The 54,149-nt window shown below is 60.3% G+C and overlaps 4 protein-coding genes and 1 long non-coding RNA gene across 11 annotated transcripts; 2 read left to right on the top strand and 3 right to left on the bottom strand.

Annotated features, from left to right (window-relative positions):
• Nucleotides 1-7,770: 7,770 nt before the first annotated feature.
• On the bottom strand, nt 7,771-18,865 carry MIDN (midnolin). Of its 5 annotated transcripts, none has more exons than XM_084795554.1 (9): nt 17,495-18,865; nt 15,536-16,165; nt 14,405-14,492; nt 14,168-14,230; nt 12,158-12,286; nt 11,744-12,058; nt 11,413-11,581; nt 10,446-10,721; nt 7,771-8,954 (listed from the first exon to the last, which is right to left on the bottom strand). In XM_084795554.1, the coding sequence occupies exons 2-9, from the start codon at nt 15,769-15,771 to the stop codon at nt 8,677-8,679; spliced, it is 1,554 nt and encodes a 517-aa protein (XP_084651680.1). In that variant the 5' UTR covers nt 15,772-16,165; nt 17,495-18,865; the 3' UTR covers nt 7,771-8,676. The 5 variants fall into 5 exon arrangements, with proteins under 5 accessions (XP_084651680.1, XP_084651682.1, XP_084651681.1 ...); XM_084795556.1 differs by having other exon boundaries at nt 11,413-11,578; nt 17,495-18,863; XM_084795555.1 differs by lacking the exon at nt 17,495-18,865 and adding an exon at nt 16,255-16,383.
• A 1,116-nt stretch (nt 18,866-19,981) lies between these two features.
• On the bottom strand, nt 19,982-23,431 carry ATP5F1D (ATP synthase F1 subunit delta). Of its 2 annotated transcripts, XM_084795625.1 has the most exons (4): nt 23,156-23,422; nt 21,788-21,941; nt 20,546-20,634; nt 19,982-20,387 (listed from the first exon to the last, which is right to left on the bottom strand). In XM_084795625.1, the coding sequence occupies exons 1-4, from the start codon at nt 23,294-23,296 to the stop codon at nt 20,265-20,267; spliced, it is 507 nt and encodes a 168-aa protein (XP_084651751.1). In that variant the 5' UTR covers nt 23,297-23,422; the 3' UTR covers nt 19,982-20,264. The 2 variants fall into 2 exon arrangements, with proteins under 2 accessions (XP_084651751.1, XP_084651752.1); XM_084795626.1 differs by lacking the exon at nt 20,546-20,634 and having other exon boundaries at nt 23,156-23,431.
• Nucleotides 23,432-25,752: 2,321 nt separating this feature from the next.
• CBARP (CACN subunit beta associated regulatory protein) lies at nt 25,753-34,619 on the top strand. Its single transcript, XM_084795511.1, has 10 exons — nt 25,753-26,038; nt 27,755-27,854; nt 27,968-28,107; nt 28,216-28,280; nt 28,660-28,804; nt 29,745-29,916; nt 30,091-30,219; nt 30,518-30,734; nt 32,012-32,192; nt 32,923-34,619. Exons 2-10 carry the CDS (start codon nt 27,762-27,764, stop codon nt 33,881-33,883), a joined length of 2,103 nt encoding a protein of 700 aa, XP_084651637.1. The 5' UTR covers nt 25,753-26,038; nt 27,755-27,761; the 3' UTR covers nt 33,884-34,619.
• On the bottom strand, nt 34,483-51,305 carry STK11 (serine/threonine kinase 11). 2 transcript variants are annotated; one of them, XM_084795567.1, is made up of 10 exons: nt 50,714-51,079; nt 39,673-39,756; nt 39,270-39,359; nt 38,765-38,897; nt 38,561-38,697; nt 38,197-38,324; nt 37,768-37,825; nt 36,844-37,040; nt 35,104-35,310; nt 34,483-34,908 (listed from the first exon to the last, which is right to left on the bottom strand). In XM_084795567.1, exons 1-9 carry the CDS (start codon nt 51,001-51,003, stop codon nt 35,117-35,119), a joined length of 1,311 nt encoding a protein of 436 aa, XP_084651693.1. In that variant the 5' UTR covers nt 51,004-51,079; the 3' UTR covers nt 34,483-34,908; nt 35,104-35,116. The 2 variants fall into 2 exon arrangements, with proteins under 2 accessions (XP_084651693.1, XP_084651694.1); XM_084795568.1 differs by lacking the exons at nt 34,483-34,908; nt 35,104-35,310 and adding an exon at nt 36,402-36,574 and having other exon boundaries at nt 50,714-51,305.
• Nucleotides 51,306-52,025: 720 nt separating this feature from the next.
• Nucleotides 52,026-53,875, top strand: LOC311605224. Its single transcript, XR_014781843.1, has 2 exons — nt 52,026-52,342; nt 52,718-53,875. It is a non-coding gene; the product is annotated as an uncharacterized lncRNA (long non-coding RNA).
• The last annotated feature ends 274 nt before the right edge of the window (nt 53,876-54,149 follow it).

Raw genomic sequence — 54,149 nt, 5'->3', positions numbered from 1 at the left:
AAAAGGGACTGGAGCCCTCTTACACACACCCCCATCTCCACCCACGCTGTGAACCCCTGAACCACGCGTCACTCAAAATGGTGCTCCCAGCCCGACGCGGACACGAGAGGGCGCTGCAGCCTAGGTTGGAGCGTTTGGGGCTGATGTCCCGCCTCTTTCCGGGCGGCTGCTCGCTGCTCGGCCATGCAATAGCCACTAGACGTCGCCCTCGTGGAGAGTCATCACGGACGGACACCGGGACGATGCTGGCTGAACATCGCAGGTGGCTGGGCTGCACGCTCGAGGTTGGACCCCGAGCACTGGGCCCAGAAGTCGCCCACCGGGTCACTTATGTCTGCGGCCACTTGGGGCTCTCTTGGATCCCAAGTGTCTGATAAATCCGAGGAGATTCTGGTGCCAGCTGCACCCCTACTAGGCGAGCCCACTCAATCCTGATCTCTGGTTTATCCTGCACCCCACACCGCTGCTGGGCGTCGCTATGGAGACAGTGCGGCCTCCCTCACCACCGGTCCGCCCGCCTTATCCTCCCCAGACCCAGGCTAATGACCGGGCAGGAGGCGGTAATAAGCGTCTGGGTTGGGGACGGGCGTGGCCCGGGATGAAAGGCGCGTGTGTGGGGGGCACCCCCGGGGCCGCGTAATTACCGCCCCCTTCTCTGCCGGGCGGGGGCCGGGGACACTGCACCTGGCCTCTGCCCGGCGGGGGCGCACAAGTGGGACCGTGGATGGCAAAGCTTGCAACCCGCCCAGTTGGCCCCGGATCCTCTGGGACCAGAGCCAGGGTGGAGGATGCAGGCTGTGTGTATGTTGCCAGGTGTGGTGCACATGTGTGCACGTGGGCAGGAGACCCGTAGGAACACAGATTGAAACCTAAGGATTTGGAGAAACATCTGGCTCCCGCGGACAGGGGCAATGGGGTTGTCAAATGGGGTTGTCACAGAGGACAAGAGAGTCATCTTGGCATGGGACAGGGTGGGTGGGCAGGGTGTTGTGACACCAAAAATACATGAACACAGCCTAGATGTGGATGCTCAGGGTGGGGCTAGGTGTTCGTGACTGGGGTGGGCCGGGACCCACTGTGCTATGGTGGCATAGCATGACTCATGTTCCGGGGTGGGCACGGGACTGTGTCAGAGGTACCCAGGCCCCCTCCCCTGTTGGTGAGTAAGGGTCAAGCTTGCCTTTTCCCCGGGTGGGCTCTGATCCTCAGGAGGCCCCAGGAGGCTGGCTTCCTGCCACTCAAGAGGGACAACACTCTGCTTCTAGAAGGGGTCGGAAGCCCGGGGCGGGCTAGGCCTAAGTTCCTGTGACTCACTCCTCCCCGCAGCCCTGAGTCACACCCCAGGAATGGGACTACGAAAGCTTGGAAGGCCTGGCCCTTCAGGCTCTTGCCCAGACCTGGGCCTTGAGCAGCAAAGGGAGGCCCCAGACAGCACACACATCCTACGTATGACACGCCACACCATACACGTGCACACCCACATCCTCTGCAGCAGACCCGTCAGGGCTCAGTCACAGACTCCACATGCCTTTGTGTTGTCTGGTTGACTGGCTGCATCCTGGAGAGACCTTATGGGTTTCCCATACCTGCTTGCCTGTGTTCACTAGGCAGCTGGGACTTAGAAACACTGCCTCCACCAGGGTGGGGGGATGGTGGGGGGGGGCAGACACATGCAAGGGAGGTCTCTATCAGAAGTTAAAAAACAACAGGGGCCCTGCAACAACGCCCAGAAAAATCCCAGAAGCTAGGTGGGTTGTCTTCCTGGGAACTGACCTATTTGGGTTTCTTTCTTTCTTTCTTTTTTTGAGACAGGGTTTCTCTGTGTAGCCCTGGCTGTCCTGGACTCACTCTGTAGACCAGGCTGGCCTCAAACTCAGAGTTCCACCTGCCTCTGCTTCCGGAGTGCTGGGATTAAAGGCGTGCGCCACCACACCCACCTCCTATTTGGGTTTCTAAACATGCTGGGAGGGGAGGGGTTGGAGGGTATGGGGGGCCAGGGAGGCGGGGTATCCCCAAATGCCGCTGACAAAGGGCCTCCTCCACCCCTCTTTTACTGTGTCCACTTATGGTATGCCCACCCAAGCACACACCTGACTGAGCTGTGGCCTCCCCCGCAGAGCAACACACTAACAGGCTCCCTGGAAACAGCTAAGCGCAGCAGCTTCTGCCTGGGGCTGGTGGCCTGCAGTACTTCCTCTGCACAGGGACAGTCTCGTGCGTGCGTGCGTGCGTGCGTGCATGTGCAAATCCCCAGGTCACGCAGCATCTGTCAACCTGAGGGTGCCTGGGGGGGTCCCCACGCGAGCAGATGGTCCTTGCACACCTGTCCACCCGCTTTGGAGGGTCAGCTGTAGCCCACGGGCCCAGCTGTCTGGGTAGGCGGCACCCAGGCGCCTCCCTGGCCTCATTGCTTCATCTCAGGAGTGGGATCTGGGGAGCCTCCAGGGTCTGACGCGACTGGGTCACGGGCAGCGGTGGAGTCTCCTCCCCTGCGCTGCCTTTTCAGGACGTCAGTTCTTAAGTGTCGCGGATCTGCTCCAGTCTGTGATTCACGGCGTTCTGCAGAACTTTCCTTTTTGTCTCACCAAGCCCAGGCCGTCCCTGACATCTCTGGGTAGTGAAGTGACCTAGAACCGATCCTCCTGTGTCTACCCCTTGAGTGCAGAGATGACAAACCAAGAAAAGCGTCACTTTCTTAGGGGGATGGCTCCCCAACACAAGCAGAGAGAGGCCTTGGCTGGCCCAGGACTGTTGGAGGGGGGGATGCTACCTCTGTCCTGGGTACTTTGAGTGCTACCTGCGGGGCAAATAGCCCAGCTCTTCCAGAGGGCCTGGGTTCGATTCCCAATATGCACATGGTGGCTCACAACCATTTGGAACTGTAGTCCCAGGGGAAATCTAACAGAAGTCCCTCTTGTGGTTTGTGGAGGTGGGGGGTTGGGAGGGGGGTGGCCATGATGAACATGGTGCAAGTACACACTCAGACAAAACACCCATACACCTGAAAGAAGTCAATTTAAAACAATAAAAATAAACAAACGCCAACTCCTTTTCTTCCCCTGTGAAGAGCACAGAACTTCAGGCACCTAGCTAGCCTGTTTCTTTTCAAGCCAAGGGGGGCCATGTGTCTCACTAAGTTGCCCAGGCTGGCCTGGAACTTGCAATCTCCCACCTCACCCTCCCCTACAAAGCCATGCATCACTAGAAACGCATGGTCCTGGATGTATAAAAACCAAAACGTAGGGTCAGGACCAGGGTCACCGGGTGGGTGTTGTGCCACGGGAGGCTGGCACACAGTCCTCAGGCAATGCTCCTCGCCGCCAGCGCAGCTGCTGGCTGCCCTGGGTCCTGAGGCCTCGGGATTGGTGATGCTTTGCTCAGCCATTGTGGGGCATGACAGCTGTCTGCGGCTGCCTGCTGGGTGGGGTGAGGGGTGACCTCCTTCTTCGATGGGGACCTGGCCCGCCCACATTCCAGAAGGGTTAGGGGCACCATCTCCGGTTCCCCGCCTGTTCTGAGGGAGGACCTCTGACCCGAAGCAGAACCCATCTCCCTACCCGTCCTTTGGACACCCAGAGCAGCAGCTGGCCCCACGGCTGGGGGCGGGGGCGGAGGTTGGAATGTAAGGGGGGGGAGGGAAGGGTGAGGAAGTGGGGGAAGGGAGGGGTGGGACAGCCACTGAAAGGACGAAAATAGAGGGGCCTGTACGAAGACAGAAATAGAGAAAAGCTTGAAGGGACCGAGCCAGCCTTGCGCAGGAGCAGGGAGGCTTTCCAGGTGACAGCCTTCCTCCTCCACCTGGCCGGCTGAGCGGCTCACCTGCCCCGCGTGACACCGGAGAGGACTAGGTGGCCGTGGGTGGGGCTGGAATCAAGACTCTAGGGAAGAGCTTCACGCCCAGCCCAGCCGCCGCCAGCAAAGCCTCCTTCCCAAGGCCGGGCAGGAGGGTGGAGCTGCTGGGGCCCCACGGGGGCGGGCTATGCCCTGCGGGTGCCATCTCTGGCCTCCTCCTCCTCCTCGGGTTCGCTCCTCCTGGCTGCCCACGCAAAGCCACCTCCAGACCTCTGACATCTCAGAGCTTACTGCCAGGTCCCCAGGTCCCCGCTGAAAAGTGGCCGCCCCTCCCCCGCCCAGGGGACTCCAGAGTCCGCCAGGAAGCCTTGACCCCTAGTGACCTCTTTCTGCCCCGCCCTCGGGCTGGCTGCCTGGTCACAGAGCTCTGCCCATCTGCGAGGTTACCCTCTGGGCGGGTTTGGCAAACCACACCATTCCTTGTCGCCAGCCTCTACCCTAGTCTTCTCACCCTAGACCAGCCTGGGCATAAGGTTCAGCACTGATTGGCTTTGACCGCGCAGTCATCCTTTTCCCTCAGCCTCTTGTGTGTTGAGATGACAGGTGTGCGCCACGCCACCCACCTCTCTCCTACTTCTTTAAGTAGAGACCACAGGCAAGGACGGCAAAAGATGACTTGGATTTCCTGCCCTCCCTGGGGATGGGGATGGGGTGGGGGGAGGGGAGGGTCCTTCTCGCCTCAACCTAAGTTCGTGCGTGCATTTTCAAATCTTCGCCTTCCTCACTCTCCCTCCCTGCCATCAGCCCTCGCAGCTCTTTCCGGATGACTGGAATTTCGTGCAGTGCAAACCTGTTCTACATTTTTTTTTCTGCCTCCACCTTCCAAAGGGTGATTATAAGCAGGGTCATGGCCAGGCGCCCCGCCCCCATCTGCTCAAGTCTAGACTTGGGGGAATCTCCTTTGAGGGCCCTTAACATCTCTTCCTTTTTTCTTTTTTTTTTCTATCTCTCTACCCCTTCACTTTACCTGACTGCTGCCCCCGCACCACACCCTTTTCTCTACCAGCAACACTCGGTAAATTCCCGTTCTCTCCGCAAAGCCCCCTCCTGCAGGTAACTTCCCTTCTTCAAATCCTCCCAAATAGGAACTGCAAGAGAGCCGGGTGAGGGTCAGTCACCCCAAGGGGATGTGGCAGGAAATACCGGTGTGCAAAGCGGGGTGCACGTGGCGCGCCTGTGCTGGGGGGGTCCACGTGCGTGTGACACCCCCCCAGGGACGCCCCCTCTTCCGTCCAGGCGCAGCCGCAGCCGTCAATCCTCGGCTCCGTCTCCCGCCCCCAAGTTTGCAGACACGCGGGCAGAGGGGCGGGGCCGCTGCGCCTCCGTGCTCGCGCACTCCGTTTTGCCAGGCTGAAGTCCCGCCTCCAGAGGGCAACCTCGACCTATTGGTGCGCCCAGAAGACCGACAGGCACGTCCACCAATGAGACCCCCATGGTGGGCGGAGCCTGGGCCGAAGCGCCGGCGGGGGCGGCCCGGGGCGCCCTCCCCGCGGTGACGTCCGGAGCCTCTCCCGGCGCGTTGCCTGGCAACCGCGTTTCCATCTCGAGTTTCCGGGGGGGCCGCCCCCTCCCATTCAGCTTTTTCCTCAATGGGGTGTTGTGGTGGGGGGGTTGCGGAAGGAAGCGAAGAGCCGACCCCGCCCCTCTGCGATTTGGGCAGCCTTTGCTGTCTGAGCCTCGGTTTACCTCTTCTTACCTGTCATGCGCCCTGGGCCTCCACCTCCCCGCCTGGGTTCTTGCCCTTTGGGGGTTGTTGGTCGCGCACTAAGCGCGAGCTGGGTGCAGAAAGCATTGTGATGCGATGACCCGGGGGTGTCACAGCCTCACAAGGTCGTGACCTTAGACTCTCAACAAACTTGCACCTTCAGGTCAACCATCTCCAGGGCCAGGCCTTGAGGTCCCCTGGGACATCCCCCCCCCCCCATTCCCCGGCTCATGGCCTTGATTGGCGGATTCCTGATGGCTGGTGACGCAGGCGCCGCCCTTCCAGGTCCCTCAAGTAGCCCTGAGCGACCGTGGGCAGCTACCCCTCCCCCAGGGTCCTTCCCACCCTCACGTAGGTCCCGTAGCCTCAGACGTCCCCAAACATTTGACTCCATTGACCGAGAACTGTCCAGAGATCAGGCTTGACGGGACATCCGCCTTCCTGGCGTGGGCGTGGGACGACTTGGAGTGACTGGGCGGAGGGAGGGGCAGAAAGCCCCTATGATGTCCCAGGCCACCCTTGGGGGAAGGCAGCTGCTCCCTCACCTGAGGAGGCTCTCAGGGCGAGGACTAGAGAACACAGATTCCAACCCAAAGCCCAGACTTCCAAGCTCAATGCTGGGTTGGGGGGAGGGGGCTCAATTTTCTGGGCTATAAAATGGGAGTGTAATTGCTTCTGACCATAGGGCCCGCAGCGCACTTAGAAGATAAAGAGAACCGTGTCAGCCCAGCCCCAGGAGGCATTAGAAGTGGGACCCCAGCAGCTGCAGGTTGGCTTGCGGGGGGGGGGGGTGGCAGGGCAGGAAAAGGTGGGCGTCCACCTTGGGAAGTTCCCAGGCCTAGCCAGAGATGGTTGTGCCCAGATGGGGCGTGGCTGGAGGATTCCACCCTCGGGGAGGAATGCGGAGGTTTGGCCGCGGAGGGGCTCGTCGCTCGGACATGACCCGGCTGATGTGGTCTCGCTCCTGGGGACCGCGACCTTGCAGCGCTCCCTCCGGCTCCCACACTGGCTGGCGCAATGCGCTTTACAGCCAGGGCAGCCCTTTCCTAGCTCCTGGGAAGGGCTTGCCACAACACTGACTCCAAGTTCCCGTCTTCAGCCCACTTTAGAGCCAGGAACTAAGGGTGAAAGCGTCGCTCAGGGCATGCCCCAGCCCCACGCCCAAAGGGACTTCCGGCCTCGGGTAGCAGGAAGTGGCCAGGCCTGCCCCCGCCCCCCCTCCGCCCTAAGCAGCTTCCTGCCAGCCGCGAAGCTGGGGGGGGGGGGGGAAGAGGCCTGGGAAACCATTTGGGGGAACCGGGGCACTACACTCCTACAACAAGGAGCAAGCAGGTTAAAGTTTAGGTCTCATTTTTATTTGAAATTCGGTGCTCGTGTAATTTTTTTCTTTAAACCCCTCAAACTTTTCAGTGAAAAGAGACTTGGGCTAGGTGGATCCCCCCCCCCCAAGTCGGTTCTCCCCTCCGCGAGGGTGCCTAATGCTATCTGGGAAGTCCATCAGAGAGGGGAGAACTATGGGTGCCTCCTGCCTGGGGGTCCCACCCTCAGCCCAGTGGATACATCACAGGCAGTTTTTAAAAAATCCTAAAAAAAAAAAACAAAAACAAAAACCCAAAAACACACACATTTAAATAGGTATCCAAGACAGCTTTAAAAAAAATGCACCCAGTAACCCCACCCCTCCCTTTTTGGAAAAAAAAATTGAAAAAACAAAACAAAACAACTAAACCAGATTCTTGCTTGGCCTCTACCCTTTGGGATCCCCACCCCACCCACCCACCACAAAAAACCTTTACAGCTAGTCAACACATGTTCACGTCCCAACCCATTAAGGTTAAACACAGTGGGGAGGGGAAAAGGTGGGGTTCACACACTAGAACAAAGGGAGCAGAGGACAGGTGGAGCCTAGACACAGTGGACAGGGTGTTTGGGGGTGGGAACACATCCCATCATCACAGAAATTTAAAATGCAGAGGGGAAAGATACAAAATCACGGATTCACCCCTGCTGAACGGGAGGGGAGGGCTGTCACCCCTGCATCAGTGGGGCCGACATGGACCAGCAGCGTGCCCTCCCTACAGTGGGGCTAATGCTGTCACAGCCCCAGCACCCCACTCCCCATCCTGGCTGGGCCTAGGGAGAGAGGTACAGGGGTGTCTCTCTGGGCCCCCACCCATCACCTACCCCAGTTTTCTTTTATTTTTCCTAGAGAATAGCAACCCTGACTGGCTCAGTCAGAAAAAATGAAATCTATAAATAATCCCCAAGCTCCATCGGGAAGGAAGGTTAGGGAAATACGTGGGTGTGAGGAGGAAGGGAGGGGACAGTGGGGGCAGTGTCCAGCAAGAGGGTGGCCGGAGCCCTGTCCCTTCCTGTGAGGAAAGGAGCGCTCCCACCTGACCAACAAAACGGCCACCAGCGTCAGCATTCTCCACCCAACCAGCTTTCTGTGGCACAGCGCGGCCAGGCCAGCCGGGCAGAGCGGAGAAGGGCTGCCACTGTAGCACTTGGGAGACCGAGGCAGCGTGGACAAAGGTGTTCCCTGTTCCGGCTAACAGCTTCCCAGGGCGGGTGGGGGATAGGGGTGGGGGGTGGGGTGGGGTGTCCAGCTGGCCAGGACCAGAGGCCAAGTCTGCAGACAGGGGTGGGGTGGAGGACGCTCATCCCCGGGGGGTCCCCAACCCTTATCTGTAAAGTGCTTCTCGGAGAATCTACATTGAGTTAAAATCCTGAATCTGGTTATGGTTGGGGGGGGGGATGGGGAGAGCTAGGCAGAGCGGAAGGGCTGGGGTGGGTGGCTTCCTCGTCTGGGCCATCTGGAAACAGACTGCTACATATTTGGAGCTGGAGAAGGTGGGAGGGACCGGCCCTGGCACAGAGGCCACGACCGTGATGAGAGGGAAAAAAAAAAAAAAGAGAGGTGGGCGCGTGACCAGGGATGCAGGGCAAACAATCAGGGGGGAGGAGCTAAAAAATAATCAGAAAGGCTGGTGAGTGGGAATGGAGGTGACCTCCTGCCCCCCAGGGCTGGGCCGCTCAGCGTCCAGGCTGTGGCTTCCCCCGGCGCCCCACCGTGTCTGGGGTCGGGGATGTGACAGACCCAAAGGGACTGGATTCCTTTAAGCCACCACAAACTCGGACTGTATGTCCGGGTTTACTTCAGGCTTCCAAACGGAGTCCTCGAAGTCGAGGCCCAAGCCTGCGGCCTCGCCGGGGCTAGCTCCACCCCCGCTGCTGCTGCTGTCACTCCGGCCAGCTTTGCGGCTGGGGGGCCAGTGATAAGGACCCCGAGCGTCCCGCCGTGCCTTCCTTCTAAGGCGTTTCTGCTGTAACAGCAGCTGGAGGCGTTCCACTTTGCAGCGTGTGGCGCGGTTCTCAGTCTGTCGCAGTCGGTCCCCTGCAAAAGGAGCCAGGCACCTGTGAATCTGGAGCCCCCACCTCAGAAGGGGAGGAGCATGGATGAGGGACAGCAGGAACCCTGCAAGGTGCCCCAGGGCCTCACTCCAGTTACTGGAGCATGCTGGGAGGGCAGGCAGGGCAGTGGGCTGAGTAAGTGTTGCACCGGGATTTAGTCACTTAAGAAATCCAGGAAGCAGCCGGGCGGTGGTGGTGCACGCCTATAATCCCAGCACTTGGGAGGCAGAGGCAGGTGGATCACTGTGAGTTGGAAGCCAGCCTGGTCTACAAAGTGAGTCCAGGACAGTCAAGGCTACACAGAGAAACCCTGTCTCAAAAAGCCAAAAAGAAATCCAGGAAGCAAGCAAGGCTTGGTGGCGTTGGTGGCACACGCCTTTGATGCCAGCACCAGTACTCAGGAGGCAGAGGCAGGAGGATGAGGCCAACCTGGCCTACAGGGTGAATTCCAGGACAGCTAGAGCTATGTAGTGAGACCCCTTTCTCAAAATATCAAAAGGGGGGGAAAAATCAAGGCATGGTTGGGAACACCTGTCAACAATTCCTTAGGAAGCTGAACCTGGCCCAAGCACTCCAACTTCAAGACAAGCTTGGACAACAAAGTAAAAGCCCTCTGAAAATACAGAGTAAGAAAGCTGAAGGCAGCTGGATCTCTGTGGGTAGTCCAGAACAGCCAAGGCTACACAGAGAAACCCTGTCTCCAAAAAAACAAACACTAAAAAGAGAACCGGGCATGGTGGTGCATGTCTGTAATCCCAGCACTCGGGAGGCAGAGGCAGGCGGATCTCTGTGAGTTCGAGGCCAGCCTGGTCTACAAAGTAAGTCCAGGACAGCCAAGGCTACACAGAGAAACCCTGTCTCAAACAAAAAACAAACAAAAAACAAAACAAAACAAAAAAACTAGGCACCAAAGGCTTGACTGAGCAGGTAGAACTCTGCCTAGAATCCCCTGGAGGGACTGGGGTGCTTGCTATCGTAATACAAACCCCCAAACCTTCAAAGAACCGGTCCGGTCTCCAGAACAAGTGGTACAAAGTTTATGCCTCAGTTACCCTTTTTTGAAACCAGGGCCATGGAGGCAGGTGACCGAGGTAGAACACAGTGGCCACTGCCATGTCACAGCTCGGGTGGGGGTGGGCACAAGCCTGGCCCCATCTTAGGGGCTAGAACTGATCAAGCCATTCATGCAAAGTGCCAAAGGCCATCTGGAGATGGGCCTGGGGGGCTGGGGGGGGGGGAGGAAGTAGGAGGAAGTAAGGCCGCAGCCCCCAGAGCTCACAAGGACCCTCTGTGCAGCGACAAACAGTTGCCTCCTTTTCTCCCAGCTGGGGCAGGTCTTGGGGGGAGGGGGGGCCAGCAGCTGCCAGCTCCAGGAGTCCCCCCGGGCAGGTCAGCTGTTCCCTCACACAGCGGGCGCACACAGAGGCGGCCTTGAGAAACGGGGAGGCTGGGTGGGGATACGGGGGCTACTCACCAGGGGGCTTGCACATTCGGATCTGGCTCTGGCCCTGGAGCAGGGAGGAGGAGGGAGAGGTGGCCGCCAGTTTTTCACAGGAGGTAGTTTTGGGGGCGAGGTCAGGGGCTGGTGAGGCAGGTGAGCACTGGGCGTGGCAGCGGAGCTGGGTCAGCGAGGGCGGCATGCCCTGATAATGCCGCGTGGCACTTAGGAGGTCATTGAGTATCTGCAGAATGGTGCTGATGTCTCGTCGCGGCCGCCCACTGCTGTCTTGGCAGTTGGGGTGCAGTGTGCCTGCAAGTGGAAAGACCACGAGCCCCAGAGTTATTGTGCAGCAGTGAGAAAGGCATAAAGATTCTGCTGTGTATACACCTGTCAGTCTAGTTACTCAGGAGGCTACAATGAAGATTTTCTTTTCTTTTCTTTTTTTTCCGAGACAGGGTCTCTTCTCTGTAGCCCTGGCTATCCTGGACTCACTTTGTAGCCCAGGCTGGCCTCGAACTCACAGTGATCCACCTGCTTCTGCCTCCTGAGTGCTGCTGGGCATGGTGGCACACGCCTTTAATCCCAGCACTTGGGAGGCAGAGGCAGGAGGATCTCTTGAGTTGGGAGGAGGCCAGCCTGGTCTACAGATCGAGTCCAGGACAGCCAGGGCTACACAGAGAAAACCCTGTCTTGGAACAAAACAAAAACCTCCATGTCAGCTGGACATTGGCTTGATGCAGTATCAGGCAGCGCCTCTGCGTAAAATCCCCCACTGAGGACGGGGCAGATGGTGTGGCTCGGCTCAGCACTATAGAGTGACTTGGGTACCATCCCCAGTGTGAAGTGCACACAGCCAGGTCGGCACAGGTGGCGTGACCTGTGTGTGTCTTGGGTCACACGAGTGCATTCCCCGGATACCAGGGGAAGACGGCTGGTGAGCACAACCAGGTCATGTGATCTCCTGTTTGAGACTCCAACACTCAAGCGCGATGACACTTACCAGAGAAGGTCCCTGAGAAGACCCCTGGGGCGTGGTTCACGAAGCTCTCGATGACGGCGCCAGGTTTGCGGGAGCGGGGGGTGGGACTGCTGCCTGGGGTTGATGGGGTGCTGCTGCTGCTGCTGCTGCTGCTGCTGCTACTGCTGGCCGGTGGCGAACAGCCCATCTGCTGGGGGAGCATTGGTAAAACGGGTACTGTGATGGGTCTGCTCCTCAGCCCAGATCCCTCCAGTCAGTGTCAGCAACCACCGACACGTGCATTTGATCCATAGGCTGGAGCCCCCAAAACCTGCCCCGCCCCTGGCCCCAGGCTAGGCCTTGGCATCCTCACCTCAGGACAGGCTGTGGAAGCTGGATGGGACCGGAAGGAGCCAGCGGTGACGGGGGAGGGGGACACTGGTGAAGGACTGCTAGATACTGGGGGGACACGGGCGGCGCTGGACACCGGCCTACAGGGTGAGGACACTGGCGTGGTTACACCAGATTCTCCCCGGGCTGCGGCGGCGGCGGCAGCGGCGGCTGCTAGCACATGGCGATGCTGGAGTGGGGCGTGTTGGGCGGCCAGTTGCAACTGTACAAACATCATGTGATCCCCGACTCGTAGGGCCAGGGTCAAAGGTGAGCGGCCTGACAAAAAATCACTGACCTAGAGAGAAGCAGAGAGGGGGGCAGTCATCAGTCGGTGGTGCTCCCATCCGGGATGCCCCCAGCCCAACCCAGCCCAGCTCTCCCCGCAGTGTGTGACCTGGGGCCTCTCGCCGCCCCTCTCTGGGCTCTGGGGTCCCTGTCGGTGCCACGGACGCTTAAATAAAATCAATCTGTATTTCCGGAAGCCTCCTCCGGCAGCCCGGCCTGGCCCGGGCGTCGCTGGGGGCTGTGGGGGGGACAGAGGTGGTCAGATTGGGACCTCTGGCTCTCCCCAGCCAACTTGGGTCCTTTAAAGGGGAAACTGAGGCCAGATGGGGGCGGGGCCCAGCTGATGGTCACTATTCTTCCTCATGTAACCCTGGCCTCTCCTTTCCGCACCTCAGTCCCCAGATCCTGTTTGCCTGTGAATCTAGCAGAGGAGATCCCTTTACAGCTAAGCCACCCCGAGAGAGAGGCAGGCTGACTCTTGATGGAACTCCACAGTCAACCTTTGCTTTCCCAAGATAAATATTTATATGTCCTGGGCTGTGAGAAGAAAAGAGGGGGGGCCCTGTCCCCCAGGGCCTCCATATGCTCTGGTAAGCATAAGCCCCCCCCCACCAGCCCTCCCCCCCCCCAGGTGGGGACTGATCTGTGGGCCTATACCTGACCCTTGGATGCACCAGGCACCCTGTCTCCCATCTCTAGGGCCCTGGCATCACCCTTCTTCTCCCCAGAGGCCAGGGTGTGTGTGGGGGGTGAGGTGGGGGGTGGAGGTTTCTGAGAAGTGACATAGTCTGTGACTCACAGCCTCGCACAACTCCCTCCCCTGGCTCTGCTGGCAGAGGGCTGGAGTAACCTTCTTCACTCCGGGGGCCCCATGGGGAGGGGATGAAGGGCAGGGAACAAGGCGGTGAAGCAGCCAGCCCCCCCCCCCCGACTCCCTCCTCCCAGCCCCTTTAGAGGCAAAGGCCTGAAGTAGCTTCCTGAGCACCTGGGGTCACCCCTTTCTCTTGTGAGGAGGACCAAAGGATGGCCAGGAGGAGAGATCCAGTCTGGGGCTCTCAAGGCTCCACCTACCCAGCCCCCCCTTCCTAATTCCCTCATGCCACACACATACCCCCCACAGACCAGCAGTCAAGTCTGCTCAAAGTCGGCCCAGAAAAGCCACCCCCCCTCCGGTCCCCAATCTCTGCCTCCTACGACCACCTCGTTCTCCCTGTACCCTCCAGAGAGGCAGGACCACCAAGCGTCAGAACCCTGTGCCCCCTACACTGGGAGGCAGGACGCCACACGTTTGCAATCAACAGACGAGAACCTTGGCTGGGCAGGTTTCCTGTATGCAGGCCAGGCTGAGGAGTCCAGGGGTCCTGCCTACTGTGTGCCCCCCCCCCCTCATCAGGGCAGGCCACAGAATGCTCCCCTACTCTGCCCAGGCCGTCTGTGTCACTCTACTCCAAAAGCTATGGGCTGTGAGTGAGGAAAGCACTGTGGTGGCCAAGACTATGAGGAAAGAAGGAAGGGGGGGGAACCCTCAACAAATCTGGGAACCCTCCTCAGAGCCAGGCCCAGCCTCCTTCCTGGCTGCTTACTGAATATTTTCTTAACATCCTGTGGAGGCCTCCCTGGCCCAGGGCTGGGTGCCCCTGCCTGCCCCTCCCCTTGTTGGGGCAGAGAACAAAGACCAGAGAGAGTAAGAGGGGGCAGATGGGGTGACTCCCCACCCCTTTGCACTAGCAGAGCCAAAGGCACAAACCCACCCGAATGAGTTATTTTGAGGGGCCGCATACTCTACCGTGGGAGGGTATACTAGGCTGTGAGCATGGGCCAAGGTCACCCACTGTCAGGGCTGGTCAAAAGATCGCCCCCCCCTCAAGCCATGGCAGCCACCGTGGGAGAAAAGTTCTCAAGGTCAGCTGGTCAGGTGTCGGGGGAGGTAGGGAGGAAGAGGAAGCGGGGTGACCAGGCCAAGCTGGCACCGAGGCGGGGCTTTCATCCCCTCCCCCACAGGCCACCAGGCAAGCACAAACAACTAGAGGCTCTCTCAGGGTGTCCGGGTCCCTAGGCGTGGCCACTGCCTGCAGCGCACCCCCCCCTCTGGGTTCGGGGTAGGGTGGTGGGTGCTTACCTGGGTCTCGGTCAAACTTTCCAGAGCTTGCATAACGGACTGTTCTGGCCTCGAGGCCTGAGACTACAAAGACAGAGATGAAGTGACCTCAGTGTGGGTTTAGAACAGGGAGTTGGGGGGGGGCAGCTGTGTGGCAAGGGGCGGGCGGGGGAGCAAGGGGCAAGATGGTGCATTTGTGGAGTGAGGTGGCCAGGGGATTCTAAAAGCCTCGAGGGCACGCGCCCCTCAGTCATTTACCATGAGGCCAGCTTCCACTGTGGGCACGAGCGTCAACTTGCTCCCATCCCCCACGCCGAATTCCTGCAGCTTCCCCGAACTGAGCCGGCTGGGGGTAGGAAGGAAGAGGGTGAGACGGGAGACAACACAGAGACGCGGAAGCGGAGGCCGAGAAGGGCTGTGCGTGCGCAAGGAGGGGGGGGGGGACCGGAGCGCTTCCCACCCAAGGCTCCCCAGCTAGAGTGCCTGCGGGGAGGCCTCCTGGCCCTGGGAGCCCCCTCAGCCAAAAGACTTTACTCCAGGTTAAAGCACTACCCCCCCGCCGCCCCAATCTGCAAGGAGCAAGGAGACTTTCCTATCACCTGCACCCCCGTGGGCTCTTTGCCACCCTCCCCCGCGGCCCCTCCAGGGCAGCTCCAGCCTACAACTCCCCATTTCTTGCCCGGGCTCGTCTTTGTGGGCGCCGCAGGGCTCCGGCCCTTTTAGAGAGAGGCCTTCGGGGGCTCTGCCGACCCAGGCTCCCCCTCCTCCCTCCCGGGCAGAGGCCGCTGCTCAAACAAAGGAGACCCTCCCCCTCTTGCCCCTCCCCCACCGGGGCCCCTCCGCTGGGGATGGACACTGCACGTCCCCAGAGGCCCGCGAGGGGACGAGGGGAGGGGAAGACTCCCTGGCCTGGAGGCGATTTAAATACCGGGTGAAGGGGGGTTGTGGGGAAGCGAGAACAAAGGGGGGCAGAGAGAAGCTAGTGATGGGGAGACCGCCAGACGCAGAGGGGGCCGTCAAGCAGATGCGGAAGCGGCGGTCTCGCCGGCACAAGAGGGGGTGGCAGTGCACCCCCCCCAGGCGCGCAGAGGACGGACCCCTCCCCGTGCCATCTTGGGGGCCCACATCTGCCGTGCCACCCCCGTAGTTCGCGAGCATCGTGGGGCCCCGCAGGGCGCTCCTGCCTTTGTGCAGACCCCGACGGGGGGAGGGGGCCAAGCAAGTAAGGCCGAGCAGAGGGCGCCCGAGAGCGCGCGGCGCGCCCCCGCCCCCCGTCTGGCTGCCCCCTGCTTCCCCGCGCGGCGCGCTCTTTGTTCCCGCCCGGGGCCCGGGCCCGAGGGGGCGGCCCGGTGCCAGGGGGCGCGCAGGCGGGGGCGGCGCTCTACCTACGTGTCTTTGTGAAGTAGCGCTAGGCGTTCCTTGGGTACTTTGAGGCGTTGGGACAACCTTTTGCGCAGCCCTTCCACGGTCTCGTCGTGGGGCACCGACAGGTCATAGCGGGTCCCCGTGGTGCTGTGGATCGCCAGGCTCATGGGTGCGGCCGACTCCGTGGCCGTGCTCAGCTCGCAGGCGCCGCCGGGGGCCCCGCGCCGGCAGCTCCGGGCACCGCCGGGCTGCGGCTCCATCCCCGGCGCGCGCGGGAGGACTGGGGTCCGCGCGGGTCGCCTCCAATCCTCGCCCGGACTCCCCCGCCGAAATGAGGTCCTCCTCCGCTCTGCGGGCGCTCCGGGACAGCAGTGCGTGCGCTCCTTGGGGAAGGTCCCAACGTTAGCGATTGAGCCGGCAAGCAAGAATCCGAGTGGTGTTCCGGGGTCGCGTGGGATCCTTGGGTTGCGCCCCGGGGTGGGGTCTGCGATCCGGTTTCAAGGGCGGAGGATGGCGACCTGGGCACAGCACGGGGAGGGTCCTACAGAGAGGGGGCGAGCTCTCCCGGTTCGCACGGTGCCTGGATCCCTCTCGGGTCTTGCTACCCCGCGCGTCCCTTCCCTTAGCAACAGCCGCAGCCGCCGCTCGCAAGATCTGGGGGTGAAAGTATGAAGAAAAAAAAAGTTATCATGTATCAACGTTCCAATGGGCGGGACCACCGCCCCCTCCCATTCACTACTTACTCCGCCGGCCAGGCGGCGGCCAATCAACACATACAGACCGCCCAGTCCGTCGCGCTACCGGGCCAATGGGAATCGCCGCGGGGCTACCCCACGTGGCAGCGAGACCCTCCCACTTGCCCCGCCCCGTGCCTTCTACGTCCAATGGAGACGCCAAGGGGTTGGGCTGATGCCGCTCCTGGCCCGCCCCCGCGACCCCCACCCTCTCCCAGAGCCATTCATAAGGCCTGGAGACCTCAACAAAGGGCGACGGTAGTGGACCCTAGGTTCGAGAACTTAACGTGCCACCCCTAGCCCTCCCCGCGAGCACAGCCCCTCCCGCCCGCAAGGGGAGCGGTCAAAAGGAGAGGCGAGGGGCCGGCCATTGTTCCAAACTAAGGGAGGAACAGGAAATAGTGGGGCCTCCCCGCTGGGTCTGTCCGGGAAGCAGCAGCAGCTGCCTGCGGAAACTGAGGCTTGAGCCCTGAGCCTCATGGCCAAGGGTCGCGGGCTGGGCCCTCAAGGACAGGCCAGTCTTCCGCCCCCGCGGGTGGGTGGCTGCGAGATTGGAGAGCCTGGGCGGGACCCGCGGCTTGGGCGGGGCCCTGCAGCTCAGTGACGTGGCTTCGGTTAGATCCATCCCTACCGAACCAGTGCCACCTCGCGTCCCAACCTAACCCACCCTCCCCGATTTTTTTCTGCTTCCCCCCACCCCACCCCCCCGATCCCGGGTCGGCCCGTTTCCCGAGGTGCGCCCGCCCAAGCCGTGACGTGACGCGGCGTCCCCGGCTGCGCCCGCGCGCGCCCGGCTCCGGGCAGCGGTGAGTCAGCAGCCCCGGCGCGCCCTCTGTAGTCCCCGCCCGGGAGCGCTGCCCGTGCCCCGGGGGAGGAGTGCCGTGCGTCGTGGCTGGGGAAAAGGGGGCGCAGAGACTTGGGGGGTCAGCGGGTTGGGGAGGCTCCGTTGAGACACTTAAGGCTTAACCTGTGGAGAAGACTAAAGACCGCATATACAGGGAAACTGAGTCTATACTTGCAACTAGTTCAAGGTCACTGGCTAAGGGGGAGGGCGGGAGGGGAGTGGGCAGCGGTCCCACCAGGGCGGTGCCCATTGCGCGCGGCCCCTCCTACCTCACGAGCTGGGGGCTCCCTGTCCCATGGCACCTTGGTGCCGATGGTTCAACAAACAAAGAGTGGGGCAGCCAGAAGAGTTCGCGGCGGGTGGAGACCCCTCCCCGCTTCGTGCGGCGGCCCCGCCTCTACTCACCGAGCGCCGTAGGTCCTGGGTCACCCCTGCTCCCGACGACCTGCGTGCGGGTCGTAGTGAGAGGTGGCCGTGCGGGTCTGGGGCTAGGCGGGCGGCCCCAGAGCCTTTATCCGCGACGCCTTCCCTGGGGTGGAGTTTGGGCGGGCAAGGGGCGGGGGGCCGGGCGATGGTGACGCATCTGCCCCCCTGCCTGCTGGCCTGGGGCCGGGACACAGAGCTTCTCAGCACCCACAGAGTAGTACCTCTCGGGTGCCACCGGCTCGGGTAACTCCTACCTTCCCGAGTACTCGGGTGCACCTCACATTGTTATTGGGGGGTCTGGCCTGCTTCCCTGCCCCGCCCCCTTTCCTGCTGGCCTGGCGCTTCCGCCTGGGGGCGCCCGAGTGGGGAAGGGGGGCGGTACGGGAAGGGGTTCCTGAGTCAGCAGCCTGGGTCCAGGAAAACAGGGCAGTGTCACCTGCCAGGCAGTGGGGTGCCCGGGACAGCTGTCTGATGGCCTTGCCTCCGCATCCTTTAACGGTGACCTCAGAGGCCATTTCTGTGACGATTCAAACACCCCTGACCTGCCTAGGCCAGTCACCTGTGTGACCTCCGTGAGTAGCCCGGTCCCTGACGCACCCTGCACCATAGCACAGTTGGTTCTCACTTCTGCATGTGGGTCCCGGGAGTCAGCTCAGGTCACGGGGCTCGCAGCACGTGTCTGTATCCCCGCCAGCCAAACAGGGCGAGGATGCAGCTGCTCTCCGCACACCGTGGGTGCAGCAGCACATGCAGGCCCCGGGTCTGGGGTGGACACTCAGGCACCCTTTGACCAAAGACCAGACTGTCACTTGAGTGGCCTCAGCAGGGGGCTTCCTGAAGATGACTTTGAGGCTGCATCCTCGTCGTCGTGTCGTCCACCTATCAGGTCTCCTGCTTTTATCTTGCCTGAGCGAGCGCCTTCACCACCCCAACCCTGGGCGCCCCTCCCAGGCCAGTCGCTTCCTAGTCGCCTTGGTGCTCTGGCTGATCACTCTGGACAGGCGTGCTGGGCCCCCAAGCAGGCAGGCGTGCCGAGGCACTCCCAGTCCCCCAGGGTCACTGAGAGGCCAGAGAACACTGGGAGGCCCAGGGACTTTGAGGGATGATCAGGAGTTTGTCCAGGAAGTAGGGAGACCTTTCCCACCCTGAGTTGGAGGGTGTGGAGGTCAGAGGCAGGGTTGGCCTCAGGAAGGACCACAGGGAAGCATGTGATGATGTGGGCTGGATCTGACAGGACCATTAGACTGAAAGCTAGTGTCATAAACGAAGCTGCCCAGACTTCCTGCTTCCTGGCTCTTCCTATGTGGTCCTTTGTCCTTAGTGTAAAGCCCCACGACTGTCCAGGCCCTGCCCTCCAGGAAGGTCCCAACCTCTGGCTCCCAGTCCTGCCCCACCCGATTGCTGTCCCAGCTCAGCACAGGGTGTCCTGTCCTGAGGCCTGGCTGGCTCCAAAGCTCACACCTCCTTTTTGGAGTTGTCTCTCTGGGTTGGGGGGGGGGGGGGTTCACACTAAAAGGTATACTAGGCCAGGCCAGGATGGCCTGAGGGCCTCCTGCTGCTGTGTATAGCCCAGCATTTGGTCTTAATTGACAAGGCCCCTGGTGGCCTGGTCAGTCAGGACCTGGGATTGCAGCCTGAGGACAGAGGGTGCGGACCAGACCAGGCAAGCCCCAAATGATGACCTCAGTGACCTCTGGGGCCCACACACCTCTAAGACTGAGCTGGACAAGGTGGGGATCAAGGATGACCCTCCTGTGACTTATCTGGGAACACCCCCAGGCTGCAAGTGTCTGGAGGGCTCTAGCACACTCATGCCCAGATCAGGCGCCATGTGGCCATAGGGAGTCACCCACACAGGGCCCTGATGCAGTGACAGGCTTCGCTCAGTAGCTGGCCTGCTGGCCACTGTCCAGATAGCTGGGATGGCCTGGAGATGGCAGGCTCCGATCCTCACCTTCTCGAAGCCCAACAGATACCCGACTCAGGCCCCTCAAGAGGAGGTAGGGGAGGGGGGCAGCACAGTACCTGGCAGTTGATTTGTTCTGGAGGGGGTTGTATAAAGTGGCCCTGGCACCACCCACCCCACCCCGGGCCAACTAAGGGCCTAAGTGCCTAAGGAGGTGCCAACTGCACCAGGGACTGGGAAGGTAGCCAGCCAGGCTAGGGCCACCCACAGGCTGGGTGTGCCTAGGGCGGGGCCTCCGTGGGAGCAGGTGGTGCCCGCCTCTTCCCACAGCCTGAGGGGTGGGGCAGGGGGCCTCAAAGGGAGGGCCTGTCCTGGCTGGTGGTCAGGGTGCTGAGCTTGGCCAGCAGTTCAGCCACACCCACCCTGGCAAGCAGCGCCCCAGCCGGCATGAATCCCACCCATTTTTGCCTGAATGCCTCTGGAGGCCTAGACACAGGAACCCCAGGCAGGGGTGGGGAGGGTCTTGGCTTTGTGCTATGCAGTTAGAAATGAGAGCACTCTGTTGTTTCCTGGTATTTAATGGAGACAGGCCGGGGCAAGCTGACTGTCCAGGTGTCTCTGAGGGGGAATGGGGGGGGGGGCAGCTGGGGATGCCAGGCTGGGAGAACTCGGGGGAAGACCTCCATGACCTGCTGCAGGCACCAGGAAGCTTCGAGCCAGCAGCTGGAGCACTGCTGCCCCCTGGTGGCAACTTCAGCAGCAGCCAGCTGCACAGCCTCCAGGAACAGTTTTCATCTGCCTGGACCTGCCTCTGTTTCCCTGCAGGTGACAGGCATGTACTGCCTACTCCAGGGCCTTCACCAGGGCCTCGTTGGCCTCAATACGGATCTGGATCTCGGCCCGTGCTGCCTCGTCTGCCGCGCCTGACAGTTCTGACCGTGCCTTTTCCAGGTTGGCCTGCGCAGCCTGCAGAGGAGTGGGCCAGGGTGAGGGCCAGGCAGGACCAATGCGCCACACACACACACGTCATGCTCCTGCAAGGTGGCCCTCCCCCCTACAGTCAGGACACTGTGAGCAACAACTGCCCCCACCCTGATCCTCAAGTTTCCCCATCTACCGCTCACCCCCAGGTCCAGCATGTCCAGTGTCACAGCCTCTTCTGCCAGTAGCTGTACTGAGGAGTCTGCGTTCACAGTGACCGAGCCGCTGCTCACTATGGCGGGGAGACGTCACAGTGATTGCTCATGATGGAGGAAGGCAGGCCTGCGCAGCCTCCACCTCCCCAGTGTGCTCAGGGCCACCTGTCCAGGGTGACCCTGTTAGACTGGGGCTGCCATCCAGCCCCTGGGGAGGCACAGCTAGTACTGTGCTTGCCTGGCATGGACAAGGCCCTGGGTTCGATCCCCAGGCAACAGAAACCAGGTGTGGTGACGCAAAACGTGGGAGGCGGGAAATCAGGAATCCAAAGTCAGCCTGGGCTACAGAAGGCCCTGCGTTGATTTGTTTTCTTTGGTTTTGAGATAGGGTCTCTCTGTGTAGCCCTGGCTGTCCTGGACTCTTTTTTTTTTTTTTTTTTTTTTTTTTTTTTTTTTGGGTTTTTCAAGACAAGGTCTCTCTGTGTAATAACCTTGGCTGTCCTGGACTCACTTTGTAGACCAGGCTGGCCTCGAACTCACAGAGATCTGCCTGCCTCTGCCTCCCGAGTGCTGGGATCACAGGAGTGCACCACCCTGCAGGCTGAGGCCCTGCTCTGAGATAAAAAACAAAGGAAACTAAAGGGGCTGCACAGCAGCTTAACAGAAAGGAGCTCCCTCGGTGTGGGCGGAGAACGACCAGTGGTTACGGAAAGCCGCCAAGACGGACAACGGTGCCTGCGATCCTCATGCTGTGTTCTCTGGCCAGTCTGCCTAGCCAAAAAGATGGCCAATGGCAGGTTCACTCTTGCGACGGAACTAAGACAAACAACACCAGTGTCCTTCCGTGGCGGTTCTGGTGCTTGCCCATACATAACCAGATAGAACAGAGAGAGGGCTGGGGGCTGGCTCGGCTAGAATCCCCTGCCTAGAAAGCTGCTCACAGTCCTGGGCTCTGTCCTCAGTACCGCTGCATACCGAGCTATGAGAGAACACAGGCACTCCCCTAGAGAAAGGGTGACGCGAGGAGCGAGCCCAGCCTGCAAACACCGACTCCCTCCTCAGTGCACTGTCCTACTGCAGCCTGGCTCCTCCACACACCTGCCTCTGTAGCTCGGGCTAGCTCAGTGGCTCACCTCCCTCGGCGCTCCCGAGGACCATACCATGCTGGCACGCTGCTCGAGCCCCCTGTGCTGTGGGGACCAGAGCCTACGCACCCTGGGCCACACTCACCAAAGTACTTCGTTGTGGTGCCATCTTCAGCGTGGACCACCACCAGCCCAGGCCGTAGAACCTGTAGTGTGGGCACGTGGGACGCCAAGATGCCAAAGGCTCCAGTCAGCGTGGGCACATCCACCTGCCGGACGTTGGCACCGTCAAAGAACACCTGTTGAGAGTACAATGTGGGGTGGGCAACACCCTGTGCCACGGAGGATGGCGCCTTCCTGCTGTACAGTGGGCACATGGAGGGCATGGAAGCTGCCCAGCACTGCCGTTAGCCTCAGCTTGCTCGCCTGTGGAGTGGGATGCCTGTGTCTAAGGAATGCCTGCGTGACTGAGCGGGCTGCTGGCTTGGCCCCTGGGATTGACTTCTTATTGAAGGGGATTCTGTGAAACCCTAAGGCTGTCCTACCCACTCAGGAAGCCGACAGGCTCAGTGGCACACCTTTGTAATCTCAGCTCTTGGGAGGCAGAGGCAGATGGATCTGTTAGTTTGAGGCCAGCCTGGTCTATAAAGGGTGTCCAGGACAGCAAAGGCTACAAAAAAAAAAAAAGAAAGAAAGAAAGAAAGAAAAGAAAAAGTGCATGGCCAACCAAGGTTTATGAATAGGCCAGGTGTAAATTGGTAAAAACCCTGGCTGCGGTCTGTACAGTAAAAGTGATGGGTTTTGGGTCCAGGTGAACCCAATGGGACAGGGAGCCTGGGTCAGTCCCAGATGACCCCAACAGTAGTCAGCTTCCTGTTTAGAGACCAGGTCACCCTTCAGGGGCAGGATCTGGGTCCATGCAATCCCCAAGAACTCCAGGTTTGGGTACCGGTGACTCCTACATGGGCAACATTTTGGGGACTCCCCCATGAGTAAGAACTCGGATCCACGTGAACCCCAAGGGTCTGTGGTCCATATGAATCCTGGGGTCCAGGTGACACCACCTAAGCCTTGGGTGGAGGCTGTGGTTCCTATGAACCTCAGGGACAAGACCTACAATAGAATACATATGACAAGCTAAGGATAGGGCCTGGGTGACCTCCACCATGGTGTGGGACACCCCAAACAGCACCAAACAGCAGGTCCTGTGGTCCAGGCGACACCCTTCCGTGGGCAAAATCTGGGGATGAGAACAGGTGACCCTCCACGCCCCCCCCTCCCCGACACACAGGGTGGACTCTTAGGTCCAGGTGACACGCCCTTAGGGGGTGGGGCAGGAAGTTTCAGCGGGCACAGAGGTCCGGCCCGGGGGTCCAGGTGACCCTATGCAAGATCGGGACCGCGGGGGAGGTCCATGCGGCCCCGTGGGGATGGAACTTGAGACCCAATGCAAGTGACCCCCACCATGGGTCAAGTTAGGGGCTGGGCGACCCCGGGGGGCTCGAGTTCGCACCTGTGTCGGCGAAGCGAAGGTGAAGGACATCTGTCCGGGCCCGGCGGCGGGGGCAGGTGCGGCGGCGGCCTCAGCGTAGGCACGCGCCTGCAGCACCAGGCGGCGCAGGCCCGGGCGGCGAAGCAGTGCGGCGGGCAGCATGGCGGCGGGAGCGTCCGTGTATCTCCGGCGGCGCGGACAGCGGACACACAGAGACAGCGAGGCGGCCTTGAGGGAGGGCGAGGAGGACGACGCGCGGGGCCTTCTGGGAGGCGCAGTTCCCACAAGTACGCACGCGCGCGATCTGCGAGTTTCTGTAGGCGGCGCGCGACGCGGAACGCGCTAAGCATTCTGGGAGGTGTAGTTTGCCTCAGCCCCACCCCCGGGCAGTGCTGCCTAGGTGTAAGATTGCCCTAGACCTTGTGAGTCATTCTGGGAGTTGTAGTTTTCCTCGTCTTCAACCTAGAAACGCTGCCCCGGGGTTAGACTGTCTGCAATCAGACACCTGCCCGCTGGAGGGTACCAATACTCTGAAGGGTTGCCCTCATGATGACAGGCGCCGACCAGTGTAGGGCGCTTACTGAGCATTCGAGGTCAAAAGAAGTAACCTGTTGGGAGAAAAGAATTAAAATTTAGACTAGCAGCCAGGTGTCAATGCACTCTCGCAATCCCAGCACTCGGGAGGCTGCCGGGAGGAGGATCACCGAGTTCTGCGACAGACAGTAAGAAGTGCTCAACAGCATACGTTAAAAAAAAAATCAAATATAATCCGAACTCTCCGGAGACACGGGTAAGCGGGGTTCGTGAGTTTGAGACCAGCCACGTGCACATAGTGGGGATAAATAAAAATTTTCAAGATGGGTGCTGGGGCGAGGTTGCGCCAGGAAGAGCTTACTGAGCGGCACGCACTCGGAGGCCGGCAGAGGGCGCGCGAAGCCCGGGGACGTGCTTGCTTTTCTCTGCAGTCCCCTCCCTGCGGGCCCCCGCCCCCGCGTGCCACTGACGCAGGAGCGCGTGCGCGGGCGGCAAAGGTGGCCCGCTGACGTCAGCCAAGTCCGCGCAGTCTCGCTCCCGCCCATGACGTCAACACTCTGCCCCCGCAATCACGCAGGTTCCAGCCTCCGCGCGGCTCTTGATTCCCACCCCACCCCACCCCACCCCCATGTAGGCTCACGGAAAATGCGGGGTTAGAGTCGGGGAGTGGGAGCGGGTGGCAAACAGTAGGAAAGCTTGACCTAAGGACGCAATGTCGGACCTTAGATGGGCAGCTAGCAGCTAGAGGGTTCTAGTCACTCTCGAACCAGGGCCTAGATGATTTAAGTGTAATTCTTTTTGAGATTCTCCAAGCTATAGACTTGCCCAATAGCCAGCTGTCCTCGCCTCAGTCAAGCTCTGTGAGAGACATCACAGTCTGGTTATTACCTCCCTGGGCAGTGGGAGAAGCCCCGCTCCCTTCCTCAGGTGTGTCCTGCACTCACGCACACACGCAAGACCCAGGACCCCACATCTACCCAGTGCTCCATGAAGCAAGGACCCCAACGTAGGGTTATGCCTGTCCTGTGTTGCCACCTGACGTGGCCACTGTGCCTTACCAGACCAGACAAGTAGTGTTCTTTAAAACCTAAGCCTAGGGTGTTGGAGAGCCGTCTCCACAGTTAGTAAAGCGCTGCCCAGCGCCCATGTGGGGCGGCTCGCAGCTGCCTGTAGCTCGGGCTTAACTGGTGACTTAACGCCTGAGCTTGAAGCCAGCCTGGTCAGTCTCTGTGTCAGTCCTCTTCACTGAAAAGAAAAGGAGGTTGGCGTCCTAGAGATCCGTATAAGTCACCCACCTCGATTGGTTTGACTGTGGGGGCAGAACAGGGCAGAAGCAGGAAGGGCCTGGGGGCGTAGGCTCCTGGAATGGGACAGACCCCAGCACCAATAGGAAGGGAAACAGAAGTGACTGCAAGGCAAGGCGGGTGCCTAGAACGGGTCATTCTAAATAGACCTCTATGAACGCAAGTTAAGTTCTTACTGCGTTCATTTAGTTAGTGGGTACCCAGAGATGGAACATGGGTCTTTGGGCACCTTTACCGAAGGCACCATTACCTGCTGAGCTATTTCAACAGGCTTTATTTTGTTTGAGAGAGGATCTCACGCAGCTCGAACTGGCCTAGAATTCTGTCTAGCTGAGGTTGGCCTTGCAGCCCTGGTCCAGCAGATTTCGCCTTTCAAATGGAGGTGTGCACCATCACACAACCAGTTTTGCGTGCAAGTTCCGAGAAGGTGTGGGGCAGCATTGGATATCTGTTGGACCCATCCACGAAAAGCAGGCATGTTGTGGATAGGAGGGGGTATGTACCTAGACATGGCTTGTAGACCAGGAGGACCCACAGACTGGAATTGCACAGTAGGAGTTGCAGGTAAGAAACTAGACAGCCCAGGGTCCCCAAGACTCGAGACCCTTGTTAGGCTAGGGGCGCAGTGCGCCCCGCCCGCACCAGGTTCCCGGACACTGCAGCCCCAAGTAGACTGAGTCGTGCAGGGATGTGGGGGGCGGGGCCGCGCGGCCGCGGGAGGGGGCGCCGCGAGCTCAGGCTCCGCCCCCCGCCCCCGCCGGAAGGGAAGGGGAGGCGGTGGCCAGAGCGCAGCGAGCCAGACGCGGCGGCGAGAGCGGCGGGGGCGGCCAGGCTGCTGGACCGGGCGGCTACCGGGTACACCGAGCCAGGGGCCGGAGCGGGCTCACCGCCAACGCGATCACGTGCGCGGCCCCTCCTCTCTGGCGCGCCTCCCCCGCGCGCCGCTCTCTCCATTCATAAATTCTCCGCCGGCTCCGCGGCCACCGAGCTCCAGAGCCAACCGGGAGCGCCGTGCATCCGCCGCCCGCCCTCCCGCCGCCCATGGGCCGCACGCCCCGGCGCTGAGGTAGGCGCGGCGGGCCTTGGCGACCGGGCCGGGCGGGGACGGGAGGGCGGATACGCGCGGCCAGGGGATGGCGACCAGCTCCAGGGCCCTCCCTGACCCACCAGTCCTGTCGCGTGCGTGGCTCCGGGGAGGGAGCGGAGCGTGGGAAAGGCCTGAGCCGCCCTGCACCCCGCCCACCGTCTGCAGCCCGGAGGGGGAGCCCGCCCTCTGCCTCAGTTTACCCTAGTGACAGGGCGAAAGCAATGTCGCCTTGGCCTCCTGCATCCTCATGAGCCCGGCACCGGGTTCGCTGTGCTTTCTGGCACTGTATCCTACTGGGGGTGGGGGCGAGGGACGTCCTGTGGGGACCCCTAATCTAGGCTCGCGTTCTCGCTGGCCCTTACGACCCCACCTTCCTCGCCCTGGGTCTCTAGCCATCTTCCTCCTCACCTCTCATCACCCTCTTCACCATGCCCCACCCCCCTCCGGCCTGAACTCATTTTCCGACCTACATATGCGCCCCTTGCCACCCGCCAATTGATGCCCTCTGTCCTCTGCCTCGGAGTGCTGAGGACACGTAGCCTTCCTAGGGGCGCATTCGTTTATTCAGCCTCCCTCCCCTGCCCCCCACTAGCGCCACTCCTCCACCGTTACGAAAAAACAGTGAGGGCGCTGGAGCCTGTGGGCTCTTCTTCCGTGGGAAAGGGCTTTGGGTGCTCACGCTCGGTGTGGGAACTAGGGATGGCTGGCCAGATCGGTCCCTATCACTCCCGAGCCATCTTCATGCCCGGAATGAGTCAGGTGCAATTTTAAACAGCCCCTTCCTGAATTTTTTCTCCCCACCCCCACCCCACGATGTACCATAGCCTCAATTTCCCCACGCTCCTGGCAAAGGCCTGGTGGAGCAGCCATCTTGGCCCCATCTCGGGGCGCCCCCGTGGGCGTCCTCCCCCGCGCCCCGCCCGCCTCCCTCTGCCTGGCAACCAGCCCCCTCCCCGCCCCCCCGCGCGGCCCTGCGCACCGTCGCCATGGGAACCAGATTTTTCAGGACAGGAACAGATGAGCGTCTTTTGTCCTTTCCACTCCCACCAGTGTGGGGCACAGGGACCTTTTCCTCTGGTGTCGTGACTGGGGCGGGGCGGGGGTGTGAGTTGCTGGTGCAGCCTTGTCCCGCACCTCAGGTGCGCTGTCTTCAATTCCTTTTCTGTGCCCCAAGACCCTGAGACACTCCCGACATCTGGGATGTCGCCTGAGTGCTGTGAAGGCTTCGTGGCCCCATTCCTCCAAGGGTGCTTAACCGTTCCTGGGCATGGCTGCGTTACCTTGCTGGGCCGGCCACACCGGCCAGCCTGGTGGCTGGGATGTGGGAGACCCACACTTACACACACACACACACACACACACACACACAGAGAGAGAGAGAGAGAGAGAGAGAGAGAGAGAGAGAGAGAGAGAGAGAGAGAGATCCCTGCGCACGCATGATGCCACCTTCTATGTATTAAAGATGGCGAAAGAGAGGTCCTGGGAAAAAAAAGCCCTGGCTGCAGGCGCCTTTGGGGGATGGGAGGTGTGTGTTTAGGGGGGGCCAGCTAATATTGACGCGGCCCCACCTGTGCATGAGTCACCCAGTGACGGCTGTTGCTGCAGCACGGGGATGCTGGGGGCTGACTTGCAGGGGCTCCTGTTGGGAGGGGCAGGCAGAGCTGAACCTGAGCTGGCTCTATGCCCTACCTGTAGCCTCAAAATGCAGCCCACGGCCACCATGGCCACAGCGGCCGCCACCACTGCCACCGTTGCCCTGACGACTTCGTGGGAAAACATCACCAGCCGCCCCACGGTGGGTTACTCCTGGAGGCCGGGGGTAGGGGATGGGGGATGGAAACCCCCCCTCCCTGCAATGGAGCCCTAACACCCCCGGTCCTGCGCACTCACCCCCTCACACCCACCCAGGCCGAGCCTGACCCCATCTTGGACAACTATGTGCTGCTGGTGGTGGTGATGTCGCTGTTCGTCGGGGGCACGCTGGTGGTGCTGTCTGGCGTCCTTCTGCTCTGCAAACGCTGCTGGGAGGTGCACCAGCGCTTCAACAGGTGCATGCCTCGGAAACCTCCTGGCGACGCGCCCAGGTGCGCCTGCAGAGCCTCACAAGTGGGGCTCCCCATCCCGGCTCACCCTTCGCCTTCCCCTCCCCCTCCCAGGGCCATGGACGAAGCAGAGAAGACCACCACTACCTACCTGGACAACGGCACCCACCCTATACAAGGTGAGGGGCCCGCGTGGCCTGCAGCACCCCTCGCTGCACTTGATTGTGCCTCCCGCCGCGCCCCGCCCCTCGGCCCCCTGCCCGCCCCCTCGGGCCGCCTGACGGTCTGTCTGTCTGTCTCCCCCACCAGACTGGGCGCAGTTCGAGTCCGACTCATCTCTGTTTCCTTAACGCCCAGGCGTAGGTGCGCACAGGCGCGTGCTGAGAGCGAGTGAGTGTGTGAGCGGATGAGCGAGTGCCCGCCGCCCCGCCCAGCCCGCCCCGTCCTGCCCTCACTCGGCCCGCGCCCCCTCCCGGCCCACCCCCTCCCAGCGGCCTGCCTGGCAGCAAGACACGCGCGGCCCACCCCGGGCCCACCCTCTCTTGGCTCTCCTCACAGACCCCGACTGCAGGGGGGAAGACCCGGAGGGACAGGACACCGAGACAGAGCGCTTCCTAGCCACCAGCTCCACCGGCCGCCGTGTGTCCTTCAACGAGGCTGCCCTGTTCGAACAGAGCCGCAAGGCTCAGGACAAGGGCCGCCGGTGAGGGAAGTCAGGGGGAGGTCACAGCTGCTGGTGCGGAGAACTGGGGGGCCCTGGCCCGGGTCTCTTGGTATGGGCCGGCAGGGTGGCTATAGTCGAGGAAATACCGATGTTGAGGTCCATGCGTTCAAGACCCGCACACTGCAGGATGAGACGGCAGGATTACTAGACTTGTTTTTTTTTAAACGTTTGTTTTTATTTATAAGTATTTGCGGGGGCGCGCGTATGTACACCTAAGTCCAAGTGCCCGCGGAGGCCAGAAGAGGGCGTCAGATCTCCTCGGAGCTAGAGTTACTGGTGGTTCTGAGCGCCCCAATATGGGCGCTGCAAGAGCAGTGAAGTGCTCCTCACACCTGTGCCATCGCTCCACTCCTGATTGCTACAAATCTGAGGCCTGATTGGTCTGCATAGAAAGTTCCAGGCCAGCCATGGGTGCGTTTCAAGACCTGCCTTTAAAAAGAACACCAGGTGTGGTAGTCCATGTGTGAAAAGCCGGCAGGTGCTCAGCTGAGGCAGGACGATTGCTGCAAAGTTCAAGGCCAACCCCTGGGAACAAAAATCCACAAACAAAAACATTCATTCCAGCACAGGACACAGGCAGGCGGATCGCTGTGAGTTCGAGGCCAGCCTGGTCTACAAAGTGAGTCCGGGACAGTCAGGGCTACACAGAGCAACCTTGTCTCGAAAAACAACAAAACAAAACAAAAAATGCACACAAAAAAAGAGGGAATGTTTAGTGTTGCAGGGGATAGTCTATGAGTTCAAGACCAACCTGGTTGATATAGCAAAGACCTGCGTCTCAGCACTTGAGAAATGGAGGCAGGAGAGCCAGAAGCTCAGTCATCCCTGAACAGGGTGTTAAAGACCTGCCTGTCAGAATGCTAAAGTAGATCTTAGGCTAGGGACTGCCAAGGGCTGACTGTTGGGGTCCCCAACATAGGTACACCCTGACAGAGGGGGACTTCCATCACCTCAAGAATGCCCGCCTCACCCACCTCCACCTGCCGCCGCTCAAAATCGCTACTATCCATGAGTGTGATTCTGGCGAGGCCAGCGCAGCGCCCACACCCCACCCAGCTACCGCCCCAAAGGACAGCTTGGCTATTTTCCAGGTGAGGGTCACAGTTGCAGCTAGCCCTGGTCCTCCACAAGGTAGGGGTGGGTATGAAGGGTCCAAGTAGGTACCAAATAAGGTCCTGGCCGTCTAGCATGGGGAGGTAGGCTGTCCCCCTCGCCGGTCTGGACTCTGTGTCACTCTGTCCTCCCCTGATCTCTCTGTTGCACAGCCCCCTGGGAAGGCCCTCACCGGCCGCTCAGTGGGCCCCAGCTCTGCCCTGCCGGGTGATCCCTACAACTCCGTGGACCTGTCCGAGATCAGCCCCTCGGCCTCCAGTGAATCTGGAGAGAGCACCTCGGTGAGGGTTCCCTCTGGCTCCCCCACGGCCATCCCAAGATCGAGGTCACCTCTCTCAGAACCACTCACTCCCAGAATTCCCTGTAAGAGCCAGGCGGGTGGGAAGGGCAGATGAGCACCTCCTTACTCCAGAGGAGAAAGCTTCCAGAGGGTTCCAACCCCGTGAGAGACCGGACGTGGGATGGCAGCTCTGACCTGACAGAGGCGGCTGTTAGAAAGGGGGGTGACTGCGGGCTGGCTGGGAGAGGGGACTCCAGGCCGGACAGTCATCCGTGCAACGCTCCCTCTCCCCCCTCCAGTTAGATGCAGGTGCACGAGGGGCCAAGGCTGCTGGGCCTGGGCCTGAGATGGCACCACCCGGGGAGATGGGTACGAGCTCCACAGGGGCGGGCACTGTGCTGCAGTTCTTCACGCGGCTCCGCCGCCATGCCAGCCTGGACGGGGCTAGCCCCTACTTCAAGGTCAAGAAATGGAAGCTGGAGCCAAGCCAGAGAGCATCCAGTCTGGACACGAGAGGTAAGGCACCCCAGAGTGACCGTCGTGACCTCTAGGGGCCGTCTTGATGAGGCCAAGCAAGTGGCCCGAGTCCCCAGGGCCTGAATGTCTCTTCCTAGAAACCTAGGAAGCCTGTCAGTTGTCCCTTGCGATCCAAGGCAGGGTGCGCAGGACCTGTGCGCGCGGATGTGGGTGCGGTGCTCGCCTTTATCAGTATGCCAGTGGTCCCCCACTTCCTGGAGCGCCACCCAGTCCCGTTGACTTCTATGGACAGGTCCCGGCGGTGGGGTAGAAGATCTCTAGCTAGCAAGCATGAGGCCCTGGTAGGCTTCCCTCACCAGCGTGGAGGTGCACACCCCAGTACTTGGGAGTGCAGAAGGCAAGGAGAGTGGGAACGCAGCCAGTTTCAGCCTAGCCGTGGGCTTGAGGCTAGCCTTGGCTACATGAGAGCCTATCTCCAAAAAAGGAAGGGAAGGGGGCGTGGCAGACTAATTTTAGGATCTATTTTGAGAAGTTGTCTCATTGCGTAGCTGGGGGCCCGGCCCTAAACTCCCAGGAACCCTCTTGAGTCCTGGGGATTGCAGGCCTGGGCATACCCAGCTGACCCCCCTCCCCCGAGGCTGATAAGGCCCTAGGCAGTGACAGTTTGGGTTTTGTGGCAACAGAGTAACTTTCATTTGCAAATGAGTATGGATTGGTCCACTAAAGCTATTTACAGAAACAGGTGGCCAGCCTGTGGCCCTGGCCTGGCGTAGGGGACAGTGTCTCCTCTGTGCTGGCTTCCCTGTGAGGGAAGGGGAATGCCAGGCAGGGATCTGGGGGGCAGAGGGCTTGTGCCCCGCCCTTTCCCGGGACCTGTAGACTACCCGGGTGGGAAAGCACCTGGGCTGAGACCAGACGGTGGAGATCAGCCACAGGCCAGTGTGGCAGCCCAGAACCTGTTTGCTGGGTGGCTCCCACCCCACCTGGTGGGCGGGAAGTTCTGTTTGGGGAAGATTCTGGCTACTGGCCAGGAGCTGGGGCAGGGGTGGAGCCTCCAGGCAGCACCTTCCACCCTCCCGTGTGGGCACCCCAAAACAACACCCCCCCCCCACTTCCCTGTCTCCTGCTTCAGAGAGCTGGGCGGTGCTAAACCACTGGATGTCCCTTCTCATGGCTACACCTGTCCAGACAGGGCTCTCTGGGCTGGGCTCCCCGCCCCCTGACCCCCGCCCGCGGGTGGGATGTCTTTCCGCACATGCCTGACTTCTGGTCCTGGCCTCAGTTTCTTTGCCTGACGGACTTCCCCTTCACTACAGGTTCCCCAAAGCGGCACCACTTTCAGCGGCAGCGGGCAGCCAGTGAGAGCATGGAGCAGGAGGGGGACGTCCCCCACCCGGATTTCATTCAGTACATTGCCAGCGCGGGCGACTCGATGGCCTTCCCACCCCCCCGCCCCTTTCTGGCCAGCCCCACCAGCCCGCCCCCCACTCTCGGCAGGTATTTTTCAGTAGATAGAGGTGCTAAGGGTGAGCCTGTGGGCCCCTGCCCTGCCCCATCCCCCATAGGTGGCCCGGGGACTGCCCTCCTGGCCCTGTGGACACGAACTCGAGTCACCTTGGCCACTTCATGGGGGCCACCTCTCCAGCGCAGACCGGAGGAGGAGGAGGGGAGCAGGGACAGACTGGGTAAGGGTAGGTGGGCAGTTGATGGCCCCAGGGTCTCCAAGATGGAACACCCACCTGAGCAGGGCGCCAGGCTTGGGCCTACCCTGTCCCTGCCTATTTGTGGCCGACTCCGAGGCCTGAAGGGCTCCTCAGTGGTCCCAGTGTCCCTTCTGCCTGGCTGCACCCCCGATGAGTGTCTGACCACTCGCAGGGGCCTTGCTAACGGCTTCTATCAGAAGTAGCCTCCCTTCCCAACCCCAAAACAAGTCTCCCAAATGGTAGCACCACTGGGATAACAGGCTGAGTGAGGCCTTGCAGACTTGTGGGGTGACCCTTGGCCTCAGGGATTCCCACCTGACCAGATCTAGGACGAGGGGCCAATTTGGGGTCTAGTTTAGGCCCATTCCCTTGAGTCCACCCCTGCACATCAATGTACCTAGGAGTGGCCAGGCCTCCGTGGGAGCCCCTCCATGTCCACAGTCCCTAATAACACAAATCAGTGGCCTGGCCGGCAGGGCAGGGCAATGCCTGCAGGCTCTGACCACGTGGGCCTGGCCTTGCAGGCTAGAGGCGGCTGAGGCAACGGGAGGAGCGAGCCCCGAGACTCCCCCAGAGCATGGCATCAGTTTGGGGCCCGAGCATGCACAGCAGCAGGACCCGCAGCAAGAGCAGGACGCCGAGCATGCGCAGTGCAGCTACCGTGACCTGTGGAGCCTTCGCGCTTCGCTCGAGCTCCACGCGGCCACTGCATCGGACCACAGCAGCAGCGGCAATGACCGCGACTCGGTGCGCAGCGGCGACAGCTCGGGCTCCGGCTCCGGGGGTGGCGGCACCGCCCCCGCCTTCCCGCCCCCTCCCGAGTCTCCGCCTGCTTTGCGACCTAAGGACGGCGAGGCCCGCCGCCTGCTGCAGATGGACAGCGGGTATGCGAGCATCGAGGGCCGCGGGGCGGGCGACGAAGCCAACGAACTTCCTGTGCCAGCCCGCAGCCCTCCCCGCAGCCCGCGGGCCTGGCCACGCAGGCCGCGCCGCGATTACAGCATCGATGAGAAGACGGACGCGCTTTTCCACGAGTTCCTGCGCCACGACCCGCATTTCGACGACGCCCCGCGGCACCGCGCGCGTGCGCACCCTCACACCCATGCTCGGAAGCAGTGGCAACGAGGCCGGCAACACAGTGACCCCGGCGGCGCGCGCGTGGCCACCCCCCCTGGGGTGGTGCGCCCCGCTCGTGCGCCCTTGCGCCGAGGTGACAGCGTCGATTGTCCACCTGAAGGCCGAGCACTGCCGACCACCGGCGATGACCCGGCCATCCCTGTCATCGAGGAGGAGCCTGGCGGCGGAGGCGGTGGTTGCCCAGGCTCGGGGCTGTGTGTGGAACCGGCCGGGGCACTGCTGGACAAGCTGGCGGCCGGCCTCGACGAGAGACTCTTTTCTCCCCGCCTTGCTGAGCCAGTGGCCTCTTCCCCGGTGCTGATTGTCGCTGCTGCTGCCCCAACGTCCCCTGACCACAGCCCGGCCTAAACTGTGAACTCGGCCCACCCACCGCTCGGCAGCTTCTCTGGCGACACTTGGGGCAGCTGCGGGAATGGTGGCAACAGCGGGAGAAACCTGGGCTTGCAGTGCACGGGCACGCGGCCTCGATCCCAAGCGCGCACAGGCGGTGTCCCCTCGGGCACTCAGCAGGGCGCAGTGGCCTCCCGAGGCACGAGGCTCCAGGACCCAGGCTCAGCTGCAGGGAGGATGAAGAGCTCGGACTCGGCGGCACCCAGCCTCTGAGGCTGGGTGGGGCAGGTTCTGAGGCGCGCATGCGCAGCCTCCCTCCAGAACCGGCTGAACGTCCACTCGTGAGCACGTGTTGGCAGCGCCACTGCCTGCCATACGCATGCGTGAACCTACTGGAAGGGAAAGGACCGTGGGGCACTGAGGACCAGAGAGGAGCTCGCCGCCCCAGCCCCTCAATCCATTTACCTCGCCATGGTGTGCGCTCGCAGCAGCTGTGCCGTCCCTCTCCGAGCAATAACTCCCTGCTCCTGCTCTACGCATGTGCACAGGCCCCACCCCAGCCCATTCCTCCCCCAAGAGCCTTGGGCTTTGGACACACGGACAAAACAGCCCAGGTGGCAGCTTCAAGTTTCCCAAGCTTTATTTATTGCCAAAAGATAGGGCGGCCTCGCCGTGAGTGCCCGCCCACTCCCTGCCCTGCGCCCTCCGCGGGTAGTCGTGTTGTCTGGTTGATCATAAATGTCTCTGCATATTCGCTCGCTCTGGGTTTTCTCTGCAGGCCACCCTGAGCCCCGCCTGCTCCAAACACCCTCACAGTCATAGCTCAAATCCACCTGTTTTATTTAAAAAAAAAAAAAAAAAAAAAGGAACCAAACCAAAGACAGCGAGGCTCGCGAGCGGCATGCGGGCAAGGCCGGCCAGTGGTCTCGACATAAAGTGCTTCCGGGGCGGCGGGTCCACCCTCAGCTCCAATGTCCCCAAGTGTCGGGACGGGCAGGCCCGGGAACCGCAGCCTTGCCTTGCCGGGGCAGGTCCTGGTGACACTGCAGATAGAAACAGTCACTGAGCACGGGGCCCCAGGTACTCACCACCACGAGCGGGAAAGGCCCTTCATGAAACTACGACTGGTAGGGATGTAGCTTCACCTAGCAGACAGACGCCACCCCTGGCAACCAGTGAGGCTCTGCCCCAGGAGCAGCACACACACCCACTGTGCATGCCACGGTCCATGTGCCTACCTGTAGGCCGCAGTCACTGCTGCTTGCAGGCCGAGAGCCGGCGGATCTTGTTGCTGGAGCACACCTTTCGCGTGGGGTTGGTGGCGCCGGGCCGGCCTTCCGGCCTCACCTTGCTGCTGAGCTGCGGCTCTGTGCCATTCACACACACAGCCTTGGGCAGGCTGCGGCTCTGTCCATTCTGACCCACTTCCTCTTCCAGGACCTGTCCTGCAGGGAGACCGCAAGCACAGCTTGAGCCAAGGGCCAGGCAGCCCTGACGGCCCGAGGCTGGGCAGTTTTATGCTCTCTGGCCACGGGCTACCCCTCAGCAGCTCCAAAGCCTGTCCAGCCAGGCCCAGTGCCTTGCAGTGCTGTGATCTGGCCCCCATGCAGCGCCCGGTGCTCACCTGCCTGTCTAGCCTGGGCAGCCAGCATCAGCTCCCAGAGCTCTCCAAGGGAGCCAGGCCCTAGGCCCACAGTCCAGCCCCAGCACTCAGCCTGGGGACTACTAGCTGTGCTGGCCACCGCCAGGGAGACCATCAGCTGGGCTGCAGGCCTAGTTTACTCAGCTGGCCTGCATTCACGGTGGGACAGCAGGTCACCTCTCCTGAAGCTCCTTGGGCTCAAGTCTCTAGCATGTGACTACGTGGCCTGTATGTGCTTGAGATGTGGCTGTGGGAACCCAGCCGAGGCCCCGCTGCCTGCGCCCTTGGACCCAGAGTTCCTCGCCCAGACTGGCAGCACCCGGCCCTCATTCTGGATCAAAGTGAGGTATCAGGTCAGGTGGACCCAGTAGCAGGAAACCCTCCCCCTCCCATCTTCCATCCACAGCACTGGTAGGAAGCCCCTTTGTCCTGCTGTGGCCGAGGCTCCAGGCTGTCAGGCCTTAGAGCACTGGTACAACAACTACTCTATGGCCACGCGGACACAAGGCAGTGTCCCTCGCCTTCCATCAGAGCACAGCAGCCCTGAGCGTCCCTCAAGCAACCAGCTGAGGAGCCCACATGAAGATGGCCTTGCCAGGCACCAGCTCTCAGTGCGAGCCCAGCCTGTGGCCACAGTCTAGGAAAGGTGGCCATCAGGTGTACACGTGTCCTTGTGGGTCCAACTAGGCACCCAGCAGATGCTCTGCTCTCAGAATCCTCAATTGCTATAGGGGACACAAGGAGTCCAGAGCCCACACTCTCCCCATGGCCTGAGGGGCATAGGAACCAAAGCCCCCGAGAGCCTTGACCCCAGGTTCGCCCTCTGCCACCCTGGAGGGAAGCATGCAGGGTGCTGATGGGCGAGGGCAGTCGCGGCAAGCATCCAGCTGCAGACACAGTGGACAAAGCTTTATGGAGGACATGGGTGGGGCAGCAGCCAGGGAGCTACACTAAGGCCGTGACGCCCTCCTCAGGCTCCTCTCCAGGAAGGCCTGCGCCCTGGCTCTTCCACATGCATGTGTCGCATGCATCCTCGCTAAGCCCTGACTCGGCCGCCTCCTCGACACCTGGGGAAGAAGGCGATATAAGGTCAGGGTCGGCCAGGGCTGAGGGCCACTGGACCCAACCCTCAAGTGGCTGTCTCAGGGCACCTGCCCACTGCCCTCCAGGGTCCCCTCCTCCTGTAGATGAAGCCAGGGAGGCCTTAAGAAGCTGTAGGTGAGGCCCGGGGAGCCCGCTGGCTAGCCTGGAATGAGATGCCATAGCCACCAGAAGACCTGGCCGTGCTGGGCTAGGTCAGCTGAGCCTTGGGGACAGGACCAGCCTGAGAGCTCACCAGGCACTGTGAAGTCTTGGGTGTAGATGATGCCATCCTCAATGTCAAACAAGTCCTCCTCCTCCTCCTCGTCGGCTCGGCCATGCAGGTCCTCCAGGTAGGGCACCACCGTCATACTGCGCCAGCGGTCCTTAGTGTCTGGGCTTGGTGGGATAGGCACTAGCGCCTCAGCCAGCGGGTGTTTCTTCCGGAACCAGCTGCAGAAAGGCCATGAGCAGCAGAGGCATCAGGCACTTGGTGACCTGGGCTGGCCACCTGTGCAGGCCAGCACAGCTCACACCCCATTGCTGCCCTCGCAGAGGGCAAGGCCTCAGTGCTCAGGTACAGGCTTGAGGTCTCAGCAACTGGGTCCTAGACCACTACCCAATCAATGGCAGGCGTAGCACCTTGGCCTGGGGTGGACAATTAGGGCCCTGTACCCATAGCCCCACCCTTGAACAAGGGTAGGCTGGAAGGCCTCACTGGGGAACACAGGCCAGCAAGGAGGTAGCAACAGATTTGAGGACACATGCCAGGCTCAGAGAATCTTGGAGCCAGGGCTGCGCCACCCCCATCTGCACCCCCCCCCCCCGCATGGCTGGTCCATGAATGAAGGGTAAGACAGAGGCTCCAGCCGGTAGGCTGTGAAAGACACCATGCCTCCTGTCTCCTGCTGGCTCCCTGGCTCCACTCCCAGGCGGCCGGGCTCCACTGGGCCAGTGCCCAGCTGGGGTCCCAGTGTCATTTCCCTTGAAGCCTGGCAGAGCCTGATGTGCCCTTCCCAACTCCCCCTGCCACTCTCCCCACTGTGGAAGGACCTGAACTCCATCCCTGACGCTGCAGCTTCTCGGACGCACAGCTGCCCGCAGTGGGCAGCCCTTTCATAGCCCAAGCTCACACACGCCTTCCCCAGACTACACTCCTGTCAGCAGAGCCCACGCTCACCTGTGCTGCCTGATCTGTCGAATGGAGAACCTCTTGGCTGGCTCATACTCCAACATCCCTGTGTGACAGAAGGGTCCCTGCAGCCGCTGCCTGCTCTGTGCCACTGCCCCACCCCACCATCCATCCCACTGGCCTTCCTAGGCCCCAGGGAGATAGCAACAGGCAGCCAGGGAATAGCACTGAGAACCCCTTAGTGGGGCCATCAAACCTGTCACCAGTGCCACCTGCTGCAGACACCAGGGAAACTGAGTCCCAGAGACCTCCCACGCTGGCTGACAGGTAACAGAAGGGGCTGTCTTGTCAGTCTGATCAGGCCACTGGCCCCACCCCACTGCCACCTGCCCCCCAGGGGCTGACTCAGAACCCCTCCACAGACCAGGGGCTCTGTCCCTGGCTGTCCTGATGCTTAGGTGACCCGGAGATGCCCACCTCGGAGTAGGTCAGAGAGTGGCGGGCCGCAGTCACAAGGGATGGTGAAGTCCCCTCTCCCGATGTTCTCAAACAGCTTGTAGATATTGTCTCCCTCAAACGGGTATAGGCCCGTGGTGATATTGTACCTTCACATGGACGACAGCGTCAGTGCTGGCCGCACCCGGAGGCCGGGGGCCCCCAACTCGCAGAGAGCATAAATATTAAATGGTAGACGTGCAGCTGTAGTGCCCTACATTTACTAGAGCCCTGTGGGGTGGGGTGCGGAGGGCAACTACACCCACCCCTGCTGGCCACAGCTTGTGGGTCAAGAGGCCTAGAGAAAGCATGCAGTCCACACCTGCTGCAGGGTTAGGACACTTACAGTGTGACCCCAGCCGACCAGATGTCCACCTTGAAACCTGAGAAGGTGTCGAGTCCATTGGCAATCTCGGGTGGCTGGAAGGCCGGGGAGCCCTGGCTTGTGCGGCAGGTGTCATCCACAGCGAAAGGGTGCAGGGCCTGCAGGGCAGCGAGAGTCAGGGGAGCTCAGGAGAAGCGGCCCGGGAGCCCTGCACACGATGCCTACCTCGGCAACACCCAGGTCGGAGATCTTGAGCGTGCCGTTGGTGGTGAGCAGCAGGTTGCCCGGCTTGATGTCCTTGTGAACAATGCCCTGGCTGTGCAGGTACTCCAGGCCGTCAATCAGCTGGCGGAAGTACCTGGATGGGTGGGACTGGCTCAGCCCACAGGCTCGCAGCCCACACCATGGGGGCTCACAAGGCCTGCCCAACATGGGGCAGGCATCTTGATACTCAGAAGGCCAGACTGACTACAGCGCCTGCTGTCCAAACCCAGGGAGCTGTTCCCCGGCTTTGTTTCTTCCCTTCCCTTTCCTTCTGTATTAACCAGGGCTGTGACTGCTGGCTTGGGTGCGTTAGTCAGGCCTCGGAGCCACTGTGGCGCTGCGAGGCAGTGGGCCCACAGGGCCTAGTAGGAGGGTAACCCCAAGCACATCTCTGTTTTCCTGACAATGGCTGCCATGAGCTCAGGAGGTGCTAGCTGCCCGCCCTGCCCCCAAGCAGGGTCCTTACCCGTGAGCCTGGCACACAGGAAAGCGCCTCTCAGGCACACTGTCCAGCATCTCCTGCATCCCACACACGCAGTACTCCATCACCATATACGTAGGGCGCTAAGGAAAGCAGCACACACCAGGCCCTGGGAGCCCCGTGCCTAGCAACAGGGGTCTGGGGGGCCGCAACGGGAGATTGTTGAGAGTACAGAGCCGCACTGGCCACTGCTCTGCTGCCTGGCCATCCTCCATGCTCCCTACCATCACCACATCGGAGTCAAGACTGCAGCCAACTACAGGGCGCTATCTGGGCGCTCCTGGGGCAGCATAGGAGCCACCAAGCGAGGTATTGCTGCTGAACGTGGCTTGCACGCCCGACCACACCCGGGGACCCCACACCAACCCCACTGCACCCCACAGGATATATCTTCTGCTTCTCTTCGTTGTACAGCACGTCCACCAGCTGGATCACATTCCGGTGCCGCAGCCGCCGTAGCAGCTGGATCTCCCTGCAATGGAGGATACTGCTCATCCGCCCTGCCTGCTGCGAGGGGCCCGCACCCAGTCATGGCAGAGCCGCCCGGCTGGGAATACACTGGACACAGGGAGTGGACAGTCACCTGGGCTGTGGTGGGTTCGGATCACAGTGTGGGTGGGTGGGTGGGGGGGTCTGCATCGTCCCCTCAGGGAGGGACCATCAGGACATGGAGATTGATTTGGAAAAGTAAAGCTCCTAGCACTAGGCCACAACAGGGCCACAGGGCTTCTCCCCAGTACTGTCCCACCTCACACCCCTGAATGTCCCCCAGCTGGGATGAAGGTCAGCCCAGATACTGGGAGCAGCAGAGATGGTCACTGGCAAGTGCCCTGGTCCAGCAGGCTGAGGGGACCATGGCCGGTCGCAGAGGCATGCCTCAGCACCCATCACAGCCTCTCCGCAGAAGAGGGCCGACAGGCGAGGCTCACACACTGCAGACACTGCACACACCCCACACGTGTGACCACGAACAAGGCTCTGACCCTGAAGACAGCATGCCCAGTGAGACCAGGCACAAAAGGCCACACACAGTGGCCTCCATGACAGCAAATGTCCAGAACAAGTGAATCCAAAGACAGGAGGACACTCTGGGAGGGACAGCTCACCCGCTTCCTTTATGGTGACTGGACGCTGTGGCACTAGACAGTGATGACGTACACTCTACACACTGTCCTAGAGGCTGGCGTGCTGTGGTGGGTGAGGGCAGCACCGACTACTCCTCTCTAGTCTGTCTGCCCCTCACAGCTCAGCCCCCTCAGTCTGCCTCCACTCCCTCAGGTCCCACGTCTCAAGAGTCTCCCTGAGCACAGCCATGATGCTCTGGGCTGTCTTCCCCTGCCACCCTGCCTGCTCCCAGGGCTGCTGGGCAGGGCCAGTGGGCCACCGCAGCCCTCCCTCCTCAGTGTGGCAGCTCAGCCCCAGTTCACCTTCTGTCCCCAGGAACCACAAACACGAAATGGAAACTACACAGGCTGAATGCACATGATTCAACTATCTGAGCCACCCCAGGGCTCCAGAGGGGTGCCGGCACCCAGGAGGCCATAGCATCTGGTCCCGGGGTTCCTGGGAAGCAACCGTGTAGAAGCCTGGAGCAGCTAAGATCCATGGTGAGCCAAGCCCTGGCCCCTACCAGCTCCCCAGTTCCACACTGAGTTCCAGGCAGTTACTAAGCTTTAGAACCAAGGCTCCCATCCTAATGTCCCCACATCAGGGCAGGGACTGTCACCAAGGCAAGGCTTAAAGCCTACTAGGAAGCTGAGAGCTGATGCCACCACTATAACAGGGGCAGTACTCACTGTACAGGGGACACCTGAGCTGAGTCAGCTGACAGCTGTGCCCTGCAGAGCCAGCCCACCTCCCCACACAGACTCCTAGGGGTTGTACCTAACAGGGCCACAGAAGGGCAGGCCAGGCAGAGGCCCCAGGCATGAGGCTGCCAGTGCCCACCACCGCACTCTCAGGCTTAGGGACCAGTTTGCAGCTCGCCCTCAGCACACACATCAATGCAACGTGGCACCACGCCGCCTTTCCAAGCAGTACCCATAGGCTGCCCAGAGCCACTGCCCACTCTGCAGTCAGAACTTTCCTCCCTAGGTGCCACACACAGGCAGTCTGATGCTTCTCTCCCCACACCTCCTCCACGCCCCGGCTATCACCACACAAACCCCAGCCACTGCTCTTAGCATTAGGTGGTGCTCCCCAACACCCCTCTGGACCACAGTGGCTCTGCGGCTTCAGTGCTGTCCACCAGACACCCTCTGGCCTCTCCCGGACCCTAATTACCCTGTCCTGTCCAGCAGCCTCAACTCAGGCCATCACACACACACACACAGAGTGCACAGTCCCCGGCTGCACCCTCCTGAAGCACGCCATTCCCAGGTCACAGAGCACACCTGCAAGGACAGTGCTGAGCCACCACCAGCCTGGCTCTCCACAGGGTCTGCTGTCCACCTGCACCTGGGCATGCTCCTGCCCTTAGGGCTAAGTATAGCAGCAAGTCCAGGCTTCTTAGCAATCAAGCAGCCCCCAATGTCCCTGGACAAACCAACCACCCTCAACCCCTGCCCCCCAGCACAGAGAACCTGACTTCAAAGGTCCATCAACTCTGTGGGCTCAGTGTCATCTGTATGGTGTATCTGCAGGCCACCAGACCCCAGCACTCTTCTTGTGACTTCAAAGCTGTCAATAAAGACCACCAGAGCATGGCAGATAAGCCCTGACTTTGCGCCAGCCTCCTGACTAGGCTGCCTGCCCTGCAGCCTGCCTCACTGCTCCTACCCAAGCTGACTCGGCTGCTGGACCACGGCTGTCGGGGGCTGTCAGCTGCACATGGGCATGATGCACACGGCCAGTGCGACTCCAGCCTGTCAACACAGCCATGCAGGAGGCTGAGGGGGGAGGCCCAAGAGTGCAGAGCCAGGGGCTGGAGAGATGGCGGAAGCAGAGGCTGTGAGCTCTTACGCTGGAGTCAGGTTCAGTTCCCAGCACCTACATGGCAGCTCACAACTGTAGTGGATGAAGACATGTTGGGGGGGGGGGGGTAGATGGCTCAGCGGTTAAGAGCACTGGCTGCTCTTCCAAAGGTCCTGAGTTCAGTTCCCAGCATCCACATGGTGGCTCACAACCATTTGTAATGAGATCTGGTGCCTGAATCTAGTGTGCAGGTGTACATGCAGACAGAACACTGTATATATGATAAACAAATCTTTAAAAAAAAAGAATGAAAGAAAGTATGTTTTTGTTTGATCCCAAGTGCACGATGTGAAACTGTCTCATGTGAGGACCCATGGGGTTTGTCCACTAGAAAGGGAACTGCCTCATGTGGGGGGCGTGGTCTTCACCAGTTGAAAAACATCCTGTACAGACTATGGCAGAGTATAAAACAGCCCCCAAACAAAGAGATTGCCTTTACAGCGCTCCACATGTCTTGGCTTCTTGGCTTTGCACTGTACTGCTTCATTCCTAGCGAACCGCTCGCTCCAGAGAGCGTTTAGAGGGTTCTGTGGCTGTGGTTGCTGTCGCTGTTTAAGGCGTCGGCTGGAAATCTGACGGTGAAGAGTAGAACAGTCTAGAGAATTCCACCTCTCCTGTCCCTGTTAACCTTCCTTCTCTCCCACCCAGGCTCAGGGGGTTGGAAGAGAGCAATACGCATTAAAGAACGCCAAGTAAAAGCGGGTTTTAAAAGATCAAAGCTGGCCGGGCGTGGTGGTGCAAACCAAAAAACCAAACTAAATAAATAAATAAAAGGAATCCCAAATAAAGTAGGTTCTTAAAAAAAAAAAATAGGGCTGCAGAGATGGCTCAGTGGTTAAGAGCGCCACCTGTTCTTCCAGGGGTCCTGAGTTCAATTCCCAGCAACCACATGGTGGCTCACAACCATCTATAATGTGATCTGATGCCCTCTTCTGCAGATAAAGCACTCATATACAATAAATAAATAAATTAAAAAAAATACAGCCTACTGTAAGTCCAACTCCAGGGGGTCTGATACCCTCTTCCGAGGTTTACAGGCTAACGGACGCATGTGGTGCACGTACATATAGTCAGGCACACATGTAAATATAAAAGAAAACATTTTAAATTTTTAATAAAGGAAAGAGTTTAAGGCCCGCCCCAGCTATGGAACATCACAGCGTGTGGAGAAGAGATCCCTGCCCCAGTCAGCGTGGGGTCTCAACAGGCCGTAGCTCTGCATCCAGGGATCTCAGAACCCTGCCTACCCACCCACCTGAGGCCATGCAGGGAGCTGTGGCCTGAGAGCGCCCTCTGGACTCTACTCACTGCGCCACGGCAGGGAGCACATGTCGGCATGTCTGGAAGCAGTCTACAAGACACTGTCAAGGCCAGGAAGAGAAAGGCTAGGGCAGGGTACCTGCCTGAAGGGAAGTCTTGGGCCCATCCGCAGCACTGCAAAACAAGCTATGAAAAGCCTAAAGGCGGCCATTAAAGACACCTTTAATCCCAGCACTCAGAAGGCAGAGGCAGATAGATCTCTGAGTTCGGGGCTAGCCTGGCCTACATAGTGAGTTCCAAGACAGTTAGGACTATGTAGAGACCATGCCACAAAAGGAGGTGGGAGTTGTGCTGGAGAGATGGCTCAGTGGTTAAGAGCACTGGCTGCTCTTCCACAGGTCCTGAGTTCAATTCCCGGCAACCACATGGTGGCTCACAGCCATCTATCCTGGGATCTGGTGCCCTCTTCTGGCCTGCCCACATACATACACTCATATACATAAACTAACTAAATAAATAAACGTTAGCTGGGTGTGGTGGCGCACGCCTTTAATCCCAGCACTGGGGAGGCAGAGGCCGACGGATCTCTGTGAGTTCGAGGCCAGCCTGGTCTACAAAGTGAGTCTAGGACAGCCAAGGCTACACAAGGAAACCCTGTCTCAAGAAAAAAACAAAACAAACAAAAAAAGAAAGAGCCTGGAGGGGTGTCCCCTCCTGTACATAGGAGTTGAGATGGTGTTTTGTGGCAGCTTCTTCCTAGACTAAAACTTTCCATCCTGCAGGAAAGATCTTTAAGACAGAACGTAAACAATATAGATGGGGGGGGGGGGCACCCCAGCACTTGGGACCAAGGAGCAGAGGAGACGGATCTCTAAGCTTGGTATAGAGAGCCAGTTCCAGGATGGCCAGAGCTTGTCGTGAACAAAAAAGAAAACAAACCCCAGAAGGCACACACCACAAAACAGCTCCGGAAGTCCTTGAAAAGGACCAGATGCACAGGCCCCGCCCTCCTGAGTAAGCAATGAAGGCTGCTGAGTGACACTGCAAAGCCTGAGACAGCAGCCAACCTGCAGGACACAAATCCCAGTGAGCTGCCTGGAGGAGGTTCCAACCAAAGGACATTCAGCAGCCTGTGCCATGGCCTGCCTCTGCCTCCACGCTGTGGAGGGCTTCCGTGACGCAGCTGTCTTTGAGCCACTTCTGCTCCTCTAAGTAACCCCAACAAAACTCATTGGTGCTCCACACTGGACTTCGCTGGTGTCCCAATTTTGGTGTGCTGTGAGCCCCCTGTGAGGGTAAGTACAGTGTGAGATGGTTAATGGTGACCATCAACTGGCACCCAGGACCCAAGCCACTGGCCAAGTCTGAGGGAGCTCCCAGATTAGGGCTGAGCAAGGAGAAAGTCCCCGCAAAAGCAGGTGTTACAGCCAATGGGCCTCCTGACTGCAGATATGTGAAGTGATAAGCCACCTCGAAGTTCTGCCACTAAGCCTTCCTACAGGGGACAGCTATGCCTACAGACCCCTCCGTCCTTAAGTGGCCTCTGTGAGGCGTTGGGGGACAGCGAAGAGACCAGTGTGTGACAGATACGGGACCACAGCATCCTGACAATGGGCCATGGTGGCACACAGCTGCTAACCCAAACACCCAGGACGCTGAAGCAGGACAGTCATGAATTTGAGGCCAGCCTGGGTGGGCTACACTGATAATTAAAACAGCTTCCTGGGAGGGGGCAGAGGCAGGTGGATCGCTGTGAGATCAAGACCAGCCTGGTCTACAAAACGAGTCCAGGACAGCCAAGGCTAACACAGAGAGACCTTGTCTCAAAAAAAAGAGAAAAGAAAAGCCGGGCATGGTGGCCCACACCTATAATCCAATCCCAGCACTTAGAAGGCAGAGGCAGACGGATCTCTGTGAGTTTGAGGGCAGCCTGTTCTACAAAGTGAGTCCAGGACAGCCAAGGCTACACAGAGAAACCCTGTCTCAAAAAAAAAAAGTTTCAAACAAAACAAAACAAACAGCTAGGGCTGGAGAGATTGCTCAGCAGTTCAGAGCTCCTCCAGATGACCAAGGTTCAATTCCCAGCACCCACACAATGGCTCACAGCTACCCACAACTCCAAGTCCAGGGGAGCTGATGCCCTCTGGGGTTTCCACTGTATGCACTGGGATCACAGCATGCAGGCAGAACACTCCTATACACACAGTTGCCATTAAAAAAATGAATAAAAACAAAGAACCTTACTGCTTGTATGCAGCTTACTGGTCAAATGCTGCAGAACCTGAGCAGGCGCTCAGCACCCCTTGCTGTGGGTAGGGAGCGCTTAAGGGCAGGAGGGCCTGAGAGCACAGGCAGCTCAGGCACAGGAAGGGCCTCCCACTCCAGCTTCAGGGCTTTCTGCCACCCTCCCCTGCTCCGTGGGTTTTTTGTTTGTCTGCTTTTGAGATAGGGTCTCTGTGTAGCCTTGGCTGTCCTGGACTCGCTTTGTAGACCAGGCTGGCCTTGAACTCACAGTGATCCACCTGCCTCTGCCACCCGAGTGCTGGGATTGTTTTTGTTTTTAGGTAACCAAGAAAAGAAGGAGAGGATGGAGCTGGAGAGGTGGCTCAGAGGTTAAGAGCACTGTCTGTTCTTCTTAAAGGTCCTGAGTTCAATTCCCAGAAACCACATGGTGGCTCACAGCCACCTATGATGAGATCTGGTGCCCTCTTCTGGAGTGCAGACTCATATGTAGGCAAAATACAGTATATATAGCAAATATATAAATGTATAATACATATAAATAAATAAATAAATATATTTTTTAAAAGAAAAGAAAGCCGCATGGTGCTATGCAAGCAAAGGCAGGTTTAGGTCAGCCCCTGTTCAGAAACAACAGAAAATGGCCCTAAGAGAAGCTGGCTGCACACTGGCGCTGGAGGAAGCAGGAAGCAGGCAGAGCGCAGGCGAGAGAGGAAGGCCCTTCCGCTAGGTTCCACCCAAGCTCTCTCTCGGGCAGCCCAGGCAAGGCCCATAAAGGACGCATAGTCTTGCTGTCTGGCCAGCTACCCAGAGCTGAGAGCACAGGGCTGCTGGAGCTGAGGAAGTGCAGGCCCTCGGCCGCAGGCAGAGCTCTAAGCTCAGGAGCGAGGACACACGGCAAGCCAGTTCTCAAGGCAGCAGGGTTCAGACACGGCGCCTGCCGTGCACGTGCCCAGCCCCAGCCCTGGAAAAGGAAAGGTGGGCAACACGACTGACACAGAGTCCCGCACGCGGCAGACACCGGAGCTCCACGCCACCACAGTCCAGCCTGCCGCCTGTGCTGGCTCTGTCCACCAACACGGCTCCCTCACCGGAAGCCCTGGGTTTTAACCCCAGCACCGTGGGACTCTGACTGTGGCAGTGCACACCAGGAGCCTGGACAGGTGTCCAGCTACAAGCTCCAGGTCCCAGTCTGTCTGACGAAGGCGGACTGCACTGAGAGGACCTAAGGTGGCCCTCTGGCTTCCACATGCGCGCGCGCACATACACACACTCACACACACACACACACACACACACACACACACACACACACACACAAGGAACCCAGGGCCCAGCACGGTCCCGCAGGCAGGCAGCAGGAGCATCTTGTCAAGTCTGCGCTGGATGTTCTGTGAGCTGAGGGCTGAAAGCCAACAAAGTCCAGGATCTGCTTCCCACCTCGCTAACATCCCAACTATGCACAGTGCACACAGCCAGTCACCATGCTGTGGCCTCCAGTTGTCCCTGGAAAGCTGCCAGTACCTCCCATGGCCCTAGCAACTCAAGACAGGTGCAGATCCGGACAGCGCGGCGACACCCAACAGCTGAGCACACAGCCCCCCCCCCATCCCTAAGTGGCCATTGGCCATCTAGCACAAGCCGCTCTGCCCGAGCAGGTGCTCCCTGTCGCCAAGGAGAGATGGTGGCCGGGCACTCTGCAAAGGGCACACAGCTCAGCTAAGCATGAGCCATACTGCCAGGACGCCAAGCCTTCAGCCCTAACCGCCCATCGGGAGGGCGAGGGCGACTAGGAAATATGAGGGCAGGAACAAGGGCGGCAGGAGCCCTCGCCTTAGCGGACTGGGAGAACACAGGCACAGAGCCCTCCAGCCACAGCGGGCCATCCATGGCACAAAACTGGCAACGAGCAACCAGATCGGGTGGCATGCCTGGCCCCAGCGCACACACACACAGGCCCAGAGCTCAAGATCAAGGGCTGTGACAAGACTCTGCCTCAGAGAAGCAAAATAAATGTGCACTATGGTGCCAGCCAGCATCCCACTGCTCAAGAGACAAAAGTCATCCACTCTTAACTACACACCAAAATTGAGGCTAGCCTGGGCTACATGAGACATCTCAAAGCACTCAAAATTGGAGTCTAGAGCGTAGGCTCAGTGATTAGGACCTGAGTTTGGGTCCCAGTATGTAGTTAGCTCACAAGCCCAGCATCAGAGGACGATGCCCTCTCCTGGCCTCCACAGGCACCCAAACACCTGCCTTCCCTCCCGCCCTATTCATACACACATGATAAAAGTCACATGGCCGGGCAATGGTGGTGAATGGCTGTCACCGCAGCACTTGGGAGGCAGAGGCAGGTGGATGTGAGTTTGAGGCCAGCCTGGTCTACAGAGTGAGTTCCAAGAAAGCCAGGGCTACACAGAGAGACCCTGTCTGGTGGAGAGAGGGAAGAAGGAAAACTCAAAAACAAATAAATACACCAACAACAAAACTAAAAGATACAAGAATACAAAACAAAGTGTTCTTCTGGGTGGCAAGCCACAGTGGGGCGTTCTCCCTGTGCCCTACACTACAGCACCCACACAGCACCAACTGACGGCTGGTGTCCATGCCCTACACTACAGCACACACGCAGCACTGACTCAAGACTTGTGTCCGTGCCATATTCTGAGGCGGCTCTTCAACTTGTCCCTGCTGGCAGGTCTCAGAACTGTCTCTATGCACAAGCAACAGGCAGCAAGGCCCGTGTACCCAGGGGGTTCACACTGGGCACTGGGCCATACCCACATGAGGCCCACAGGCAAGGCAGAGCAGGGCAACCATAGCACACTGCGGGGGGGGGGGGGGGGGGAGGTCAGAGCGGTAGAGCCAACAGGTCACCAGCAACTTCCTAAAGCCTCCTGTTAGTCAGTACTAAGCTCCTGCTACCTCTCACAGTGGGGAGACAGGAGCTGGGGCACAGGTTCCTGCAGTGTCCCCGGGAATGAAGGTGCCACACTGTGCCGTGCCTTGGCGCGCACCCACAGTGTGGTACTGGGAGAAAGCTGTGTGCCGACTGCAGGACAGGCCCCCAGAGGCTTGTCTGGAAGGCTCCGGACACTTCCCCATGAGAGACAACTTGAACGCAGTCTATTAAGCTCCTACAGACAAAGGCCCTTTCTGCCTGAGCAGCTGTCGGCAAGCTGCCCCTTCACAGGCCGTGGCCGTGCGTAGACGAGGATTTCCACAAGCCACTCAGGCAGGGGGTCCACACCAGCACTGGCCGCCGCACACGCCTGGCTTGAGGTCACGCCATGAGGACTGTGCGGGGCATCTGCAGATGCTCGGCAGCGCTGCTCTCGGCTTCTCCTCCTGGTTTTTATCCCGTGTGTACATGTGCCACAACACGCACATGGAAGTCAGAGCAAACCTGTTTAGCATGTGGTCCCTTCACCACTGAGATGTCCTGCCAACCCCAGTTTTCCTTATGAGGCCAGGCTTTACTGTGCGCCCCTGGCTGCTCTAGAACCGGAAGCAATCTCCTGCCGCAATCCCTCTGGCACCGACGACAGGTGTGTGCCCACTTGCCCTGGCCGACTCCTGTCTTGACACACAGTCCAGGCTCTTTCCGGTACCCCAGCTGTCTGGGAGCTGGTGGCCTCCAGTGGTCTGTGTCCAGCATCCCTCCTAAGTTCACATGTGACACCCACCACTCCCATTCCTCCCCACCACCTCAGGTGGGGTCCCTTCAGGGCCTAGAAACCAACTTCTCTCAGCTGAAGCTGCCCTGGCTCTGCAAGCCACACCTGACCTGGCCACGCCAGCTACAGACAGCAGAAGCCTTGAGAAGCAGATGAGGGCTACGAACTCATAGACAGAGCTCCTAAGTCACAAGGAGAGACAGCACACAGGCTTGACCTGTGCACGTGGAGTGCTGCTGACCCAAGATGGGATCCAGGCTGGGCAGCCAGACACAGTGGGCTCCCAAGGGCCTGAAGCCAAGGGGGCCGCTGGAGTGGCAGACCGGCAGACACCACCCAGAAACGAGCAGCCTATAGCACCTCCACCTTTAGACAATGGTTTGGAGCCAGGTTTACCCAGCTGAGGCCTCTGATTTCACTTTCAGCTGCTCCCACCTGGAGGAGCACCTGCTGCTGGGCCCCCTGGTCGCCCAGTGCCAGACTGACTCGGGCCACTCCTACACAAAAGGCCAAGCAGGTCCTGAGGCTAGCCTAGCCTCCACCACGGGGCGCACTACCTGCTCCGGGGTATCTGCCCAGCTTCCTGTGGGGACCACTCAGAGCAGTGCCAGGCTGGCAAAAACAAGGAGCTCCCAGCCTTTTCTGGGACAGGCCCACAGGCAAGGTCACCAGACAGGCAGAGCGTCCCTGCCAATGCTGGCCCCGAAGATAAGGCCCCTTCTTGGAAGCTGGTAGGTGAAGTTTCCCAAGTTCCGCCAAGCCGGGCAGGCTCGATAAAAAACGTCCCCACGGCCCAACGACGACGCCAACCTCCGAGGACACCGCAGGGACCTGCGCCAGCACTGGCCGGCCACCTCCTCTCCACCCCAAGTGTCTCTGTTCACCATTATTTTTGGCCCCACTGGTTCCCTCTGACTGCGTAAACAAACTAGCCACCCGCCTGGCAACGCCCGCCAAGGAAGCCAGGCGCGGCTCCCGCCAGGCCCCGGCCAAGAGGAGGGCTGGAGGCGCACAGGCGGCCACAAGACCTCCCCTTAGGAGTGTCCTGCAGGCGGCCCCCAGCACCCTGACCGCCCCCCCCCCAAGGTGTGACACTCAGGGAGAGATGGGGTAGATGGATAAGTGAGAGGGGAGGGAAGAGGAAAAGGAGGAAGGAAACGAGAAGGGGAGGAAGGTGGGGGGGGGAGGAAACAGAAGTCAGATAGTACAGGAAGAAGGGGCCTCCGAAGCAGCTCATGGCAGCGCCCGCGTCGGCCCCAGGTCCTTGGCACCTACTTCTTGACGTTGGCCTCGCCATTGGGGATCCTGCGCAGCTTTTTCTTCTTGAGGATCTTGACCGCCCTGCGGCACAAGGTCTCGGAGTCCAGCACCTCCTTCACCTTGCCGTACGAGCCCTCCCCGAGCAGGTCCCCCATCAGGTACTTGCCGATGAGCTTGGCGCGCTTGCGGCGCGGCTGGTAGATCACCTCGGTGGAGTCGATGCGGTGGATGAAGGTGTCCATGCCCACCGACATCAGCTCGCCCTCGGGGAACAGGCCCAGCGACTGGGGGTCCGCCACGTCCATCCTGGACCAGTCTTTGTCCTCGTCCCCTTCGGGGGCGCCAATTCTTTTCAAGTTCCGCACCCTTTCCCCCCCGTGCCCCCTCCCCGGCTTCTTCCAAATGTTCAAAAAAGAAAAAAAAAAAGAGAGAGAGAGGGAAAAAAAAGCAACGACTCCGCAACCCTCCCGGTACCCTAACCGGGTCCTCGTCCCCTTCGGGGGCGCCAACTCTTCACTTTTGATTCGCCCTCCCCTTTTCTTCTTCTTCTTCTTCTAGGTGTTCAAGGAGGGGGGAAAAATGAAAACAAGAATGAAAAGAGCAACGAGCCCCCCCCCCGCCCCAACTCTCGCGTCCCCCCCCCGATTCGGGTCCGCGGGGACGCTGCTTCCGACGAAGGCGACGGTCCGCCGTCGCGGCGCGCGGGCCGCTAGGTCATGGTCGCCACCAAGGCCCCGCGCTCAGGGGCCCGGGCGGCCGCTCCGAGGCCGGTCCGCGCCGTCCATGTCCGGCCCGCGCCGACGCCGCGCGCGGCCCCCTTTTAGTTCCGCGACTTCCCGGGGCGCGGAGTCCACCCGGACGCGGGACACCGGGACGCCCCGTAGGCCGCCGCGGGCACCGAAACCGGGGCGGCAGGGAACCTTTCCGGAGACCGAGGGGGGGGAAAAGAACACCCCGGGCGGCGCGTCCCCCTCGCCGCCTAGCCGCCGCGCGACGGGCAGGAGGCCGGAGCGGCGAGGGGGGAACCGAACTCCAGGCAGAAAGATGCTGCCCGCGAGAGGAGACTCCACTCCGGCGCCGCCCTCGGCGGCTCGCGCCTCACTCGCGGACGCCGCGAGCCGCCTCCCCTTCCGTAGACCGACACGCCGCCGCCATCTTGTTTACCGCCCTGCGCCGCGCCGTCGTCGCACGCCTCAAACGGCGGACACGCCCCCCCGCCCCTCCTCGCGGAGCCGACGTGCGCGGCGGTTGGCTGCAGCCCTAAGCCCCGCCCCTCGAGCCCGCCTCGAGCCCTCACGCGGATTGGGCAGTTTGTATCTGGGTGGGCGCCCGAGCTGCCATTGGACGGCTCTCGGCCCCGCCTGGGAAGGCGGAACCTACGTTTTGATTGGTTGTCTCGGACGCCCGTCAATGGGAGTAAGCAAGCCACCGTAAGGGAGCTGCGGGAGCGACCGGCTGGGCGGCCTCAAGCTCCGCCCCCTCCCTCAGCGAGGCTCCAGAGATGTGATTGGTCGACGCTGGAGTTGTTGGGGGGGAGGGGCGGGACTTTATCTCTTATTGGCTGCTGTAGACGCCCGTCAGCAAACGCAACTGACCGGTAATACCAAGGGCTTGCGGTGGTGACCTCGGAGTTTCGGGCCTCCGGTTAGAGTTCACGCGCGTCAACGTCCCCCCGGGGGAGCGGCCGCGAGTGGGAGGGTGGGGTGGGTCGCTAAACTGACTCAGCCCGGGCTTGTTCTATGTGGCCTTGGGGGCGGGGTCAAAGGTCAAAAAGTAGCCTCAGCTTGGCACTCGGAGCTGTCAGAAGGTGACGTGGTGAGATTGACGTGGCTGCTGCGCGGCATTGGGGGGGCAGGGGACAGGGTCTCTCTGTGTAGCCCTGGCTGCCCTGGACTCACGCTGTAGACCAGGCTGACCTCGAACTCGCAGCGATCCTCCTGCCTCTGCTTCCCGGATGCTGGGATTAAAGGTCTGGGCCACCACAGCCCGGCTGGCCGTTTTCTTTTCAATATCTTACAGATTTGCTTTTCTGCCTGCATGTATGAAAATGGAGGTCGGGTGTGATGGAGGGGCGAGTGCTCGCCCAGCGTGACTCCCTCCCCACCCCCCACGCCTTCCAAAGTCCACCGATCCGCGTGGCTACGGCTCCCTCTGGCCACGAGGGGCGGTGTGGGCCGCGAGAGCCGGGGTGGGTGAGAGAGCGCCACGGGTAACCGGGCTTATGGCCTGCTTTCAACCCCCCAGCACTTACCTGCTGGACCGACCGGGAGAACTAACTTAGGCAAGCACATGAATAAACGGAAGGAAAAAAAGATCAGAGAAACAGATATCAAGACAGAAGTTGAGGGAAACACACACTTGATAAAGAAAAGACATGAGTGCGCTGCAGAGATGGCTCAGCAGTCAGTGGATTCAGTGCCTCTCTCTGGCCTCCGAAGGCACAAGCCGATGCACATGTGTACATGCAGGCAAAGCACTCATCCATATAAAATAAAAATTTAATTTCTTTGCAAAAAAGACAAGGGAGGCAGAGATGAAAGAAACACACAGGAGCCGGACCTGGTGGCGCACGCCCTTCATCTCAGCACTCGAGAGGCAGAAGCAGGAGGATCTCTGTGAGTTCGAGGTGAGCCTGGTCTACACAGAGAAACCGTGTCTGGAGAAACAGAAAGAAAGGGATGGAGGGACCATCAGAACCACCGGGAGCCGCAGCCCACACACCGGGAGAAGCTGGACTTCATCTCCCACTTCATTGCTGTGACACTGCCTCAGACACACTTTCACCCTTCCCCTGCCAGACAGCAAGGACTCTAAGGCGTCCTGGGACCTGCAGATGGTACCTGATACTCCCCCAGTGTGGCATGCACATGTGTCCCCAAGACATCACCCTGAGTTCTCTGAGGGGAGGAGTCACCGCCCTGATGAGAGCTCTGGGTCAAATACACACTTGGAAATATTTACAGATTTATTTTACGTGTGTGTGTGTGTGCGCGCGCGTGCATGCATGAGTATTTGTCACACGTTCAGGAGCCCACAGAGGCATCAAATCCTCTGGAGCCATGTGGGTGCTGGGAACCAAACCCGGGACTTCCAGTAGAGCAGCCAGAACTCTAACCACTGAGTCATTTCTCCAGCCCAACTCCAAAGTTTGACAAATAAAGAAAGTAGGACCGTGACTCAGGACATGTGTAGCCCTGGCTGTCCTGGAATCGCTTTCTAGACCAGGCTGGCCTCGAACTCACAGCGATCCTCCTGCCTCTGCGTGTGCCTCCTTCCCCCCCCTGCCCCCCCCCCCCCCGCCTTCCCCAGTGTAGATCTGGGAACTCACTATCTCTTCCATAAGGAGAATTATCCCTGAGAACCAGCAGCTTCCAGACTGTAGGAGCACAGTGGGAATGGAGCTGGGGGGAGGGGAGAGGGAGGTGGACTCCAGGAGTAAAAAACTACAGGT

Source organism: Acomys minous (assembly GCF_964271855.1).
Source record: "Acomys minous genome assembly, chromosome: 9".
Taxonomy (NCBI): domain Eukaryota; kingdom Metazoa; phylum Chordata; class Mammalia; order Rodentia; family Muridae; genus Acomys; species Acomys minous.
Note: the sequence above shows the minus strand (reverse complement) of the source record. Positions and strands in the feature narration are given on the sequence as shown.

Bases quoted from the DNA above. Each gene is read 5' to 3' on its own strand.
- MIDN (XM_084795554.1), bottom strand. From the start codon at position 15,771: ATGGAGCCGCAGCCCGGCGGTGCCCGGAGCTGCCGGCGCGGGGCCCCC. The intron at 14,231-14,404 runs GTAAATGACTGA...CTGTCTTTGTAG, and splicing joins CAGTGGAAGCTGGCCTCATG to TCTCAGGCCTCGAGGCCAGA. The intron at 12,059-12,157 runs GTCACACACTGC...GCTTCTCTCTAG, and splicing joins GGGGCGGCGAGAGGCCCCAG to GTCAGTGATTTTTTGTCAGG.
- ATP5F1D (XM_084795625.1), bottom strand. From the start codon at position 23,296: ATGCTGCCCGCCGCACTGCTTCGCCGCCCGGGCCTGCGCCGCCTGGTG. The intron at 21,942-23,155 runs GTGCGAACTCGA...TACTCTCAACAG, and splicing joins CCTTCGCTTCGCCGACACAG to GTGTTCTTTGACGGTGCCAA. The intron at 20,388-20,545 runs GTGAGCGGTAGA...ACTCCTCTGCAG, and splicing joins TGGACATGCTGGACCTGGGG to GCTGCGCAGGCCAACCTGGA.
- CBARP (XM_084795511.1), top strand. From the start codon at position 27,762: ATGCAGCCCACGGCCACCATGGCCACAGCGGCCGCCACCACTGCCACC. The intron at 29,917-30,090 runs GTGAGGGTCACA...TCTGTTGCACAG, and splicing joins ACAGCTTGGCTATTTTCCAG to CCCCCTGGGAAGGCCCTCAC. The intron at 32,193-32,922 runs GTATTTTTCAGT...CTGGCCTTGCAG, and splicing joins CCGCCCCCCACTCTCGGCAG to GCTAGAGGCGGCTGAGGCAA.
- STK11 (XM_084795567.1), bottom strand. From the start codon at position 51,003: ATGGACGTGGCGGACCCCCAGTCGCTGGGCCTGTTCCCCGAGGGCGAG. The intron at 37,041-37,767 runs GTGAGCGTGGGC...GCCTTTCTGCAG, and splicing joins CGACAGATCAGGCAGCACAG to CTGGTTCCGGAAGAAACACC. The intron at 35,311-36,843 runs GTGAGCTCTCAG...GTCTCCCTGCAG, and splicing joins CCAAGACTTCACAGTGCCTG to GACAGGTCCTGGAAGAGGAA.